We start from the raw sequence: 72,089 nt of genomic DNA on the forward strand, positions 1-72,089 counted from the left end.
GCCAGTAAGATTCCTTATAGTCTAGGTATGCTGTCTTGGGCTTTCTCAAGAGGCCATTGCACATCCTGGGAAGTCCCCTCTGATATTCCCCTCCCTGTTGGGCTGGAGGAATAAATTCCTCTTCAGCATACTTACGATCAGGCACTCAGCATTTCTAAACCAGAAGAGCCAACTTTTGATAGGCAGGAGAGGATCCAGACAGAAATGCAGAATTAGATATTGAAGGGGTGGCAGGAGAAAACGGCCAAATGCTAGCAAATAAATATTCCTGTGAGACAGAGACAGAGACAGACAGACAGACAGACAGACAGACAGACACACACACACACACACACACACAGAGAGAGAGAGAGAGAGAGAGAGAGAGAGAGAGAGAGAGAGAAGAGAGAGAGAGAGAGAGAGAGAGAGAGAAAGAGAGAGAGAGAGAGAGAGAGAGAGAGAGAGAGAGAGAGAGAGAGAGAGAGAGAGAATGAATTTCCAATAACTCAAAATAAACTAATGGACTATTGACTAAATCAAAAGAAGGGAAGAAGGGCCAGGCCCCAGGAAGAACTCACCAACTTCTACCTGAGATGGCAACATAAACAACTGAGTATAAAGGGCCCATGTTGACACAGTGTCACTCCGGGTGACTCATTTAGTGCAAGTGGATCATCCTTGGCATCACACTTCAGACCCTAAAACTGTTGAAAAAACATAGCTTTCATTTCAAAGAGAATAGAGTAATTTAATCTGAGCCAAATATGAGTGGCTATGTCCCAAGAACATGGGCTCAGCTTACCTGAATAGCACATTCCTACATGGAAATGCAAATAGTTACATGGACTTTCATAGTCACAGAACAAAAGCAAATCAAAAATCCAAATGTATAAAAAGTTGCACTGGGAAAATCCTTTTCACCTATCAGTTCAGACCGGACCAAAGATCTCAGCTTAGAACCACAAATACTGAAGCTGCCAAAACAAAGACCTTCAGGGTATAGGTCTACGCAGGCGTTTTATTTTTCCCACCTGTTTTTATTAGCATATATTAATTCTCTAGAGTATTATGTTTGATTATGACAGTTTCATCTATGTATATAATGTATTTAGATCACATCCAGTCCTTGTGGTTCCCTCTTGGTCCCCCTCCCACTCTTACTGATCCCCTTCCTCGTCCCAATGAACCCCTCTTCTACTTTTATTTATTTATTATTTAATTAATTAATTTATTTATTTTTCTGACTGAATACATTTAGCTAGGGTTGCTGACAGGAGTGTAGGCACCTTAAACAGCAGCCATAGCACTAAAGAAAATGTTTTTTCCTCTTCCCCACCAACCTTTAACTGTGTATAAATATTCTGGGAGGGTTGGGACCGGGGTGGGGGGGTGGGGTGTCCCATAAGTCCCACCCTATTCACGACAGACAAATCTTCTGTAGATCCTGTGCAGGGAATCATAGCTGCTGTGAGTTCAAGCATGCAAGAGGCATGGGATTTCCAGAAGTCAGTGTTCCACAACATTCCCTGCCTTCCTAGGGCTTTTCTATTCTTCCTGCTCTCCTGTGATGCTCCAGAAACCTTCCAGTAACTGATATGTACATGTCCCCTTTCTGGCTGAGCATTCAACAGTTGCATACTCTCTGCACTTGGATCAGTTACTGAGTCTTTGCAGTCACAGCTGAATCTGCAAACAGGCTTCTCTAGCCGAAGCTGACAGTAGTAATAATCTATGGGCATAACAATAGTTTTTTTTTTTAGAAGGCAGTTTAATGGGTATATCATTCTCATTTAGCAAAACAACAACAGTAGTGTCCCCACTAGGATCTATCCGCTCCCTCACTGAGCAAATTTACGGCACCAGGCACTGCTTCCTCCTTGTGAAACGTGTCTCAAATTCAAGCAGAAGACACTGGTTTCCCCACAGCGGACTTGCTATTCTTCCGTTAGTCTTCGGCAGCAGAGTCGTACCACATAGTTCTGGTGGGGAGCCAGCAGCAGTGTCTGGCAATTGGTATAGACCAAGAACTTTCTGACTAGACCCCAATAGCACAGGAAATAGCACCAAGAACCAGCAAACGGGATTATGTGAAATTAAAAATCTTCCATACAGGAAACAGTCAATCTAATGAAGAGACACCCCACAGAATGGGTGACTTTTCTCTCCCAACTGCCTACATAGCACTTTCTGGCATTTTGAACACTAGCCAATGAAGAGGAAGCTTCCAGCTCAGTTACAGCCCGAATTCTCTTGTATCCAAACTTGGTGGTGCCTTCAGCAATAGGTCTTACTGTCTAGTTCTGATGGGCAATCATGAGACATGGCAATAGCTTGCATTGTATTGGGTACCTCTGGTACCTCCTTGGCTAAAAACTCATAGGGAAGAATCATGCACACTCAATAGGGACTTGGGTTTAGAAACTTGACTCATGTGAGCAGGGATGTCCACCCATGTGGAGTACTTCCACTAAAGCTCCATTAAAAGATTATGTTATTCCAAGTGTGGTGGCTAACACCTTTAATCCTATCATACAGGAGGCAGAAGAAGGTGGATTCTGTGAGTTAGAGGTCTATACAATAAGTTCCAGGCCATCCAGGGATACACAGTGAGACCCTATCAAAACCAAGGCAAAACAAAACAAAAATCACATATTTTAATTGGCTTAGAGTGTATGAGGTTTCTATATGGGGTTTTTTTGTACATGATTTTGATTCACCATTCCACTTTCCCATCTTCCCTCTACCCCTCTATCCTCAACTCTGTTTAAACATTCTCTACTCTAAAGTCATGGTAGTATGTACCTTTAATTCCAGCACTCTGGAGGCAGAGGCAGGTGGATCTCTATGAGTTTCTGCTCTGCCATGGCTACACAATGAGACCCCGTCTTAACAACAACAACAACAGCAACAACAACAACAACAACATTTTATCACCATTCCATACTCTAGTATTCCTTTCAACAATCATATTAGATGTGTTTACTATTGCCCCATTCAGACTTTTTTCTCTCCCCTGTATCTAATGGCTCCTCCTTTTGCTTCACAGCCTCCATGGACCCTCCTACTTAAACACGGAAATTTAAACATTTGAGTCCAAGATTCACATAAGAGGAGGCACAAAGTGATTGTCTTCATGGTTTTAGGTTACCTTACTCACTATTTTCATAATCCATTCATCAGTTGATGAACATCTGGGATGTTTCCATTTCCTAGTTATCAAGAATAGAGTAGCCATGAACATGGATGTGCAGGTCTCTGCAGATACAGGAGAAGGTGTTGGGTCCCCTGGGGATGGAGTTACAGGTTATTGTGAGTTGCCCATTGTGGGTGCTAGAAACCCAACTTGGGCCCTCCTGAAGAGCAGCAAGTGCTCCTAACCACCAGGTATCCCTTCATCCCCACCTATACCTATAACTTATAGTGTATTTAGTAAATTAGAATGCAGCAAATTAATAAAATTAGCAGTTTCAAAATTTCAGGTCTTATCCTGATCCATTTTGGAGTTGACTTTTGTGTAGAGTGACAGATAAAGGGCCTCGGCTTCATTCTTCTCCATGTAGACATCTGCTTCTCCCAGTACCATTTGTTGAAGATGTTCCCCGCCCCCCCTCAGTGTCTACTTTTGACATCTTCGTAAAAAATAAAGTCACTGTAGTTACATAGACATATCTGGATTTTCTGTTCCGTTCCATTGAGCTACATGTCTGTTTGGTGCCAGTACCATGTTGTTTGTTTTTGTTACTATGCTTCTGTACTATAACATGAAATCAGGCATGGTAATGTCTCCAGCGCTGTTGTTTGGCTATTCAGGTCTTTTGTGTTTCCATGTGGACTTTTTTCTATTTATGTAAACAATGGCACAGAGATTTTGAGTGGAATAGCATTGAATCTGTAGATTGATTTTGTTAAGGTGGTCATTTTCACAATATTAATTTTTCTAATCCATTTTCTGTTTTCCTTGATTTTTTTTTCTTCAGTGTTCTAGGGTTTTCATTGTAGAGTTCTTTCATGTCCCTGGCTAGGTTTATTCCAAGATTTCTTTAGACTATAGTGTAGGGGAATGTTTATTTTTTTCTCTCAGTATATCTGTCATTGGTATACAGAAAGGCTACTGATTTTTGTGTATTAATTTTATATCTTACCACTTTGATGAGTATTGGGAATTATTTGGTTGTAAGTCAGATAGAATACAAGAAACCATTTCAATCTTTCCATATTTGTTAAGACTTGCTTTGTGTCTCAATATGTGACTTATTTTCAAGAATGTTCCAAGGGATACTGAAAAGAATGTGTGTTTGGATGGAATATTCTTTAGCTGTCTGTTAGGGCTATCTGATCTTTGATGTCATTTAACTTCAATACTTCTTCGTCTATTTTTTTCTCAGATAACCTATCCTTTAGTAAGAGTGGGGTATTGAAGTAATCTACATTTAATATGTTGGGGTTAATCTTGCCTGATGTCTAGTAGTTGTTGTTTTATGAAATTGGGCTCACTTGAGTGTGGTGCATGTGTGCTTAGAATTGCAGTGTGCTGTTGATCGATTGCTTCCTTGATCTGTATGAAGTGATCTTCTTTATATTTTCTGATTAGTTTTGATTGAAGAATATTTTGTCAGATATTGGATTGGTGACGCTTGCTTGTTCTCTGGTTCTATTTTCTTGGAATACCTTTTCCCATCTTTTCACTTTAGGGTAGTATCTTATCTTTGAAGATGAGATAGTTCCTGTAGATGGATTCTATTTTCTAATCCAATCTGCTCTTCTGTGACTTTTGATTGGGGAATTAGGACCATTAATACTGTGGATTGTGACTGAAAGGTGTGTATTAATTCCTGTTATTTCGTAGTTTTTTTTCCCTTAGTCCCCTTTTGCTTAACAGTATTCCAATTCATTCCACCACCACCCCGTAGCCTCTTGGATGTATTTATATCCTTCTGTGTAGTCCAAATTGTTCCTTCCACTGTTCTCTATTTGGCTGCTTTGGACATCATAAATTCCTTTAGCAAGCTTTTATCATAAAAAAATTTTCTTTCTCCTTTTGTGGTCGATAGTTTTGCAAGGTATAATAGTCTAGTTGGCATCTCTGATCTTTCAGAACTTGAAATACAGTGTTCCAAGTCTTTTTAAAATTTCCATGTCAGAAGCCATACTATGTCAGGATCCACGAAGAGCTCACCTCCAGGTCTTTTAAAGTTTCAGTTGGAAATTTAGCTGTGATTTTGGGGTTTATCCTTACATATGACTTGTTCCTTCTCTCTCGACCCTTTCAAACACTTTCTTTGTTCTATGTATTTAATGTTTTAACTATATTATTATGTGAGAAATTTCTTGGTTTTTGTTTGTTTGTTTGAAACAGGGTTTCTCTGTATAATTTTGGCGCCTGTCCTGGATCTCGCTCTGTAGACCAGGCTGGCCTCAAACTCACAGAGATCTGCCCTGCTCTGCTTCCCAAGTGCTGGCATTAAAGGTGTGCACCACCGCTGCCCGGCTGAGAAATTTCTTTTATGACATATCTATTTGAGATTCTGTGTGCCTCTAGTAGTGGCAGCTCTTACCCTAGATTTGGAAAATTTCATTTATTTATTTATTTACTTATTTTTTAGGTTTTGAGTATGGAATTCTCCTTATCTCCAGAATTTGAAGATTTTGCCTTTTCATGGTTTCTGAAAAGTCTTATGTGTTCAGTTTATGGGTTTAAAAAGTTTACTTTCTTTGATCCAGTTCCTTTACCTTGTCTTGAAGCTCCAACATTCTGTCTTCCTCATGATCCATCCTATTGGTGAGGCTTTCTGCTGAGTTTTTTATTTGACTTACTGGGTCTTTGAATTATAGCCTTATTTCAGTTTGGGTTTTCTCCTTATTGAACTCTATTTTCATGTCTTGAATTGTCAACCTTATTTCATTCAACTATTTGTTTATGTTCTTTTGGAAGTCATTGAGGAGTTTATTCCTACTCTTTTCAACTTCAGTCAGTAGTTTATCTGTGTCCTCCTTGAAGTCCTTGAACACATTTATGATGGTTCATTTGAATGCTTTGGTTGGAGGTTCACCCAAGTTGCTCTATGAGGGACCATTACTTTGGTATTGGTGGTTTGGGGAGGACACGTTTTGTTTTAGTTTCTTGTGTTGCTTGTGTTTTCTTGAGACTTGTACATCTGGAGCTAGTAAATTGTTTATGGATTTTGGTATGTGTTTATAACCCACTGTGTTGTGTGGATGTTTGGATGTCTGCTAGCTGTTACTCTAGCTTGGATGGTTTAGGATCATCTACGTACTTCTTGAAGTTCAGTCTTGCATATGTGTGTGTGTGTGTGTGTGTGTGTGTGTGTGTGTGTGTGTGTGTGTGTGTTTGCTGTGTACCTGAGTTCTTTTGGAAAAATTTTAGTGTTCAATACAATATTGTGAACTATAGTCATCTTGCTCTTATTAGATCTGTAGACTTACTCATCTTTTATCCAACTACAGCTTTGTGCCCTGTGACACATAGGCCCTCCCTCATCTCTCTTCTCTCTTTGTCCCTAGTAATCCACATTCCACTCCTGTTTCTATATACTTATATGCCCCACTTCTGGACCTTACTAATATTATGCATTCCTCAATGGCTGTGAGCCTTAGTTCCCTTGTCTATAAAATGGACTAAGAGGTTGTATGAGTTAACATATGTGCCTGAGAGTGAGTGTGGTGACCGTGGTGCTGAGTCACCATAAAGAGAAACCTGGCTCTCCTTTTCCCAAGGTCTGTTTCTAGGAAGACTTGCCAGCTGCTTAATGAAGCAGCCAACCTGTGATTTTTGCTAGAGTTGTTATGGCAACTATATTTTTAAGTCACTAACTTGGCAATGAACACAACATTGGAACGATGTGACAATAAGAAGAGCTAGGGATATCGCAAAGAAGACAAGAAAGGCGGGAAGAACCCAGAGCAGGTGCAGAAGCACATACTGAGGGCAGACATTTGGGTGAGTTTTTCTGGGGGGCTGCGAACCCCAGCTAGGACACCAATGACAGACTCAAGACTAACTTATATGGGGGACTTATAGGATCATGGGTGACCCAAAGGCAGTTTTGTCACGAGAAAGCCCTTTCCAGAATGGATGACAGCTCATGCAAGCTGCATCCCTGAGCTTTCTGTACAACTTGTAGGCAGTTTGGCTGACTGGAGAGCCCCGTCTCCCTGGTGGTTGTTACTGCATATATAACGTTGGAGTGGGCTTTATGAGTCTCATACGTTTAAGGAGTTTCCTGAGAATTATAAGCTTCACATACTTCTTGAGTCTTATGGATATCCCTCCTTTCTCTAGCAGGAAAAATTTCCATTTGAGGAAATTCAGCACAAAATTATTGTATGTGTCTGTGTTGGAACACAAGAACTCTCGTGTTAGGGACAGAATGAGGGGTGTGAACCTGGAATGGGCACGGCTCTATGGTTGAGGTTGTTGAAGCTATCTGACCCTGTTGCCATCCTTGGGAAGGAAAGGAGGGCCTTTCTCTGTCTCCTTTGCCTGGTGGATGGACCGGAGGTCCTCTCTGTCTTTCCAGTGTGTTCTTCCTTACTTTCGTTTCTGTCACAGCTGCCTGTGCTTGCCATGGTCAGCTCCTGGGATAGACATGGCCCCAGACTCTTCCCATAAGTCCCCAGTGACTCCAGCACTGGACCTCTTCTCTTTATCCACTACTCCTAGACACGGGGAGAAGTCAGAGTCGCAGCCTCCGACTACTCACACCCACGTAGATGGACTAGCAATTTACATTCTGGATACCATTATGCTGGTAGACCCTCATGAAGGGTGTAAGAGAAACCCTTTGACAGGAGGACAGGAGAGCCCATGTTGTGGCTTTCTAAGGCTGAAGCTGTCACCATTGTTAAACAAAATAAGGCACTGCCTCAAAGTATCCATCTGCTTGCCACTTCTTGCCCAGAAACAGCCTGCATTTTGATCTGTGCCCCAGAAGTTAACCTTAGCTACGGATGGCACCTTTTTGTTGTTGTTTTGTTTTTGAGACAGGGTTTCTCTGTGTAGCTTTGTGCCTTTCCTGGAACTCGCTCTGTAACCCAGGCTGGCCTTGAACTCACAGAGATCTGCCTGCCTCTGCCTCCTGAGTGCTGGGATTAAAGGCGTGAGCTACCACCGCCCAGCTGGATGGCACTTTTTAAATCTTCTTGCATTCAGGATTTGGGTTAGATTGGACCAATGGGAGGAGTTACCCGAGACTCAAGGGCAGATGGAAGGGGAGAGATACATCCATTATCTGCTAGTTAGGAGCTCCATCCTTCCAGAGTGACCCTTCCAAGTGGAATCCAGCTTTCACTGGGCTCCTGTGCCCTTTCCCTCCCCTGGTCTTTTGTCCTAGGGGAAGAAGTAGTGCTGTTGTCTGCTGCTGGTCTCTGGGAGCCACATCCCTTTGCTGGCTCTCTGGTTCCCACCCCACTGATACAAATGACAATTCCATTCAAGTCTTCTCTGCTGTGAGATGTCTTTCTGTATGCTGTGAATATGTGTTGCTCTAATTGGTTGATATTAAAGTCATTTGGCCTATGGCAAGTCAGGTTATAGCTAGGTGGGAAATTGAAGAGGCAACAGGAAGAAGAAAGGGAGAGGCAGAGGAGACGCCAGCCACTGCCGAAGGAACAACATGCCTGCAGACCGGTCAAGCCGTGGAACATGGGGCAAAACATCGCTTAATAGAAATGGGTTAATTTAAGATATAAGAGCTAACTAGCAAGGAGCTTGAGCCATAGGCCATGGCCATACGCTTGTAAATAAAATTAGTTAGTGGCGAGTATACTAACTTAGGTGGGTTTTGTTCTCTGAGACAGCAAAGATGCAGGCTGATGAGAGGGCAGGATCCAGGGATAAGCTGCGGATACAGGAGCAGAGTGAGGGATCAAGCCCCGAAGTGGAGGTGGGTCTCAGGGGTCTGTGCAGTGTTCCTTGCCTCTGATGTGTGCTGAAAGCTGGAGACATCTTCCTGTGAGAAAGGAACAGGCTCTGTGGGCAGTGGGATCTTAGGGAGGGGCTTAAATTCTGTTCCCGAGTGGGTTCTCTGGTGGATAGGTTGTCTTAAAAGAAGGTACATTAGAAAGTCCAGATCAGCTTTTTCTCTTGTATGCACCACGTGCTGTCCTGTGCTGTCTTAGAATTCTAGAGAGTCCTCACCAGCTGAGGCCCACATCAACTATACCCCCACCCCTAACCTTGGACATACCAATGCCTCACATGCTTATAAATAAGATTCTTTTCTTCATAATTTACCCAGTTTCAGGTACTCAGTTCTAACTGCAGAAAATGGTCTAAGACAGGGGGTTTAGGAAGAATTTCTGATGGGCCAGCCTCTCGGCCATTTGACCCAGTAGTTTCTCTTAAAGTACTTTATGCCTGCAAATGAGTCAGGAACCAGGGCATCATGGCTCCCAGCTCCACTTCTGTTACCCTTGCTGCTGGTGATCTAGTGGATTCCTGAACCCAATTCTCTCCCAATCCCTGGACATCACTGCACTTCTCTGTTGTTCATAACAGGGACGGAATGGGGCAGGCCCCAGTTTCCTTCCCTGCCTTGTCTTGTCCCTTTCAGTGTCCCTACCCTATGGGTAAGCGGGAAGGTATATATTTTTCATTAAGGTGTTTCCTGCAGCTAAGTAAGAGGTAGCTTTTGCCATTCTCAATTCACAGGGCAGCCCAGGACAAGTTCTTCTGGGTCTGCATATCTGTACATTTACAGGCAAGACTCTTCCTCCTTCCTATTTCTCAGGGAGGGATGTTGAATTGAGTGGAAGGCCATGTGACTGTCATAGTGGGATTGTCAGTGACAGCTGACACACAGAGACAGAGACACAGGTTTTCCTTCATAATTTGCCCAAGATCGCTGAGACCACATCTCCTAGATGGAGCTGAACATCATCTGTGTTGAAGGGATCCTTTCTTTTTTCTCAGTCTTCTTCATGTTGTATGTTTGAGTCTGTTGGAAGAAAAAGCATTGCCAGCCAAGTGTGGTGACGCACACCTTTAATCTCAGCACTCAGGAGATAGAGGCAGCTGGATCTCCATGAGTTAGAAACCAGCCTGGTCGCTGGGTATTGGTGGCACACACCTTTAATTCCAGCACTTAGGAGGCAGAGGTAGGCAGATTTCTGTGAGTTCAAGGCCAGCCTGGTCTACATAGTGCATTTCAGGACAGCTAAGACTATATAGAGAAACCCTGTCTTGAAAAACAACAACAACAACAAAACAAAACCAAAACAACAACAACAACAACAACAAAAGGCACCAGCCTTATCTACCTAGCAAGATCCAGGAAAGCCAGAGCTACTTAGAAAGATCCTGTTTCAAAAAACAAACAGATCAAAAAACAAACAACAAAAAGAACAGAAAAGAAATAGCATTGTCTATTCGCAAGAGTGTCTCACCGTGGCTTTGCAAAGATCATCTTTCTTTGGACATGTCACATAAGCACTCCGCTAAACATTCGTCAGTGCTGTTCTCCTTTCCACGGTGGGATGAAGAGGTGGGCGTGTGCTTTTCTTCCTCCCTGCCTGTAACAGCACTACGGAGCTACAGGCCTGTAGTTACCAGGTTTCTGGTGGGGAGAGAGCTTTTTTCTTAAGACATGTGGTCTGCAGAAGGTGTGGGCTGTGGCTTCGGTAAGTGTGTGCATTTCCATCAACAGGGCTCCCTCCTCAAGGGTTTCTTTTTTTTTTTTTTTTTTTTTCCGAGACAGGGTTTCTCTGTGTAGCTTTGCGCCTTTCCTGGAGCTCACTTGGTAGCCCAGGCTGGCCTCGAACTCACAGAGATCCGCCTGGCTCTGCCTCCCGAGTGCTGGGATTAAAGGCGTGCGCCACCATCGCCCGGCAAGGGTTTCAATCTACATCAAAGGGACAGACTTGGAAGGAGGGGAGGCAGGGATGCTGCAAGAAATGACTGTTTGGCTAATTAAAAGTCTTAGACCTTAAGGTTTCATTTAGCTAGTGCTCCAAGCTGTGTGTTATGACAAGCAAGGTCTGAACTCAAGAGACGGGACTCAATTCTCTTTCTTCACAAGAATGCCCAATAAAGTGATTAAACAAAGAATTAGAAGATATTACACACACACACACACACACACACACACACACACACACACACACACACACAAAGAATTAGCAAATACTATCAGTTGCTCATAAGGAAAGCTTGGGACCATACACCTGAGGCCACTGGTTGTATTTTGTCAGCTGGTCACCATTTAACCTTTTAAATGCATACTTCCATTTAAACATACTTTTTTTTTTAACATGCCCTTGAGTTCTTAACATTGAGTTCATGGCCAATGCCTCTATAATAAAGCCTCTCTAGCATATCTATTTTATATGTAAGATGTATCCTAACCTTTTTGTACCCGGGAACACCAGACATCACTTAAGCACCATTTTGGGGCTCTATAAACAAGACATGACCTTAATAGACTTTGAAAGCATACATAGCAGGATAGTGGAGCCCACACTGTCTGCTACCACAGAAGCCAGTGAGCCGAGACAGGAGCAGAACCTATAGACTGTGCTCTATCCAGAGCACCAGCACCCGAGAAGCCAGAGAGAGAGAGAGATCTGCTTGGTTCACCCTAGTTAGCATACATTTTTTTTGAGACAGGGTTTCTCTGTGTAGCCCTGTCTGTCCTGGAACTTGTTCTGTAGACCAGGCTGACCTTGAACTTACAGAGATCTGTCTGTCTCTAACTCCCAAGTGTTGGGGTTAAAGGTGTGCGCCTCCACTGCCTGGCTTAGTTAGCATAATTTTATAGTGAACCAGGACAGAAGCCTGTGAATAGTTCCCATGCCCCTCTCGTCAGGTGGTCAGCTTGGTCTCTGAGATCCTAAGTGTTGGTGGATTTCTCCTTGTCTCCTCCTGCACTTTTCATGTGTAGCTAGGGGATGGGGATTGGGAAGTCGAGTGGAGAAGGGGTTGTCTTGGTGAATGAGTCTTCTATTTCTCCTGAGCCGCCATTTAGATCACACCCAGGCTAAAGGTTAGCTCAGAACAAAGAGGCTGTTAGCGGTGTGTATGTGAAGGTCTTTTACAGTATGAAGTTCAGCTGGGACTCTTGCACTGTGGAATGGAAATGCCCCTCCTGTCCTGCACCAAATACTTGTTTACAGCTGAAATAAGAAGGCAGAGTCTCAGCTTGTTCAACCTCTGCTGGAAACATGTGCATTGGATCAGTCAAAAGTCACTGTTTTGTGTGTCTAAACAAGCATCATGAGTACTGATTTGGGGGTTACAAATAAATTTTAGTTTGTAAACAAATTCACAAACATGCAATCCCACAATAACAAGATTATGCATATACATATATGTCATAACTCATGAGGATATACATACTTAATATCTTCAACTGAATGTAGAAAAGGGAGTTTGTGTCAAAATAAATATTAATTAAAATGCACCACGGAAAAAACTTTTTGGAGAAATACTTATTTACAAGAACTGGATATTATTCTTTCAATGTCTTCTGGATAGAGTTGGATAGCTATCTACAAGGAAGCCCCATGTACAAACCACACTTTGTCTCTTGATCTTATGCCTATACTATAAGGCTTCCAGAATGGGGATTCAACCTCTTTTTAATGAACAAGCAAAGAAATCTAGGGACTTAAAGAAGGTTTGATATATTCTAGAACCTGGCATCAAGGTGTGCCAGGTCCTTTGGACCAAGATATAGGCAGTCACTTGATGCTACTCATTGGCCCAGAGTTAAAAATCCTGGGACAAGGCTTTTGCTCTTACAAGAATTAACTGTGAACCCTTTATAGGTCATTTCTTTCTTTGGAATTTGATCTACCAAAGAAAGAAGTTGAATTTTGTCCTCAAGGCATTTCCTGGTCTAGTGTCCTATTGTTGTGTGTGTGTGTGTGTGTGTGTGTGTGTGTGTGTGTGTGTGTGTGTGTGAGAGAGAGAGAGAGAGAGAGAGAGAGAGAGAGAGAGAGAGAGAGAGAGAGAGAGAGAGTTCTTGAGGCCAAGGGAGTATATGGTTGGATGCAGAGGATGTGTTTTGGAGCCACCATTTTTGAGTAGAAACAGAACTTGTGTCAAGATTTCTAATTACCTCCCACATGTCACATTCTTCCTTGTGAAGTCTGAAATTGTTTGTCATGCCTGAGGGCCTGAAGCATTTTTTGATTTCTCCAATTTTAGAAGTAACTTATTTTAAATGTTGGATGCTTAACAAAAACCTGTAACAGCTTCATTGTATTACCATCTTTTCTCTTATTGTGGCCAAGAAAATGGATCTGCTTTACTAAATGTGATTAACTTTTCAATGTGAAATAGTAGGTATAAATGTATACTTATCTTAACATGTTAAAAAGTATCTTAAGCTTGCCTTTAGTTAGTGTTGAGAAAAGTGAACACAAATGCAATTAACTTAGTACCTTAGTTCTAACTGGAGGCATAAATATTCTCTGTGTGAAAGAAGCCTGCACTTTAAAAATCATTAATAAACAAGGGAACGTGTAGGGTAATGGTTCCCTACTAATTTACACTCAAGAACACACTCCTGAGAGAACACAGATGTGAGGCCAGTTGCTAGTATGAGATGGACAAGTTCTAAGAAGGCCTTTGGAAATTCTCTTTCATTTCAGGCTTGAGTTGCTTAGACAACTATTACTTCATTTACATCGAAACATATAAAACATTAGCATAAAACATTAGCAAGGAACCCTTTGAACGCTGTGATTATAATTCTCTATATTAACTATCCCATATGATAACCGCATACACTTTATTCACTGGAATATCACATATACACATTGATATTTACAGAAGTGTTTTTTCAGGTAAATATAAATGAAAGGAGGACAGTATGTCTGAATGTAAGAAGGAGGTGAAGTCTGTTGACACACTCAAAGGATACAGGGTCTACTGGAGAGATTGGAGGTTTATCATGGAAGCGTGACATGCCTATGCCCTTGACAGAAGATCAGTCCTCTTGTGTTGAGGAGGGTCTTCTTGGTAACTGAGTGTGCAGTTAAGGGAGGGATGCATATGGGGCTATGAAGGAGGAAGGAGACACCTAGCCAGGCAGGTCAGCCTAACCAACCCTACTGTTGAGTAGATGACATAATAATACAAATGAATTCAGTCCTGGGGTTCACCAATGCTGTGCTGGGAAGACTGCTCATGCTTCTAAGACCACAGGGAGGCTGAGAGTATGGGTATTGACTGCATCCTCTTGATTGCAGCCTGGACAGGGTGACCTCTATGCCCCACTAGAGATATGCTACTTCAAAATGAGTTCAGTAGTCTCCAGTCCAAAGAACAGGGATGAAAATGTGGAGTTGTTCCTCTATTAAAAAAAAACCATGGTGAATGCTATTTTCAAACTCCCTCTAATGAGCTCTTCAGTATCATATTCTTAACAAGGGTAGAGCTGAAAACTATACACACCATGACTTCAATGGGCTTTCCTACTGATCTGTTTTCATTATTCCCATTTCATTAAAGTGGAGACACACAGAGATGAGTCCTGGAGGTAGGACAGTCACACAGATCTTTGGATCTCAAGCAGAGCTCCTTTTATAAGTCAGAACACATTCTAGAAAATCGTCCAGATTGTACAAATGGGCACAGATTATATTCATTGCTGCTGGCAACCTCTGCCTCTTTCTGTGTCCTCTTCCTTCAGGGCCCCAGAGCCTTGAAATACTTGGCATTGAAGTATCAGGAACTGGATGCATTTCTTGTCTTGGGATTTCCCATCTTCACCCTACAGGCTGATGAGATTTGACACATCAGTGGTAAAGACATTTTCCCTTTTTGAAATAACACCATTGTAGGTTAAGTACAGAATACCAAGGAGATAGCTGGAGCTGGGTGGGGAAGGTAAATGTGCTGTATGGACTCTCTCCCTATGAGACCGTGGACTCGACACTGATGGAGTCATCCTTACATTTCTGCCATATCTAAGTGCTTTATTCTATTGCCTTTTGGCAGTTCTGTGCAGATGAGATATAGAATGGGAGAATATGGACCATGACTCTGGCTAATCATTTATGACCTCCTTCTAATGATCTAGATGGAAGGATAGATAGATAAGTAGATATATAGAGCTTGATAATGCCAAATAGATTCTACCATTTCTTTGGAGGGGGGGAGGGACTTTCCGCACATAGCAGGTAATCAGCAAATGTAGGTCCTTCGAATAATCTCTTGGTGTGGTTTGCAGACAGAAGGCATTCAGTCACGTCGCTTGCTGCCATTTGTGTCTAGCCTCTTAAGGTGTTACACAGATAGCAATTTTGCTGTATGTTAGGACATAGAAGCATCCAGACACATTTGGGCAGAAGAGCATGAATACAGCTGTCTTTTCCCATGTAGCTTGTGAGTGGTTGATGGCGTGTGATACGCTGAGTATCGAATATGTTTTCCCTTGGGCATCACCAGCAGACTACTTCAGCCTGATACAATCCACCTCCTCCGTGGCAGGCACCCCACTGGTTTTGAGGTCAAGGTCAGCGCTGGACTTGCTGCCGTAGCGAGAAGGCCGCCAGTGCAGCCGCAGCATCTTCTTAAAGTACTTCATGGTGTTGTTCTTGACCGTCACGAAACACACGGTGTTGATCATGCTGTTGCTCATGGCGATGCACTCAACAACATAGAAGGCGGTGAGGTAGTGCTTCTCCTTCACAAACACGTTAGGGAAGAAGTCTCGCACGATGCTAAAGCCGTAGAAAGGCGCCCAGCACAGCACGTAGGCTGTGAGGATGCCCATGAGCAACAGCACTGTCTTGCGGCGGCAGCGCAGCCGCTTGCGGATCTGCTCCGTCTGGAAGCCAGGTACGGCCTTGAACCAGAGCTCCTGGGAGATCCTCGCATAGCACAGGGTCATGGTGACAACCGGGCCCACGAACTCGAGGCCGAAGACGAAGAGGAAGTAGGATTTGTAGTAGAGCTGCTGGTCCACTGGCCAGATCTGGCCACAGAAGATCTTTTCCTGATTCTTGACGATGACGAGGATGGTTTCGGTGGTGAAGTAGGCAGATGGGATGGCGATGAGGATGGAGACCATCCAGACCAAAGCGATCAGGAAGGAGGCGGTCTGATAATTCATCCGTGGTTTCAAGGGGTGGACAATGGCGAGGTATCTGGAGGGAGAGGGAAGCCAGCAATGGTGATTAAATTTGGAAGCACGATTTTTTTTTTTTAAACCAGCCCAGAGCATACGCAAAAGCCTGGGAGCAGCACAATGAATCCCCAGGCACCCACTACCTGGGTTTAAGCAGTACTAGCTCATTAACAGCCCCACTTGGCATTTAGAGTAGAGATTTAATAGAAAGAGCAGACAGGTGAAATCAATGTGGCTTTTCTCCCTTGATTGGTATAGGGATCTGGGAATTACCCTTTCTCTCTGAGATCTGTTTCTCTGAATACAACCTGAGACAAATGGTACTTACCTTGAGGATGTTTGTGAACATTAAATATGATAAGGATGTACTTTCGTATCTTTCAGTAGATACATGTGCTCATCTGTTCACAGGACTATTATACCCTTTGAGTTTTCAATCTTGCCGCCCTGCCCATGAACAAGGTATTCTTACAGTTCTTATCCCAAATACCCCACAATCTAAGGTGAAAGCAGAGCTGTGCACCTCAGAGCGAGGTGTGGACACAGCTCGGGCTTCCTCCTCCTCCTGCTAGATGTCAGCCTGCATCATGGAGGCAGTGGGATTAAGGACTTTGGTGAGAAATAAGCATGATACCCAGGTTCCTGGCTGGCAGATTCCAGACCCCAGCCTCCTGATATAGTACTTTCACGCCCGCCTTCCCACGCCACTTCACAGTCAAGAGAAAGTGCCTAATGAAGACACTTCACTGTGGCTCCTTAAAGCATTACCCTTGTTCTTTTCAGTGAGTCACACTGCTCAAGAAACACCACCAACCTTTTCCCTTCGTGGAAAACAGGCTCACCTGTGTGGGTTGCCTGTCTCTCTTCCGGAGAGATGGAATGATAGCTATTTAGATATTTGGGTCCTGGAATAAATTTCTGTGCATTATGTGGGTGGGGGCAGGAAGGGTGGTAGGGGGAGGCAGAGGAAGAGAAGAGGTCTGAGAGGTAGGTAAAAGACAAATTATCCTGGAAACGAGTGTGTGGGCCAAGAGCTGGAAGCCGCCCGTAGACAGTTCTGTCTGACTAACCAGACCCTTCGATCACCTTTCCAACCCCCTGACTTGACTTAGAAGTCCCTCTGCCATGTTGCTACTTTCTGTCCCCTGCGGTATTTTGGCCATTTTGTCCCATCTGTCCCTGCTTGCTGGTGGCTCTCCAGCCAATTCCATATTTGACACTTCCAAACACTGAGGAGAAAGCTGGACCCATCCCAACCACAAGGGGTAGATGGGATGAGTGGGGTGGTGGGTGGGGTCCCGGTTGGGTGTTACCATAGCAACTGCTGGAGCTCTCCACCCATCTGTGTGACCAGGCTAGGAGGACAAGCATCACAGGACAGTGCTGGAGAGGCAAACAGGCACCGGCCACTTAATTGGGGCAGGAATATCTCACAGTCACTGTCTCTCTGTGCCAGCTGGATGAATGCTTCCTGTCACCTTTATAATCAAAGTGACACTTGAAATGGAATACATTGTGATAGTGCAGTTTTGGAGGTCAGAAGTCTGATGTGTTTTTTCCTGGGTAATCTTGAAGGGAGCCAGCAGATGGCATTCCTTTTAGGGGCTCTCAGGAAAGAACGTGTGTGTGTGTGTGTGTGTGTGTGTGTGTGTGTGTGTGTGTGTGTGTGTGTGTGTTTATGTTTTGCTGTTGTTTGCATTTCTAACTTTTTAAGAGCTGCCTATATTTCTTGGTTTTTAATCCTCTTTTTCTTCAAAGCCAGCAATGGCCAGTGGAGTATTTTTCATGTAGGCCCATTGTGACATTCTGCCCATCTCCTTCAGGTAAGAATCTTTGCCATCTATTAGCTCCACCCAAATTACCAAATTACCCAGTATAATCTCTATTTTAAGATCAGCAACCTTAGTTCCATAAGTTACCTTGATCCTCCATAGGGTACCATTTAGCATAGTCCCAGGTTTGGGGCATTTGGATGTAGTTATCTTTGTCGAGCATTCAGTATTCTATGTACTGTACTGATCTTTAGATACTGTAAAACAAATTCAGGACTCAATAGAGCTCTCAGTCTGGTCCTATCACCACTCACAGTATACCAATAACTAATGCAAAGAAAACTTTCACATTCCTGCTAATTTTGTTGTCAATTTTTTTAAGACAATTTAATATAGTCTTGGGTGGCCTGGAACTTAATTGTAGATAAGCTAGCCTAAAACACACACACACACACACACACACACACACACACACACACACACACACACACCAGCACACACCAGATTTATAGCCTGATTGATAGCCGGCCTCTTAAAGGTGTGTGCCATGAGGCCTGGCTATTTTTTTTTTCTTTTGTGGAGATAGGTTTGTCTCTGTGTAGCCCTGGCTGTAGACCAGGCTGACTTCAAACTCACAGAGGTCCACCTGCCTCTTCTTCCCAAGTGCTGGGATTAAAGGTGTGCCCCACCACCACCCTGTGGGCCCAGCTATTGTTAACTCTTACACTCAAATACTTTGTCATCCGATTCATCTTCCTTATTCTGAAGGACATTCCAAAATTCATTGCTAACATCGAGTAAATCAGACAGAAAAAAGCATTGACTTAGGGCGTTAATTAGGAGGCCAGTTCCCAAGCTGTGCACTTGGATAAATAACTTATGCTCCTAAGACTTAGTTTCTGCATCTGTGAAGTGGGGATAATAAGGACTTAACTGACAGTCTATCAGGGGTTTTGTCAGCTTCCAAGAAAGCAAACATTCATAATGTATGATGGAGTTATGGTACATTGCTTATGCTGATTATTTTCCCTGACTCATTTGTTGGCAAGAGAGACATCTGCAAGGTCTCTGTTGCCAACTATCTGCTTGAACGTGTGTGTGTGCGCGCGCGCGCGTGCGCGTGCACAAACGCTTTTGAGGTCAATGGATTCCTTTAATTCTCTACAACTAGAAAAGCATCCCCTCTTCATGAGTGTAGTCTCTGGGCTCAACTTCCAAAGACAGCCTGAGGTGGCCCTGCTGCTGTCTACCGAGCAGAGCAGGCATGTTTGGACAGACACTGGACAGAAGCGCACAGGGAGGCTGTGCTTCTGCAAGGAGCCCAGCTGAGCATGGGCCGGTGCGTCAGCCCCACTCTGTTGCTGTTTCCTGTTGTCTATAATAAATGCCCTCGCTTGAAATGACATGCACTGTGATCATGCACAGTTGTCACTGGGTAAGCTCGGGGGCTGGTGGGTGACACTCATTTTGGGGGGCTCTTAGGAGAGAATCTATGTGGGAGGAGGGCAGAGGCTCACGAGTCTCTCCCAAGTCACAACAAACTTACATTGTTTCTCCATCAGATGTGAATAAAAATACCATCCCAGGAAAAACTACCCACCACGGCCCCAGTAAAAAGACGATTAAAATCAGCACTTTAAGAGAAAGGGCGTCTGATGCAACTTTCTGATCAGTTAGAGCCTGGTGATGGGAGAAGGGTGCTATTTATCAGGAATCTCTATCCTAGGGCCTAAGGTCCCATGTGCTGTCTTGACCCCTTGAGCCTTACAAAGCTCCCACCACCTACCCATGACCTCCTCTGTGCTTGTCAGATGTGCTCCTGCCCATGAAGCTTCCTTTCCATCCAGCTGCTCTACCAGCCGAGGCAGGTCTAAACTTCGTGAGGGAGCTAAGTCTAGATTTAGGGGTGTATATCTGTTATGTCTGTTATCCCAGTGCCTCAGTTCAAAATCATTCTGGACTACATACGTGAGGTGCCTGCCTCGCTTGAAAAACGAGCATTTATAAATCAGTGTATCTTTATTATTCTTAATGTTTGATAATTCCTAGTTTTTAAAATGAAAAAAAAATTCTTGTGTTAAACAGCCATATCTTCTACTGCTTGTTGTTCCATGTACTTAGCCTGGGAACAGTAGACCCCAAACTGATTGTGGTCATGGCAGATGCCGCCAGTACCTCCTTCATACGCCTCTGCTCTTATCCCTTCAGTCAGTATATACTCGCCTACAGCCCTCCACCTTTACCATTTCAGTGCATGCGTCCTCATACCCTGCGTTCTTACCACTTTGGTATACACTCCCTCATTCCTCTCTGCCTTGCCATGTCAGCATATGTGTGTGCATTCCAGCATGCCCACACCTGCCTTTTGTCTGTCTGTTTGTCTGAGTGGCCTGCAAAGTCTTCTTGGTTACCTGTGCAGTATTTTCAGAGATGTAATAACTTGAAAGAGCCATGTATAAACACCCCAGCTCCCTCCTCCTGCTCCTTGGAAAACTCTGGGAATCCCCCATGGAAACTTTGATAATGTATCTGCTGCCCTCATTTCTCATTCCCTCTTGGTGCCTTCTAGTTCATCTGCATGAGGATTCCTGCGTCAGAGGGTTTGGGGGAATAACACAAACTAAGATATAGGTGTCTCAGTTGGAGACAGAAAGACCAAAGACATGATGATTGCTCTTAAAATACATCTTTGGGGAAGGATATCTATATTTCCATACACAATATGAATTGGAAGGTCAGCCTGGCATAGTCCACAATGTGAGACTCAGGATTTATATCCTGTGACTGTTGTGGGATATTTGTACACTGTGTGAAGATATTGCTGTGATTGGTTTAATAAAGAGCTGAAGGGCCAATAGCTAGGCAGGAGGTATAGGCAGGACTTCCGGGCAGAGAGAGGAAGTAAAAGGAGAAAACAGATGCAGAGGAGATGCCAACAAGATGGGGGTGGGGTGGGAATTGGACATATAGATAGAAAGAAAGGTAAAAAGATGCAAGGCAAAAATGTAGATTAATATAAAGGAGTTAATTTAAGTTATAAGAGCTAGTGTGACAAGCCTAAGCTAAAGCTGAGCATTCCTAATTAATAAGTCTCCATGTCATTATTTGGGAGCTGGTGGCCCCAAGAAAAATCTGACTACACTGTGACACTGGGACTTCTTGAGATTCCATAAGCCAAGGAATATCTTAGGAAGAGCCCGCAACGGTGATGCTTAGATGCTTCCTTCCTATGGATGGATGTGGATTTTAGGGAGCAGTCAGAAGCTGCTGGGGAACAAGGGACAGGTCAGCAGAGCACCAGAGTGTCCATCGTGACTTGCCAAGTGGTAAAGCTGGGGGACACACACACTGGACTTAGAGCTGCACGTAAGTGTGGGGTCAGCGGGTGAGGGACAGGAAGACAGGCAGGGGATGGCAGTCCCTTCCCTGCTTGGGTCATTGGGAGTGGTGGCCCGGCTGGTGGAGTGTGGAGGCTGTGTGGGGAAGGCTTGGCTGGGGTGAAAGGGGAGCTCTGCTGTCTGTGCCCAGCGACTGCTTCCTAAGCAGTTCTAGCTGCACAGACCGTAAGATAAAGTAGAACTGACGTCACCGACACAAAGCTCACAAGAGGACGAGGGGTGAAGACACCCACTGCTCTCGCTTCGGCAAACCTTAGAGTCACTCAGGAAAGCGAAGAAAATTGCAGTTTTGCAACTCCCAGCTCAAGGGATGCCCATTCAGGAGACTTGGGTGGGTGGGGCTCAGGAACTAGACTCAATCTCTGTAGCAAGTGACAGTCCGGTGATTTTTCCTGAGGAATCTTGTACAGCTGGCTGGTGAGCGTGCATTTCCTAAGCTGGCTTCTGGACTACAGAGCCTCAGAGCTGTGTGTAATAAAGGTGCTTTCCCACGGGTATCTTGCTATAAAAAGGAAGAAGCATCTTGTTCCTGTGTCTGTTGTTAGTAGAACTGAGAAATAACTAACTGGGATATTAAAAAGCACTGAACAGCACTCAGAACAAGGGAGAAACTCGAGAGCTGAAGGAGACGAAAGGGGAGGTCACGACGCACATCATCAGAATGCATTTCAGAACAGCCCAAAAGGGTGAACTCATCAAGGTCCCCACCCCCCACCCTGCCGCCAGTGACAATGCTGACCTGAAACATGCAAGAGTCCTCATGGGCTGCTATTACAAATCTTACCTATAAATTTACAGCAGAGCAAGGACTTCTGGAAGGTCTCATGCAAATATATGTAAATAAGCATGCAGATACATGCAAAACAGCAAAAGCAAACATGTCCTTCCCTCTTTCCTGTAAGCAAATTCTGCTGTCTTATTTTCAAGTCAGCTCTGCAAGAAGTCACCAGAAGGCATGCTACATGCTTCATGGTTCTGATGAAGCGATTAAAGAACAGACAGATCTGAACTGTCATGACAGAGTGATTTCTGGGACTGGGAGTGGAAATCATTAGGGGCACAAGAAGCTTCCTAGGCAATGGAATGTTTCGTATCTGGATCCAGCTACATGAGAAACTTGGTACCCATCGTCTTGACTGGAAGCTGCCCTAGTTAAGTATCCCATGGCTTTGAGTAGTTGCTGCCTGAATTTTCTCCTTTTTGTTTTTGTGTTGGAGACCACGAACTGCCTACATCTGAAACAGACAGTAATCTCAGATCACGACTAGAACTATGAGACTCAGGAGCTTCCAGCTTGCTCAAATGTTGTTGAATAGAACACAGCTGGAAAAAGTCCCCTCTAGCCCCTCAATAAATCATTGCAGAGTCACATCTGGAGTGATACCAGCCTGTGAAAGCTGATGTGAACCTCACCTGTCAATAGCGATGGCCAGCAGAGCATTGGTGGAGACATAAAGGGAGACTGTGCGAAGGTAGTTGACAGAGGCACAAAGCACGTGACCATGCTCCCAGGAAAGCTGACGTACCACATAATAGTCCATCTCAAAGGGGCAGCAGACGATTGCCACCAGAAAGTCGGAGACGGCCAAGTTAGCAATGAGGAGGTTGGTAAGGTTGCGTAGCTTCTTGTAGCGGGCGAGGGCAGCAATAAAGACAAAGTTGCCAATGCCACAGACTAGCATGATGCCTGCCAGCGCCACACCAATGACAATCTTGGCTGCAAAGAAGGTCTGTGTCTTGGTCATGTCCTCATCCTCATCCAGGGGGAGGTCGTAATCACCATAACTGAAGTTGAAAGGGAGCGAGGCGACATGGTCTTGAGGTGGATTCAAGTCGGATGCAAAGCTGGTATTTCTGTTCTGGGCCGCCATATTGATACCTACAGGAGGGATGGTATCAGGGAGGTGTGTCCAGGTGGAGTCCAGCGCCTCCAGCAGGGGTCAGTGGGTGCAGTTCCCTGCTGGAATCCTTGGGAAGAATTAATACATGCAGGATCTTGGGGTGAGGAAATACAACAAATGGACAGCAAACATCAGATCTGACAGTATACCCTCAGAGTTCCCTAGGTACAGTCCAACCAGACCCACGCAGGGGTAAGGAGATGGGAGGCCCTATGCCTGCTGGCCACAGAATGAACCGGACTCTCCATAGAAACCCAAGGGGAATGGCATCCTGCCCTTCTCCCAGCAGACAGTACTGGCTTGACTGTTGTTACTCTCAACCTTACCAGACAATGGCACAAGGCAGGGGGTGGAGAGGAATCTGTTGGTGGGTGGGAGTGGCTTTCCTGCTGCTTGCCTGTTCTTTGCTTAGGGGTTCTAGAAGCCGGCCTCTTAAACAGTGCTTGTATGACAGCCCTTTAAGATGTGGGGGGTGCAAAAAGTTGGGCGACAGTCAATGGTTTCTGAATGACGGAAAAATCAGTTCAGAAAACAAACTCAAACGTGCAATGAATCTAAGCTGTTTCTGGCGTCCCTCATCCACGTTGCATCAGGAGACTGCGCTGCAGCCTTGTTTCCAAACACGCATGGGCACTTTGCCCTGAGTGCCGTCTGGCTTTGCAGTGCCAGGGAGCGGGGCCGGAAACACCTTGCCTCAGACCCACACTGTGCTATGAACTTGTACACTTTGGTGTATTGTGCACCAAAGCTCTCCGATCTCATAGAAACGTAATGGTTTAATTATGGAAAACAAAGACTTAGAGTGTCATCATTCCCCACTGCGTTTGTATCAAATTGGTCCATCTTTTTTGGTTGTTTGCTTTATTTTCGAGGCAGGGTCATGACACTTAGGTTGACCTTAAACTCCTGATCCTTTTGCCTCAGTCTCCCGAGCAGTGAGATACACACTGTTGCACCCAGCTACTGACTAGCACATCCTTGGATTTATTGTGCTAAAACATTTTTGATTTAAAAATTTCTATATGAAGGGCTGGGAGACAGCTGAGTCAGTCACGGGTGCTTGATGCTCTTGCAGAGGGCTCTCTCGAACAAGACCAGAGTTCAGAGTTCAGTTCTCAGCACTAACACTGGGATGCTTAAAACTGTAATTCTAGCTGTCTTTTCTGATACCCTTTTCTGGCCTCAGATGGTATGCAGCACGCTTACATGCGTGTACACACACACACACACATATACATACACACACAGACACAGAAGTAAAATAAAAATTTAAAAATTGCTATTTGACAAGCTGACTTGACTTTCATTTAAAAAAAATCATTAAGTGAAATCTGGCTTGGAATTAGGACAGAATTTCCAACAGTTTCTCAAATGGCCCTGAAACACTTCTTCATTTGTACCACAAGTTTATATGAACTGACATTCTCAGCACTGATGATTATAAAATCAAAATGTCACTCAACTCTGAAAAATGTTGAAGATGCTGTATCAAATATTTAGCCAAGATTTAATGCTTCATGTAAAAATAAGCAATCCATCTCATTAGTATGCAAATTTGCTTTCCTCATTAATAAATGGTAAAATTATATGCATATCAAAGAATTGTCTTAAAATACATTAATGATTTATTATCAGTAAATGTTTGATTTATATGCCTACTTTATACACTTATGAACCCAGGGACAAGTAAGAAATTCTTAGGTGATTGAGGTCTTCCTGAGTGGAAAAAAAACCTGCTCTAGAATAAATCATTTCTCCCCAGGTTGACCCTGCTGCTCTGGATCTGCCCCTGGACCTCTTCCCTAGGCTCCCAGGTTTTCATCCTCAGCCAACCTTGACTAAAGAGGGACTGTGTCTTGTCATCTGAAGTGGTGGTTGTTCTGAGAGCAGACTGAACTGAAAACAGCCTCCTAAGAGTGGGTGGGGATGACCAGGGACTCTAGGTGCTGTCCTACCTTGCTTTAGAACTCCTTTATATTATTCTTGGTGTCTTGAGATGTCCACAGAGGGAGAGGGAACACAGTTTCTAAAATGCTTGCCCCCAGGACGGGACTGCTACAGGGAAAGGAGTCCCTGAGTGGCTGGGGAGAGTTCCCTAACCTAACTTGGTCTGTTTCATCATCCACAAAACACCTTCCTCTCACACCTCCGGGTGGGAGCTGCAAGTAAGAAAGGCAAGAAGCTATCAAACTGAATAGTGAGGTCTATCCAGCCTTGTGAGGGCAGGGAGAACGTTGGGGGACAGGAATCATCATTTTGGCCAGGAACAGCAGTCACAGGGGCGTTAATGAAACCCCAACTTGCTACACATGGATCAGCTGCGCCCTCCACCCCACTTGACAGTTGGGGTTCCAGCGGAGTGTGCACCCCAGTGTCCTCCTTCTGAGTTGTCTATTGATCTCCCACAGACTACCACCGGGGACAGATAAGTGAGAGTTCTGACTGGCTTCTCAGCACCAGCCCGCCCACGGGTCCCTTGTTTCCCACTCGCCTCGGAAAGGAGAGGCGCGGCACTGGCCCAGGGTTAGGAAATCAGTTGGAAATTCAAGCCCAAAATGCAAAGCCGGTCATCAGGGGTGTCTGCGGGGCGTGGCAGGGGCCGGGACACCTCTGCCCTTCTCGGCTCTCCTTCTGTCCGTGTCCCCGGTTCCCGAGCTATGCCCTAGTCCCCAACCCAAAGGTCCCAAGGCTGGAGGGGGTTTCCTGGAAGCCACGCTCAGTGCCCGGAGTTCGCCCACCACCACCCCGCACTCACCTGCCTCGGTGCCTCCAGGGGCGCACCCCCAGGCCTGCGTTGGCGCGGTAGGTGGGCGCGGCCCAGGCTCTGGGGACACTGGCTAGCTTTGGCCAAGGTGCGTGTGTTTGGTGGGCGTGTGTCGCTCTGTCCTGCTCTCCTCGGTGCGCTTCTGCGCATCTGTCTCTCCAGAGTTGCAGCTTCGCCCTGCAGCTCATCCCACAGCCTGGGACCCAGCCCTGGTGGCCCGCCCCTCCGGGCGCCTGACTCCGCCCCGGGGACCCCGCCTGCCTCCCAGCTCGGCTAAAAGGGGGTCTCAGACTACCGGGCGGTCCCTCAATAGGCTTTCTAAGCTCTTGAACCCAGTGGGACCCCCGCAGCCGGCCATCCACAGCATCTCAGAGACTGAGCAGTGTCCTCTGCAAACAGCTGTTGGTCCCACCAGCGTGCAGAGTCGGAGTGTGTGTGTGTGTGTGTGTGTGTGTGTGTGTGTGTGTGTGTGTGTGTGTGTGCGCACGCGCGCGCGTTCTTCCCAGCGCCAGCATTCTTGCCCTCTGCAAGCCAGGGGTGAAGCCTTGTCTTCTCTCAGAGGTGGTGCAGGGGAGGCCCCCATACTGGAATGCAGACCTTAAGAGGTGGAGCTGGAAACGGTGGTGGTGGCGGCATGACTTACCCTGCACAAACCTTCAATTCTGAGGTCCCCTTCCAAACTCTGAGATGACCTTTCCTGTAATATTCCTTGGCTATTCAAAGACAACCCCAGTCCATCTTCCAGCGTATTTGTGGAGTATCCTGGACCTCTGCTTTGTTTCCAGAGGAGTTATTTTATTTCCCCCAGAAACGGAGGACTTTATAAATTACCCCGTTAAAGCAGGAACTGTGTGTTGGCCATGGAGAGCATTTTCTTGATGGGGCACGACCAATAGGCTGCCAATTGGAAAAGTTATTTGGAGTTGGGCATTCTGTGGTTCTGCCTGTCCTAACTTATGTGAAACTCACCCACTGTCCTGATCTCCTATTCCTCCTTCCCCTCTTTCGGGACAGGAGGCCCAGCTTTCTGCCTTCCTCATAGGGAGAGGCTGTGGTTTGGCTGGCACTGTGGCTGGTCAAGACAATTTCCAGACCAGAGGAAGGTCCTTGTCGTTTTGTTTTGTTTTGTTTTGTTTTGTTTTGTTTTGTTTTGTTTTGTTTTGTTTTGTTTTTGTACAAGGAGTGGACTGATGCTGTGGCCTGAACATACTCTTTAGGTCATTCTTTCAAAGGGCTTGTTCATACTTAATTTCAGCTAAACACTTCACCCCCTCCTGGGTCATGTCCATCAGCTTACCCACTATACAGGACAAACAGACCCTTGGGACCCTCTGGTACGCTCACAACATCCCCCAAGACAGATTTAGGGCAGGGTCGCATTCACACAGATTAGGAAACCCATAGTTGTCAACCCAGCAACTTGATTCTCAGCAGAATGTATTCGTCAGGGGACCAGTATGCAGTCCCCAAAGAGACAAAGAGGCCAGTGCTTCAGAATGTTGAGGTAGCTGTCTTAATTCAGGCTCCTCAAAAGCACCCTCCAACTTTGAGTGTAGGCAGCTTATGGAAAGTAAGAGCCGGGGACACAGGAAGTGATGTAGGGTGAGGGAGAAGCCAAGACATTCTGTGTTAATGAGCATGGGATGCTGTGGCCACTGGGGGCTCACAACACCTGCAAAAGCATGGAGAGCCTGCCTCATGGTTGTCCATGGCAGCACAGGGCAGCTAGGACATGCAACCATTGCCCCAAACCCCAGCTCTAATGGACCGTTTCCCTTTCTTTTTTGGGACCGTTTTCTTGAGAGTGATCATTGCCCTTCCATGTGAGCCATGAAACTCCTTATGTGATGGAGAAAGCCTAAGACTGAAAAGGAGAGAGCCTCAAGATTTGAGTGGGAGGTGTCAGCTGCCGAGGGTCACACCACGGGTGAGACCTGGTGCGCAGGGGATTATGGGGCTGGTCGTGCGGGTGCCAGGCTACAAATGGGGCCAAAGGAGCATTCCCCTGGACGAGGAGCTTACCGGTGGCATTCACACTGAGATGGGGTGAAGCCAGGGAAGCCTGGGTAAGTAGGGAGCTGAAGGGTTGGAGATTTATCAGAATACAGTTGGAGACAACTTTGCGTCCTGACTTTGTCTCCTAAGCTTGCAAGCCTGGAAGTGGAGATTCCTTAGTCAGAGAAGATGCTAATCATTAACGACCCCCTCTAGTCAGAGCAGTTTCTCAAACTGTCAGTTAAAATCTTCTGAACGCTATAACATGATTCTAAGGGAAAGCAGGGGGGGGGGCGGGCAAAGGGGGAAGTCAAACACTGTGCAGGCTGGCGTCGGCACACATCCTTGAGTAGTGGTCTCAGTGGCTGACATGGGTGTGGAGGAAATGGGTAGATGAGGAAAGGAGTCTGAATTTGGGGCCAGGAGGTTATATATTTGGATCTACTTGAGAGACATAAATAATAAAAATTCAACAGTTGTAACATTTTGAAAATATTATATCTGGATTGATTCCCATTAGTCAGTTTTCTTTACTGCAACAGAATACCTGAGCCTGTGTACTCTATAAAGAAAAGAGTGTTCATTTAGAATACAGATTTGGAGGTTCAGGGCCGTGATGCCAGCATCAGCTCTTGGCACATGTTTTCATGTCATGATGGGAGCTCTTGTATGAGAGAAACAGAGGACCAAATTTCAAACACAAGAAATCCTAGAAGATGAACTATAGCCCCCCCTCCCCCATCACAAAGGATGTTCCCTGAGAGGCACTCCAGTATTATTCAGGAAACTGGAGTGGGTTAATGTGGCCTCAGAATAACATTTCTTGAAGATTCTTGAAGTGCGAAAGGGAAGCACTGAATTGTTGGGTGAGCCTAAGATTCCCAGATGGAAATCCATTTAGCCACTCCTTTCTATCACCCCAGTACTTGAATATTGGTTGGCATATGCATAGGAGAAAAAGCATCGGGCTTGTCTTAGCTTCGTTCTGTTGCTGTGGCAAAACACTCTGGCCAAAAGTAAACTGGGGAGGAAAGGGTTCATTTGGCTTACATTTCCTGGTTACAATTTACTATCGAGAGGAGGTAGCGCAGGAACTCAGGCAGAAGCTTGAAGCAGAAACCATGGAGGAACACGGCTCACTAGCTCATTCACAGACTTACGCTCAGCTAGCTTTCTCCTGCAGCCTAGGCCCCCCTTCCTAGGAATGGTTCCGCCTACAGTGGCCTGGGTCCTCCCGCATCAGTCATCAGTTAGGACAGCTGCTCAGAGACATGGCCATAGGCCAATATGATGGAGGCAGTTCTTGGTTATGTAGTTAGTTCTTGGTTACGTAGGTGACAGGCTGGGGCTCTTGAGTCCACCAGCTCTCCAGATAGCCTCTTTTAAGTCGCTTTTCTTCTTGAAAGTGATTCTTTTCTGGAACAAGGTTTCCCAGCACCACATCCCCTGGAAACAATGGATGGCAGAGGCGAAGACTCCACTGCGGGGTTGCTGGTTATAAGGAACGGGAACACACAGCTGCCCTGGAGCTTGATTGTGCTACCAATGTCCTTAGGAAGTGCGTGCTGCCGGATAGGTTCTCAGTCAACAGTAAACTCACACAATTCAAAAATTAAAGCACATAAAATGATACCTGGTAAAGTAGCACTCTTACCCCTCCCCATCCACCTTGTGCACCCCCATTCTTCTTGGGGGTTCCCTTACATTCTTCTAAAGTTTTGCTTTGCAAATACAATACCATGCTCTTATTTATTCTCCATGGCCCGACATGTCCATATCCAATATACAGTTGATATCTTCAGCCTTCTTCTGTAACATAGTCTATTGTGGGGACATGCTGTTGCTGCTTTTTAAAACCCACATTGCTGGAAACGTTGTAACAGTTTCAAAATGTCTGTAAAACTACAAATTATTTACTATTTTTGGTTCCTGTCCTGTTGTGGTGCAGAATGACGTACATATTACAGTTCATCAGTGAACAAGTACACAGAGCATCTTCTGGTACATGTGCAGGTATATTTGTATGACAAATTCCTAGAAGTGGTATTGCTGAGTCAAAGCACAAAATGCATTTGCACAAGGTTTTGTGGTAGATCCTGTCACAGAAAGCTCCAAAGGCCTCTATTAAGCAGTCCGTTCGGGTAGAGGTCAAGGCCCCCACACTCAATTGATGAACACATGTCTGTCAAGCTGGAAGAAACAACAGTCCAGAACAAGATTTCTCAGCAATGCTTCCTGCCCTCAGTCCCAAAGACACGGTGTCCCTTTAGTCTTTCAAAGTACAGGAGAAAGGGGGCTCTGTCCTTTTATTTTTTTTATTTTTTTACTCTGGTCTTTAAAAAAAATCCTTCCAGTCATTTTTCTATGTCTGTGTATCTCTTGTGGAATAGTCAGAAATCAAGTTAAGACCATGCTGTTGTTACTGACCATCGACACATTGGTAGGTAAACTCTGTAAGGCTGTTGAAATTAAATGTAACTCAGCTTCATAAATTACTGTAGTTGGAAAGCGGGGGACTCTTCACTGGAGGTGCAAGGCGCTCTAGCTTCTTCCACCTTTCACACACCCCACCTGCTTATCCAGGCTTCTGGAGAATGGCTGGGTAAGACACTGGTGGGCTGGCTTGATTAGGTAGATCTCTGGCTGCCTCTCTGGCTTCATCTGCCTCGAAGGCAATACCAGGTGTCAGTGGGGAGAATGAAGAGTGTCAGATTTTATGGCCACTAGCCCTGCTTCCTGTCTGTGGACAAAAGCCCTGGAGACATTTTGATCAGTTTGGGATTGTCATTAAATGGACCCTTGAAGGATGGAGCTTATCACCAGACTCAAAGCTGAGTTCTAGCTGGGTATGGGCATGCTCACCTGTAATCCCAGCACTCCGGGAGGTTAAGGTCAGAGGGTCAGGAGTTCAAGCCCAGCCTGGGACCCATAGTGAGAGCCTGTTTAAAAGAACCAAGGATTAGGCATGTGGTTCAGTGCTAGAGCACTTTCCTAGTATATACAAGGCTCTGGGTTTGGTGTACAGCACACACACACACACACACACACACACACACACACACACACACACACTGACTCTGTAACAGAGTTTAGTTAATGCAATCTCCTTTGTGGTAAGGGGTACAGACCTTTTTTGCTGGAAGGGTGGGAGGTTGAGAGTGTTCTAGCTATTGAAGAACATCAATGGCTTCCCAGTACTGCTAGCTGAGTTTGGGAACTGAGTTTGGGAAAGATTTGTTTTTTATAGAGAAGCACTTCCGTTTCGATGGCTTTGCACCTCTGTATCTCCGGCTTTCTCCTCCAGGTGAAGACCTGGTGTTTATGTTGCCCTTCTGGGAGCTCAGGAAAGGATGTAGACATGCCACATGCTACTTGAATCCTGGGGCAGTGCACATGTGTGAGGAAAAAGTCAAATAATGTAGCTAGGTGGAAAAGCTGACCTCTTTCTCTGCCCCTGAGTGGTGACCCTTTCCCCCCTGGGCTTTCTTGGATGTGTGCAAATGCCAATCAAGTATCATTGGACTCGTTTTAGGAGGAAGTGGAAGCCATTTTCGTTGTGAATGACATAAGGCTCTGGGTTCACTTGAATATTAAAAGGATATGACCTTGATTTGCATTTCTGAAGTGAAATCGGGCCTTTGGTTGGGGTACTTAAAATATCTAGAGACAAAGATTTGAGTGCACTGTGCTTGCTAGGGAGCTGATCATGGGAAGCACTGTGGGGGTGTGAGGGGTGGAAGGATGCGGTGGAGAAAGGGAGTTGGCCAAGAAAGAGAAAGAGATAAAAGAAGTGCTAAGACGGAGGAGGTAAACAGCTCAGTCTCGGAAAACATCATAGCACAGAACCAGTTCCCTGTTCTGCCAGCAGAGGGCGTGATTGAGTCCTTGACCGAGAACTGAAGGTATCAGTCAAATCCCAAAGCAGCTCAGTCTGTGGATGATGTGCGGATAGATAGACTGTTCCGTTTAGAGAAAGCAGAGAGGGGATGCACCAGGCGTTCTTTTCATTGTTGGGAAAAGGCACCTGAAAGAAAGAACTTAGAAGAGGAAAGACTTATTTGCCTCTGGTTTCAGAGACTTCAGTCCTCAGTCCGCTGGTCTCATATTTCTGGGCATGTGGTAAGGGAGAACATCATAAAAGAAATGCACACGGGAGGAAAGCTCCTCATGTCACAGAAACCACGAAACATGAAGTGTGGTCAAGAGGAAGGGACAGGGGACGAGATACACCCTGCGAAGGGGTGCTCACAGAGACATACTTCTACCACCCAGACCCCACCTCCTCAGAATGCCACTGCAAAGTTCCGTAGTGAAAGGCCTGAAACGGGGAGACGTGAGGAATTGGGTCGAATGATGCAATCCGCCACACTTGCTTTTGGATGTGATATCATTACATCGGTCTCTTTGGAGTCCCATTGCCTCTTTTTCTACTTAATCTACTCTACGGTAGATTCTGATGTTTGCCGCCATTGACCCTAACAGAACCAGGTAATTTGTGTGTGAGAGAGAAAAAAATGGCTAAGAAAGATGAAGTGCCAAAGGGCACGTAATAAGTTATGGAGCTGAGATTCAAACCAGATGTCATCCCCTCCCTTGGGAAGTCCAGCCTGGGATCAGGATTCCAGCCTTAGGAGGTCAGGGAGTGTGGGGTTGTATTCGTGACTTTTGTATGCTCTGATCACACCCACCAGGAGCCACTTAGGGGAGATCTCAGTCCTTCGTGGCTGTCCTAGTGTGCTGCTCAGTTGCCTTGACAAACAACGTGACCAAAAGCAGCTTGGAGGGCGGAGAGTGGATTTGGCTTTGCTCACCCTGGGCACCATCCACCGCTGAGGGAAGGCATCACGGAAGCTCAAGCGGGAGCAGACTCGAGAACTATGGAGGAAGGTTGCTCATTGGCTTGCTTCAGGGCTCACATCCGTCTCCCGTTCTTACTCATCCTAGGACCAGCTGCGAGGGGTGGCCATGCCACGGAGAGAGGCAGTTAAGTGTGGAGAAGTGAGCCCACTGTGAACATCTCCTGTGTCTTAATTCACTCCACGTACCATGCTCCTTTTTCTAGCTCTCCCCACCCGCAATGGCTAAGTTTTCCTTGGTGTTAATAGTTTTCCCTACGGTACATCCATTTACATAAAGTGCCCTGTGTTTGTAACCTACAAAGCTGACACATAAACAGAAGATTTCATGCCTTTCTTTTGGGGGGGGGGGGCGGTTTCGAGACAGGGTTTCTCTGTGTAGCTTTGGAGCCTGTCCTGGAACTCACTCTGTAGACCAGGCTGGTCTCAAACTCACAGAGATCTGCCTGCCTCTGCCTCTCAAGTGCTGGGATTAAAGGTGTGAGCCACCACCGCCTGGCAGATTTCATGCTATTTAAGGCCAATGAATTCGATCCGCATTGGGAGTTGAGTTGCCCAGAGTTCTGAAGCAGGTGTCTCCTGTTTACTAACGAAGTGTTTAATATTGGACCTGCCTGAGGCCATTTGGTAGTCCCTAGTTTTCCAGGCAAAGTCTTAGTGGTTCTTGCCGTTTTTCTTTTCTTTTTCTCTTCCTTTTTCCTATCTACCTACCTGTCTGTCTGCCTGTCAATCTATCTACCTCTCTTGTCTATCTGTCTGACCCACGGTCTCACTACGTGGCCCTGGCTGTCCTGGAACTCACTTTGTAGACCAGACTGGCCTTGAACTCACAGAGATCCACCTGCCTCTGCCTCCTGAGTACTGGGATTAAAGTCATGCGCCACCACACTCAGCCTCTGCTTGTTTTTCTTGAGCAGAATGAGCTCCTGAAAGAGACAACCATTTCCTACTTCTTTCTTTTGCCAGCAGGAATTTAACACTGCAGGGAGATCCTGGGAAACTGGACTGAAATGCCATACCACCACCACCAAGGCCGAGACAATGCCTTCAAAGCACCCGGCAGTCACTCAAATCTGTTACCCGAGTTATGATTTCTCCCTAAGTGCTCTTAACCTCACTTTAAATACTGTTATTATCGCAAGTGGCACATCAAGGCGGGTGGGCTCCGCAAGAAGGCAATTCTCGTAACGAGAACCTGGTTAGCATCCAGACTTGTTGGACATGTGAATAAAAAAACTGGAAGTGGAAATTGCCATGTGTTGGAACAATTATCCCCAGGTGCTGGCATCATGGAGGAATCTTAAGTGTGTGTATTTTGAAGTTGGCACAGTAGGCATAGATTGCTTGTGTAACAAAGAACATGGGCACACACATGCAAACAAAACGTTACACAGATATTTGACACCATGAAAACAATAGTACTTCGTTTTGACACATTCAATGCTTTGGAAAAGTTAACTGGGGTGTGAGCTAAGCCAGTGAAATTGTTTTGCCCAAGCATTTTCCCCATTGTATTACTCTTCATGAGCTGAGGATGGAACCCGGGGTCTCACACCTACTCGGCTACTGTTGCCCCTCCAGGCTGTGTGATTCTCCTTCCTGAACCCTGCTTTCTAATAACCAAACAGCTGGTTCAAAGCCATCTGATCAAACTAATTGGAGGACTCGCTGAGGAGTTATATTGATAACGTCCTTACGTCTGGAGGCCCCATCGGTGAAGGAGCATGGGGAAGCCATGCTGGCCGATCAGACACAACACTCAGCGGACCCACCTTAAAGGCTCCTGGAGAGACTTTTAGAAGTTCTAAAATTATTTTAAACTATGTGTATGTGCATATATAGCTATGTGTAGGTATGTGCATGCAAGTGCATGTGTCTGCAGAAGCCAGAAAAATCTCTTTCCTCTGAAGCTGGAGTTACAGCTGACTGGTGTACTGGGAAGCAGACTCTTCCTCTGAAATGGCAGCATGTGCTGAGGCATCTCTCCCACCCCTGGGGAGTAATTTTTAACAGGTCAGAAGCACATCATTTGATGCAGCTGTGAGGAACACGCTTGAACCAGCCAATCAGAGGAAGGGGCTCTGGAGACAACCAGGTGTGCCTCACAGGTCTGAAGTCAGGGCTTGGGAGGGGGACTCACAGCTGGAAAACATTCCTGCAGCCCTGGGGCCACTCTGTTGGGGCTCCACTTGATTTCCTATGACTCCTTTGGGCTTTCCTCCTGCTCCATACCCAACCGGGCCAGACCTCTCCAGTTTCAAAGTCTAGAACTTTCATAGACCTTGGAGAGAAAGAGAACTTAACGGGCCCAGCCTGGGCCAAGCATTTGCCCTGATGGCCACCAGCCCATAAGAACATCTGCTCTATTTGGAAAAGTGCCCTCCTTCCGGACAGATGAAACCCCAAGTCCGGGCACAACTCAGGCTTCTCTTGCACCCACCCACTGCCCTCCACGTGCCCAGGGCACAAGCAGACAACACACAGCAGCCCGTGTCTACCCGTGTCCAGTCCGGGTAGGGGCAGCATACAGTGAAAGGAAGGTGAGTGGTGTACAGCAATCCCCTCTTCTGACCCCAAGCTTGAGAAAAAAAAAAAAAGCTCAAGAAGCCACCACCTTATCTTCCTCAAGCAAATCACGCAACAGTGGCGTGGGGACACCAGATCTGGGCATAGTCTATTTAAAAGCCTGGAGCCCTTGCTGGCAAGTTTGGCGAACACAGTGAACAGAGCTGAGAGATGTATGGCTGTGCATAGCTATGGAAGAACATGGAGGTCAGAGCTTAGTCTGAGTCCTCCATGCTAAGGTGTAACTACGGTGGTTTGGGAGGACTCACTATTGAGCAGTCGACGGCTTGTTCAATGGTTGGAGGAAGGAAGAGTTCTTCCTTGTGAAATCTCCACTTCAGACACTTGGAAATATCTGGCTGGCAGGGGTTATGTCTGCTCAGAAAGGCAATCACAGTTTTCCTCTTTGAACTCTGCTTGAACCCACTCTCTATAAATTGGTTTGTGTTTTTCTGGAATCTGTTTGTAATTGCCAACTTCATCCCTATATGAGATGTAAAACTCCGTCTGTGTTTCTGGAGCTCCTCAGGTCTCCCCTGCATTTGGTTTTTCTCCTCAGTCCTCACTCTCTCCTGCTCTGGAAGAGACTCCGGGCCTCCTTGGGCACCGAGGGACTCGCCTGGTGGACCATTGTCCTCTCTGGTTTTCCCTCTTTTCAGAGCTCCTCTGACCCAGTTCCCTCCACTGCTCTTTCCAGCACTGTTTGCATAGCTGGGCACACATCTCAAATATCGTTCTGTTAGAAGTCACAGGACACTTTCTCCTCTTATAGTTGGAAGTAAATGGTTGTAATTGACCTTAGGATATTTTTGGAGACATTGGGTGGGTTTTCTGTTCTATATTTATTATCAGTTTTCTGATATGAAATAATTCCAACTTGATTTATGCAAGGCATAAATTGGATGGGCACTCTTGGCAAGAGGGCTGATGGATATGTGCACAAGTTGGCATGAATGATTGAAGTCTCCTCTGGGGTAAGAACTCTCTGAATTTCTTCTAGCCACTTCCAACAACAGGGTGTTATCTTTTTTTCTTTTTTCTCAGAGATTATTGGGTTTCTTGTTATGTCTTTGTGTGTGTGTGTGTGTGTGTGTGTGTGTGTGTGTGTGTGTGTGTGTGTGTGTGTGATGTGATGTGATGTGATATGACTTAAGCAACTATTTGGTGGTATTTTGGAAAGGTTTAAACAAGACAGAAAAATGGATTGCCTTATTTGGGAGACCTTTGGTTAAGGAAGCTGCTGGGGATTTGTGGGGCCAGGTTGTTAAAAGTAGGTAAAAAATCCCTGAACACCGAAAGACCCTCATGGAAGGTCATGGTAGATGCAATGATTTTGTGTGTAGTTAGGAATCTCTTTGATGAGCTGTAAAACTAAGAAGACTACGGGGGCTGGGGAACTTGGAACGGCAAGCCAAGAGCAATCTTCACAAAGGGTTTTCAAAGTGCTTCCTACCAGGCAGGAAGAGGCAGAGCGGGGACGCCTGAGTGAAGTAGGCTATTGAGAAAATGATGTGCTATTTATGTCTCTGATTAATAGCTGGAAACCTTTTGGGGTGTTGGTAAGGATCCAGGAATTAGGAGACACACATGCAAAAGAAAAAAAAGACAACAAATATTGTCAGCATCATTGGGGAATTGTGAAGCTCGGTCGTCAGGTCACTTGCGTTGTTCTCAGCAGGAGATGAAGTTGTCACGTGTAGAAATTGCGGGATGAATGGAGATGCCTGCCTGTGTTTTAGGGATGCTGCAGAGTGCAGATCAGTGAGAGAGTCACACACTGTATCTTAAACTCTCTCAGTGACTAAGGAGACCAGGCTAGCACATCCACTGCTGGTCCAGCTATGAGCAGGCACTCGGTACCCATGGTTCTTGGGCTTTGCTGTAAAACGAAGAAAATGACACCTGTGGACTAACCTCCATGGTTCTGACTTAGAGGTCTGGAGCTCGGCCTGGGTTTGTGGCTTTGAAAGCTTTTCCAGGTGATTCTAAAACACAGAAGAGTCCGAGCACCCTCCTCGTGGATTTCCTTACTCCTGTAAACATTTAAAAACGAAGTTGCTCTTGGCGGTTGGGCTGATCACGGAGAACTGAGTTTCTACTGAAGAGTATGTTTGTTAGCAACCAACTAAAGCACACTGGAATGTTCTAAGGTGTTCTTCAGCTGCGTAATTCCACTACGTGAGGAAGTAGGCATGTGTATAGAAAGTCATAAAACCTTAATCCTGAATTTAATTGAATGTAATTTTCTGAAATCATTTAAAATCACAGGGGTTTTGTGAATGCTGATAAGAACTAGGTACACATTTGTTTTAACAAAGGTTAAAATCTGTAATTTGCTCCCAAACAGAAACAGGCAACGGTTCCCATTGTGGATGAACTTCGGTGAGGAAGAATAATTTCTTTTCACTTAGATTCTGGCGCATAACAAATCGTCCCCACACTTAGTGGTTTAAAGCGATAGTGTTCGTTATTTTCCATCAGCCAGTGGGTGAGGGGCACTAGCCTACTGATGTGAGTGGGCCTTCGGGAACCTTGGCTGCACTTGCGGGCATGACTGAGGTCAGAGTGTGAGCTGGGTGTGGGCTGAGGGGCTTCCCTTACCTGTCTCTTGTCTTTTCAGCTATAGAGGCAACAGGGGGAGGGGACATGTGATCTCATCCTCTAGCAGGCTAGCCTGGGCTCACTCATATTATACACACCTTTAGGGCTCCAAGAAGGCAAACGCAGTGCACAAAGACTCTTTTTCATCTCTGCTTGTGCCGTCCTACGGGTCAGTGAGGACCAGTCCCCGAGGTCGCCTCGCTCTGCCGTCATATGTACTCTGTGTCACCAGACAGGACGTGGTAGGAGAGTTATTTTAGATAAGAGAAAATTAAAGAGACACAAAAGTCAGCAGGGTGGTGGTGGAGCACACCTTTAATCCCAGAACTCGGGAGGCAGAGCCCGGCAGATCTCTGTGAGTTCAAGGCCAGCCTGGTCTACAGAGTGAGTTCCAGGAAAGGCGCAAAGCTACACAGAGAAACCCCTGTCTCAAAAAAGTCCAGAGATAGAGAGAGAGAGAGAGAGAGAGAGAGAGAGAGAGAGAGAGAGAGAGAGAGATATCAAATACACTGGACGAATTATCAGGATTTCCAGATTGAAAGAGAAGTGTAAGGATATTTGGGTATTTGGACATTATATTGTTGTGCCCAGATCGTGACCCCCAGAGAGACCACCAAAGACGAGCATGCCGGAATGCAAAAGCAAGGTTTAATACTGGATATCCAAAAGCAATACAAGCCTAGGCAGGGACTTCGTCCAATACACCCAACGCAGTGGAGGCTGGAGGAAGCGCCCACCTGTCTGCAAGCTCAGTTTTTAAAGGGAAAAGTCACAAGGTTACATCATTTAGGGGTGCTAGTACAGGTACAATTCTGATTGGCTCGCTTCTAGGGACTTCTAGAAATTACTTCTAAGGGAGTGGTTGCCCGCCATCATTTCTCATTGGCTGCCCTCAGGTGGGGGCATTTCTGTGGTCAGTTACCCTGGAAACCAGGGAGAGGACATTCCATAGTCTGGCAGGCATTACCTCGTGACTATCTTGTGGCTCTGTACTTTTACACTTCCTGGTTTCTGGAATCTGAACTGACTGGTCTCAGTAACTTCTGGCCTGTTCCAGTAACTTATGGCCTGTAGCTAAAAGGAGCAGTCTTAGGCCTTTAGTTTTGGGGTGAGAGCATTTTGGTCTTATTTTGGTTCCACAATATTTGGCATTTTACGTATTTTCCACTTGTGACACTGTGGCTGTGTAGGCGAATACTATTGAAAGGTACATACTTAGGGCTGAGGAGATGACTCAGTCAGTAGAGTGTTTGCTGTGCAAGTTGAGGAACTGAGTTCAGATTCCCCGGGACCCACGTAAAAGCCTGGTGCTAAGCCATGGGGTCTATCCTTTGAGGCTCTCCACTTAATACCATTGCACTGAAGGTTATTAGCATCTCTCTCTCTCTCTCTCTCTCTCTCTCTCTCTCTCTCTCTCTCTCTCTCTCTCTCTCTCTCTCTCAGTCACTCAAGCTGGCCTAAAACTGGCACTTCTCTTGCTTTGGTGCCTTGAATTTTTTTTTTTTTTGCTAGAATTACAGATGTGTGTCTCTTTTTTTTTGTTTTTTTTTTTTGTTTTTTTGTTTTTTTGTTTTTTGTTTTTTTTGAGACAGGGTTTCTCTGTGTAGCTTTGCGCCTTTTCCTGGAACTCGCTTTGGAGACCAGGCTGGCCTCGAACTCACAGAGATCCACCTGCCTCTGCCTCCCGAGTGCTGGGATTAAAGGCGTGCGCCACCACCGCCCGGCAAGATGTGTGTCTCTTTAACTGGCTCTCAATATGAATTTGGAGTGGACACAAAGTCTCAGTCCTTAAGAATAGCTCATCTGACGGGTAATGCCTGGGGGGGGGGCACTCACCAACCTAAGACAGAGCACCTGTGTGGCCTGGGCAGGCGTCTCCATGATGGGTAAGGTGACCTGCTGATGTCCCACGCAACCCAAATCAGAAGCTCATTTTTTAATAAAAGAGGGACCTTTAGGTCCCTGGCCCCCATTTTGGGTAACTGTTGCCTTGCTTGTGGACCTTGACCTTGATATCCTCCCAATGCTAATTCCCTGCCAAGTTCCACCCTCCTGAATGCTTAAGGGAAGTTCCTTGTCTGTGTATCCTGAATAATGGGTGTTAACAGCTTAGATGTAAGATTGTAAAACATCAGTAATGGACTTCTGCCCTCTGGGGTTCTCCCATTGTGCTGTAAGCCTGTATTTAAGACCTCCTCCCTCCTTCAATAAATGACATTCCGCATTTAAAATATATATATATATATATATATATATATATATATATATATATAGAGAGAGAGAGAGAGAGAGAGAGAGAGAGAGCGAATGTAATCTATGAATGTAATCTATGAATACCACAAATATGATTAATATCATGAGTGTAATTAATGAATATCATGAGTGTAATTTAAAAAATAAAAATTAAAAAAAAAAGAATAGCTCATCTTCACTGCCATTGTGTGGCAGCCCCTGGGTTAAGCACTTCAATGCATGCTCAGAACAGCACTTTGAGGGAAGTGGTGGGACACTAAGGCCCAGGGCAGCAAGTGATGTGCCTGAGGGCATTCAGCAGAGGGCAGCTGAGCTGGACTGGTCTGGCTGACTTCAGGATATACTCAATAACCACCATATTAAAAAGGCTCCCCAAAGGCAATAGTGGGATACCAAAGGACCTGGTTGCTCAGCAACCACTAAACATTTAGACTCTGCTGTTGAGCAAGTGTCCCAAGTAAAGCTTGCTTTTCTCTTGTAAACGTCCATTTCTGTGGTTAGCTCTAAACCCAAATCAGAGGTGTTTGGAAGAGCTATCTGTAATTACTTGCATGACTGATCCCTTACAAGTGTAGGTATTGGATGTATTCACATTTGAAGTATTACTCACACAGCTTTCTGGAGATTCTGGAACATTCTAGTCCTGCTCAGATAATTCACAGACGTCTCAAGTGTTAGTGTGCACAAGCATCAGTGAAGACAAAGACTCTGAGCATGCTCATGCTTTAGAGAAGAGCTACAATCCCTTCCAAAATCAGAATGCCTCATTGTTTTTGGCATAAACACCAAAACTATGCCAAATTTTTCCTGGTCATAAACGTTTTGCTTTGGCCTGACTTAATCCTTCTGGAATTTCAAAGAGTTGGCATTTTCATACAAAGTATGTGGCAATAATTACATGATAGTAGCCAAGTGTCCTCTCTTTGTAATTTTGTAAATGTGTCCCGAGATAAATTAGGGTGGTGAGGGTGACCACTTTCCAACATGGATGCCAGCACTCTGAGTTTGTGTCCTTGAATACTGAGTTTAGAGGAGGCCAGATGAGTGGCTTTCTCAAGTCAACTGGGAAAATGGAGATCATCAGTTTCCAAAGTGGCTTCATTTTAAGGTATTTGGAGGGAAGTGGGAAGGTCATTCAAGGTGACAGTCATGACAATGCCGGATTATGAATACTCTAACACGCTGTCTTAGTTAGGGTTTCTGTTGCTGTAAAGAGATACCACGACCATGGCAACTCTTACAAAGGAAAACATTTAATTGGGGTAGCTTACAGTCTCAGAGGTTTAGTTATTGTCATGGTGGGAAACATGGTGGCGTGCAGGCAGACATGATGCTGAATAAGGAGCTGAGAGTTTTACATCTTGATTCACAGGCAACAGGAAGCGAACTGTGACACTGGGCATAGCTTGAGCATAGGAGACCTCAAAGCCCTATGACACACTTCCTCCAACAAGGCCACACCTACTCCAATAAAGCCACACCTCCTAATAGTGCCCACTCCCTATGGGGGCCATTTTCTTTCAAGCTTTCAAATCACCACATGTGTTAAGTCGTAACTCCCTTCTCCTACACACAGGTCAGTGTGACAAGATGAACTGCTCTCCACGTTCTTCTTTGCAATCGTACTGTTAAGTAGAACTTTCACACATAATCAAGGTTAAGATGAGGAAGTAACTGGAACCTGGATGCCTTCCCACTTACCACCTCTACTGAAGCTAACTATGAGGTGGACAGAAATTGCTGGAGGAGACATCGTGCTCAGGTCTGGTTTTAGAAAAAATGAAGTACAGACCTTCTGTCTCAAAGAGAAAACATTCTCCACTTTCAGTCGTTAAGAAAAATAGTCTCTATTTGAAAAGGCAAAAAGTGTCAGGGCTTAAAAAATTAATTTATAAATTTGTATGTGTGTGAGTATGTATGTGTGAGTGTTTGTGTGTGTGTGTGTGTGTGTGTGTGTGTGTGTGTGTATCAGTGTGAAGAGTTGTTTTGAGATGTCTTCTTCTCTTACATTTTGAGGCAGGGTCTCTCACTGAATCTGGAATTCACTGACTAGACTATCTGGCCGGTGTTGCTGGGGGATCTGCCATCTCTGCCATCACTGTATTATGGTTACAGACCACACCTGGATTTTTGTGTGGGTGCTGGGGATCTGGAGCAGGTCTTCATGCTTGTTAGAAGGCACTTTACTGACTGAGCCATCTCAAGAGCCCCAGGGACCAAGGACCACATGGGGTGAAGGGAAACCAGGTGAGGCAATGTGCGAGTGGTCTCCTAGAGACTAGAAGAAGCATGGTCTTGTCAGTGCCTTGATTTTAGACTTCTGGTACTTTGTTAAAGAGGCATGTGAACCGAGGATACTCAGGGACTCTCCATACCAGCTGTTGTTTAGAACACATGGAAACGCTAGGAATCATAGCAAACCCTGTAATCCTAGCACTCAAGAGGTTGAGGCAGGAGGATTGCAAGTTTGAAACTATCTTGAGCTCCCCACCTGTTCACAGAACTCCACTGCTGATGATAACTCAAGACACAACTTCACTTCTTCATTTCTTTCCAATCAACGACTATGGTTTGCCTGCCCAGTGTTTATCTCTCAAATTCTAGTAAAATGGTCCTTGAGTTTCCTTCTGAGTCTGTTTCTAAATTCCTTTATCAACAATACTATGAACTTTCAAAAGAGAATTCTGATTCCTTACCAACTTGTTGTGTCTTGGAGTCTTTGAGACCCAAAGAACCTTGGCATTGCATCATGGGACACTCTGAGAAGCCCCGCCTGTCACAGTAGAAAGCAGACTTGGAGTAGCTCAAGGAGATTATAGCACAGATTTAAACGCGGGGCTGATAGAGAAGTGTCTGGGGAGAGGACAGCACACACTTAAGTGGGTGGGTGGACTTCTCAAGCTGGGATTGTCCTTGTAATGGCCATGGATGGCGTTTCAATGGGTTCTGAAGTTCTTGTTTGCCTACTGCTGCCATGACAACGTAAGAGAGGGAAGGTTTGTTTTAGCTTACAACTCCAGGTCACAGTCTATCACTGAGGGAAGTCAAGGCCAGAACAGAAAGACAGGCCTGCTACTGTTCCATACAGCACTGCTTCTTCACAAAGAACTCACTTACAGCCAAGAAATGACAGCAGAAATCACGGACGATGCTGTTTGATGGCTGGAGCAGCCTCGTGCTTAGCAACCTCTCTAGAACATGGTACCATCCACAGGCAGGGCCCTCCTACCTCCTACATCAGTGAACAATCAGGGCAGCCCTGCACAGATGTGCTCATAAGCCGGTCTGATCTAGACAGTTCCTCACTTGAGCCTCTCCTCTGAGATGACTCAAGGCTGTGTCATGTTGACAGTTAAAGCTAACTAGGAAGATCTTCAAAGGGTTGCTACAGAATTTAAATGTGATCATGGAGTGACTTTTGGTCTACATGTATGTTTTATGTATCAGCACAATGGTGTTTTTGTTACCATGACTCATACAATTTGAGCTCAGGTGTTGTGATAATGTTAGAATTGCTCCTGCTTCCGAGGAGGGTCTCAGTTGTTCAGGGCCTTGGGCACTTCCACGTGAATACAGCTGTCTTAGTTAATGCACTTTGGGCTTGGAATAAGCTTTTTGAAACCTCAAAGGCCAGCCCCAGTGACACACTTCCTCCAATAAGACAACACCTAATTCTTTCAAATAGTGCCACTCCCTGGTGACCAAGGATTCAAATCTATGAGCCTGTGGAGGCCATTCTTATTCAAACCACCTCGCGATAAGATTGTTTTTTTCTAGTTCTGTGAAGAATGCCACTAGGCTTTGATGGGGATTGAATTGAATCTGTTATGTGTCCTTATGTTAAATGAAATAAGCCACACTCAGATAAGTAATGTATAAACTTAGAGATGTATATGTGCATGGATGCATATGTGTGTATGTGTGTAGGTCATGAAACTAGAAGAGGGATCATGAGATGAGAGGAAGAGATCTTAATAAAATGAGGGGGAAGGAAGTAATGGAATACACGTGGTGAGCAGGATGGGGACCCATTTGAGAAGGAGAGAACCTAACTAGGAAGGGCATGGAGCTGAAGGGGAATGACAGAGAGCAAGATCTGACGACACAAGCATGACAATTCCATAGGCACACCATCGTGTTGAACACCCACCTAAAGCCTTAGTAAGACCGGAAGAGAAGACTTTCTGGCAGATGAATTTAAGAAGGAAAAAAAGAGACACCACGCCTGTAAGGTAAGGGGAAAATACAACCAAATGCAGTAATGGGGAAGACACCCTGGAAGCACAAAAGAAGAAAGAGAAAGCAAACCAAACATGAATTGACGAAAGAACATAACAAAAGCTTTGAAAAAAAAAATTAAAACCGCAATGCATTCCAAATCCTGCTAAGTGTGTAGGAGAAAAGGAAAAGGAGTCAAATGCACACAAAAGGACAGACAAAGTGGAGATAAGAGCAGCTTTCTGTGTCCTTGGAAGCGGAGCCTGCCAGCCCTGCACAAGGCAGGAGGGTCACTTGAGAGCTTGTCTTTCCTTTGGTTTTTATTATTGCTGAATGGGTATGGAACAAGCGTCAGATGTCCCGCAGACCAGTGTTCATGGAGGCCCCTGCTGGCCACGCTTAGGTTTTCATTCTGTGGGCTGTGTGGATCCTCATCCTCCCCAGACCCCCCACATAATGCTCCTCTGTGCGGCTGTTTCAGGAGAGTGTCACCCAAAGGCTTAGGGTACATGGGGAACAGCCACAGCATTATGATACACTTTATTTTGTGAGCTATGTTTTAGGCTTTACCTTCCTTCTTTAAATTCATCTAGTTTCGTTTTTGAACTATTGGGATTTTTGTGTTTGTTTGTTTTTGTTTTTTGCTTTTTCACTGTTTCTAATCTCTTGGTCTTCCCCTTTTGGAGCACTCTCCTCCACTCTCCCCCTCCCTCCCTTTCATTTACTAAACCTGCGTCTCCCCAGCTTGTCTCATTCTTTTACTTCCTTTACTATTTCCACACTCACCATAAATAATGTTACATTCATAGCACAGCCTCCAATTTTGGTCCCTTTAGTCCTGTGCTTACTGATGACGTGTTGGTAGCTGTAACGGATGGACACGCCTGTGTCGTGTGTTGGTTGATGCTGGTGGGGCTGCAGCAGTCTGTTTCCAAGTGGTCCTGGGGAGTTGAGCCTTTGACAGGAGGCTGCTCAACAAGAACATCACTCCCCAAATCCAGAAGAGATGTTTAAACCAAGAGATGTGCAAATCACAACACAAAACCACAAGAAAATGAAAAGGCCGCGTTACTCCTCTAGAAGATTTAGCCCTTTCGCTGGGCTCAGAGACGAGGAAGCAGGTAAAACGCCAGAAGAAGCTTTCAAAGTCATGTTTTAAATGATCAGTGACTTGAAAGAGGACGTACAGAAGCAGGTGAAAGTCAACAGAAAGTCAACACAGGGAAAAGTTGGCAAGATGGATGAGGAAATTATCAGTATGGATGAGAAGGTCGGCAGCATGGAAGGAGAACTCAGCGAGGAGACTGAGATCTGATTAAAAAAAAAAAAACCAACAACACAGAAGTGTTAGAGATGGAAAACCCAATGACTATCATAGAAACGCCGTGGGAAGTACCACCAAAGATGCAACCAAGCAAAAGAAAGAATATCAGGGCTGGAGGATGAGGCTGGCAGTATTGTATTCAAATATCAATAAAGAAAAAGTAAGTGATCAGGGCCACAATATCTAAGAACTTCTAGATCTAATTGAAAGACCAAATCACAAATTACCACAAGAGGAGCTGAGGTAAACACCAAAGGCACAAAGAATATCCTCAATGAAATTATAGCAGAAAATGCTCCAAATCTAGGAAGAGAAATAGCCACTCATATGGGAGAATCCCTAACAGATATGATGACCAGAGAAGACTATCTCCATGACATATTATAGTCAGGATGTCAAAAATACAAGGACAACAGCAGACTAGTAATGGGTCTCTCATCAGCAACTCTCAGAACCCAAAGAGAGGCTGACTGTATTTCAAGCCCTGCCAACCCAGAGTGGTAGATCCAGCACAATTAGCCTTTAAGACTGGTGAGTAAATAGAAACATTTCCAGGCCAGCATGAGCTAAGGCAGTTCGTGACTATGGAGCCAGCTCTACAGATGATGTTTAGAGGAACCATATACACCAAGGAAGAAGGAGGCGGTCCCAAGAGCACAGGAAGAAATACGTTTCAGAAGAGGAATGGCTAAGCACAGAAAACTTGGGGAACCCATCATGTCCAACACAGTAAGGCAGCAAGTGGTTGATGCTAATAAGTAAAACCCAATAATCTAATCAACAAAATTAGAGGAATAAGCAAATATGTCTCAATAATAATCTTGAATTTAGTAACTTCAACTCATAAATAAAAGGACACAAACTGGCTGGATGGATTCAAGCTAGACAGAAGTATTTGTTTTCCCCAGACACTACCCTTTACTGGCAAAGATAACCACTTACTGAAAGTCAAAGCATAGACAACCATCTATCAAGTGAAAATAAATCTAAAACAGCAGTCATAGTTATTCTGATAGCTGATAAACTAGATGTCAAACCAAAGGCTAGTCAGAAGTCAGAAGACATAAAGAAGGCCACTACATATTAATAGAGAGAATAAGTTATAAGGAATATTTAATAGCTGGGCAGTGGTGGCGCACGCCTTCAATCCTTGCACTCTGGAGGCAGAGGCAGGTGGATCTTGGTGAGTCCAAGGTCAGCTTGGTCTACAGAGCAAGTTCTAAGACAGCCAGAACTACACAGATAAATCCTGTCTCAAAACACCAAAAAAGAATATTTAATAATTATAAATATGCATTCACTAAACAATGGATTCTCATTTTTACAAAGTAAACACTACTGGACATAAAAGCCAAAGAGATCCTAATACAATAACAATGGGTGATGTCAATATCCCAGTCCCATTTATAGATAGGCTGTTCAACCTAAAAATTAAAAAAAAAAAACCTCAGCTAAAACAGTTCAAATGGACATAACATATGCACAGAATATTCCTTCCCACAGAAATAGAATCCACATTCTTCTCAGAAGCCCATGGAATCATCTTTAAAACTAGCCAAAGGCACAGATTAAATCCTATAAAATACAAAACCATCAAAATAATCTCTTGTATCTTATCAGACTATAGTAAGTAAAACTAGAAATCTATATCAAGGAAAACTATATCAAGACACAGATAATGGAGACTCGGTGTTTCATTCTGGAATAACCAGTGGAGTACTGAAACATCAGGGAGGCAATACAAAGGTTTCTAGAATCAAAGGAAAATGAAAACACAACTTACCAGAAGCTTTGGAATTTGCCTGTGATGGCTGATCTTGGTTGTCAACTCGACTACATCTGGAATGAACTAAAACCCAGACAGATGGGCACACCTGTGAGGGAGTTTTTGATTGGATTATTTGAGGTCAGAAGATCCGCCCTCAGTCTGGGCTGCAGCTGGTGGCAGCCAACAGAGAAAGACATGAAAGAAGGAAGCATTTATTTTTCTGTGTGCTTGCCCTCAATCTCACTGGTGAGTTTATTTACCATGTTGTTGAGGCATTCCTTCACTGGTGTTAGAACTTACTTTTTGGGATCCCAATGTATAAACCAACATCTCTCTAGGAATTCCTTGGGACCCCAGCACCAGGTGGGGACTGGACTGAAGAATTACATGAATCTTGGCTTTTCTGCTGGGAGACAGTCATTGTTGGACACCCAGACCGTAGCCTGTAAGCTACACTAATAAATCCCCTTTAATATATACATATAGATAATGATAGAATACACACACACACACACTCTTGCTAAGGCAAGTTGTAAGAGGAAAGTTTAGAGCTATGCGTGCTTACATTAAAAAGTCAGAACAATCTCCAAACTAAGTCTGTACCTCACAGTTTTAGAACAATAAGAACAACCCAATCCCCACAGCAGTAGATGACACAAGATAATAAAGCTCAGAGCATAAATTGACAACATAAAGAACCAAAGAGTTGTTGTTGTTTTTTTTTTAAAATTAAGTTTGGCAAATTCCCAGGCAACTACCCAAAAGAAAGGGAGAGAATGCCCAAAGCAATAAAATTAGAGGTGAACAAGTGGATGCTCTTAGGGAGTCCAAAGAAATACAATGGATCATGTGAGAGAACTTCAAACTTATGTTCTAGACAAATGAAAAAATTTGAATAAATAGAGAAATTCCTAGACACATATGATTTACCAGAGTTAAATCAAGATGATGTAGACAACGTGAGCGGACCACAGCAGTCGGTGAGGTTGGAGCAGTAACAATAAAGAAAAAGTCCAGAGACAAGAAAAGCCGGAGACCAAATCAATTTACTGATCAATTTTACCAATCCTTTAAAGAAGACCTAACACCAATCTTCCCTAGACCATTCCATGAGGTAGAGTGAGACAGACCACTATACCAATTCTATAAAATCTGCAACACTCTGATACCAAAATGAAACCAGAGCACAGCAAAGAAAGAAAATTATAGACCAATTTCCCTGATGGACACAGCTGCAAAAGATCTCAATCAATTCCCACAAATTGATCAAGAACACCAAGTGGATATAATTTCAGGGATGTAAAGTTGTTTCAAGATATGTAAATAGTAAGTCAATTCAACTCATGCAAAAACTTAAGGAGAAAACACATGATACATTCAACAGACACAGAAAAAGCCTTAAAGTTAGATAGTCTCTCATGACAAAGGCCTTGAAAAGACGAGGAACAGAAGTAACAATCCTCCAACAATAACTACCATGGAAACAGACCTGTCATGCATGGTATCACATGCCTTTAATCCTAGCACTCCAGAGCAGAGACAGGAGTTCAAGGCCAGCATGGTCTATATAGTGAATTAAAGACTAGCCAGAGCTATATAGTGAGACCTGTTTCAAAAACAAAACAAATAACAACAACAACAAAAAAAAAACACAAATGCTCAAAGCTTTATAGTCACTATTATACTAAATGGGAAACTGAGAACATTTCCTTGAAGAATCTGTAATGATACAAGGGCATATACTCTCCCTATCCTTGGTGTAGTGTTCAAAGTCTTAGCTAGAGCAACAAGACAAATGAAAGAGATACAAACAGGAAAGAAGAAGTCAAATTATTCCAATTTGGAGACAACATGAACTTTAAAGACCCTAAAAACTTCACCAGAAAACTCGTAGGCCTGATAGACATTTTCAGCAAAGTAGAGAAAACAACATATGAAAAATCAGCAGCATTTTATACATTAGCATTGAACCCACTGAAAGAAACCAGGCAAAACTTCTGTTCACAACAGCTTCAAAAATAAGTAAATAAAGGAGCACACAAAATACCCATGAGAAGCCTAACCGAGAAGGAACAAGTCATAAAATGAAAACCTTAACACACCAGGGAGCAAAACCTAAAAAGACACTAGAAGGTGGACAGAATTCCCATGCTCATGGGTGGGCAGAATCAGGACTGTTAAAAAGGCCATGCCATTAAAAGTGACCTACAGATTCGGTGCAATCCCTGCCAAAGACTCCATCCCCCCACCCCCACATCCCCACCTCCCCACCCCCACCCCCCAACCCCCCAACCCCCCACCTCCCCACTTCCTCACCCATCCAACTTCATGCCTTCGTTATCTCTCTCTTTAGAAAACAAACAGGCAGCCCGGAGGTGGTGACGCATGCCTTTAATCCCAGTACTCAGGAGGCAGAGCCAGGTGGATCTCTGTGAGTTCGAGGCCAGCCTGGGCTACCAAGTGAGTTCCAGGAAAGGCGCAAAGCTACACAGAGAAACCCTGTCTCAAAAAAACAAAAAAACAAAAAACAAACAAACAGACACAAAAAAAAGAAAAGAAAAGAAAAAGAAAACAAACAGGCAAATAAAAAAGCAAACAAACCAAAATAAAATAAAATAAAAAACCACAATGAAAAAGCACAAAAATCACCACACACACACCATAAAAACACAAAATCATAAATTATAATATACAAGCAAAGGACCAGTAAGATTAGAAAATACCCAAACAAAGCATTATGAAACAGAACGTCCCCCCAAATACCACTGAGTTTGTTTTGTGCTGCCCTTCTACTGTCGGGCATGGGGCCTGCCCTTCAGTGTGGTTTGTGTACCCAGTGAGACTCTGTTGGAGAGAACTAATTTTTTCTTTGCAAGCAGCCGTCGATTGGAGAGAGCTTCCTGGTTTGGGAAATCGTGTCCGCTTCCCCCTCTCTGGGACACTGTCTGGCTTGAGCATGCACAGGCCCCGTGCATGCTGCTAAGTGAGTTCATGTGTGTGTCAGCCCTGCAGTGTCTAGAAGACATTGTTTCTGTGGTGTCCTCCACCCCCTCTGGCTCTTACAATCTTTCTGCTTCCTGTTCCTCATAGTTCTCTGAGCCCTGAGGGAGGGATTTGACGGAGACATTTAGGACTGAGTGTTCCAAGGTCTCTCACTCTCTGCACATTGTCCAGGTGTGCGTCTCTGTATTAGTTCCCATCTACTGCAAGAGGAAGCTTCTTTGACGATAGCTGGGCAAGACTGATCTATGGGTGTAGCGGAATGCCAGCTGGAGTCATTTTATTGATGTGTTCCTTTCAGTGAACAATAGTATTTCATTTTCCCCTAGCATGGAAATGGATGGAACTGGGGATCCGTCTGTCCATCTGTGTGTGTCTGTGTATGTGCCCGTGTGTCTGTGTGTGTGCCCGTGTGTCTGTGTGTGTGTGCCCGTGTGTCTGTGTGTGTGCCCGTGTGTCCGTGTGTGTGTGCCCGTGTGTCCGTGTGTGTGCCCGTGGGTCCGTGTGTGTGCCCGTGGATCCATGTGTGTGCCCGTGTGTCTGTCTGTGTGTGTGCCCGTGTGTCTGTGTGGAGATCATGAAACTAGAAAGGCTGTTATGAGATGGGAGAAAGAGATCTTGATGCAGGTGGGAAATGAGGTAACCAAGTACATGGAATTAAAAAGCAGAATTTGAATGGGGGGGGGGAGGGATCCAGATAGAGGGGCTGTGGGGAGAAGTGCAATAGAGAAAAGATTCCCAGGCAACTCATTTGCTTATGAGGCTTGGCAAGCTCCCTGCAGCAAGCCCGAGTGAGCGGCTGTGGAAATTCTTCCTTCCTGGTCTCTCTCTCTCTTTCTAAATGTCAGTTCACCCGAGGAAACCTGACTGGGCCCCTGTTTCTTACAACCTGAAAAACACCCTCTCCTTTCTTCCCAGAGGGAAGGAATTATTCCTGTCTAAGAGCTCGACAAAGCTGTCGAGATTTTGAGAATGGGTTTGGGTATTGAAGGCTGCTGAGGTCACGGGTGCCATTCACCATGGCTTGCACGCTTCAGTAGTAGTTAGTTCTACAGGAGCAATGCCTTGTAAATCTTTCTAGTTCTGTGATTATCAAAGAAGTGTGCACACTCATTTTTATTATATTTATTCACAATGCCCAAGTCAAAATCAGTCTGCATGCCCACGACTGAACGAACGTTAGAGAACGTGTGTGTGTGTGTGTGTGTGTGTGTGTGTGTGTGTGTGTGTGTGTGTGTAAGAACAGATGCAGAATTACTAGGGAACAGGAAGGCAGGAGGGGACCAGAGAATGTGAGGATAACCACTGGTGATAGAGGAGATACATATGACTAATGTACCGTCATTACATGTGTGAAAACATAATAAAACCCACTATTTTATAAATCAGTGAACATTGACAAGCACCCAAAGAGGGGAAAAAGCGTGGTCACTGAACAAGCAGTTTCGATGGTACTCAGGCAACTTGTTAGAAATGAGGGTTCTCAAGCCCGCCACAGCCCACTGACCCAAACACTCCTGGGGTGAGTCTAGAAATCTCTATCTGGCAAGCCATCCAGGGGCTTTCAGTGCACGTTGGCGTTCAAGCACTACTGCTCTTGTTTATCCGTTATATTCCGCTGATTTATCTTCAAAACTGCTGGGCAAACATCTTTGGCATGCCAAATGTAATCCTTCAGTAAAACCCTTGTGTGGCAGCTCTCCTGGGAATAACATCGAACTGACAACGAGAAGGATGGTAAACACCGTGTATCTTCACAGCAGGAACGTAGCAATGAGAATCAAAGAATTACAGGTGCAGGCAAAGACCTCGAAGGAAAAAAAGTAAACACAATCTTCCTTGTTTAAAGTACAAAACTGGGTAAATCCAGTGTACATTGCTAGCAGTCAGTCTTGGAACAAGACGGGTCATCTCTCTAGGACACTGTCCCCTTCACACTGCCTTCTGTGTCCAGATTACATTCTTGACTGTACCCTTTGAGTCCTTGTCATATGATTTCGTGTGCCACTTAGGGATGTATGTGCCTCGGGGCAGGTGTAAGCTAGTAATGTCTCTACTGTTCACCATGGCTGCTTTTAACAGTGGTATATTCAGTTTATTAAAAAATACAGGCCTTCAGGGCTGGAGAGATGGCTTGGTGCATAAGGACACTTGTTGCTCTTTCAGAGGACCTAGGTTCAATTCCCAGGACCCACAGGGTGGCTCACCACCCTCTGTAACTCCAATTCCAGGGTATCTGATATCCTCTTCTGACCTCCACTGGCCCCTGGCATGCACCCAGTAAACAGATATACATGCAGGCAAAACATTCATACATGTAAAACAAAATAAAAAATCTAAAAATATTTTTAAAGAAAAATACAGGGTGAGGCTTTGGCTTAAGAGCACTGGCTACTCTTCCAGAGGACCCAGGTTTGGTCCCCTGTACCCGAATGGCTGCTCACAACCATCTGTACTTCCGGTCCCAGGGGATCCAATGCCTTCTCTGGCCTCCTGGGCACTGCATGCATATAGTACACAGACATACATTCAGGCAAAACACCTAGATACATGAAAGAAAAGAATAAAATCAAAAGAAAGAAGAAAAATGCATCAGGCTGTACATCTGTGTACTTTTTTTGTTTTATGCCTTTATACTTCCATAAACAAATTAAAAACTACTGGTGGTTGTTGTAAAATGTTTGAATCCTGATGTGACTTTCCTACAGCACTTATAAATAGCCTATAATTTGGGGGAATCCAACTCTATCCAATTAATCCCTCTCTTTGCCACTCTGGACATTGTTTTTGGAACTCAGAACTAGAACAACCGGACTAAAAAAAAAAAAAAGCCTTTTCTACAGTCGTTAAGCTTTCTGTCTCATCAGCGCTCAAAGCCTTAGAGAAATCACAGATCAGCTTAACATCCTTCAGGACCAGCTTGGCTCTTTGGCTGCTGCAATACTCCACGACTAGATGTGACCACTGCTAAAGCTGGGATTTGGGCCCTCCTCTGAAGACAATGCACCAGCAAATCCTAACCAGTCTGAGACGGGGCCAGAGCCACATGGACCAGACAAAAATTCAACCACAAGCCTCCTCTTATGTATGGAATTTCAGTTCCCTCCCGCTTGGGCTTCTCCCCTGGAAACTGCTTTCCTCCTTAGTATCCTCATACATTTTTACCCTGACTTTTAAGTCCTGAACTTCCCCTTATAGCCAAATGAAAGGTTCCACATAAGCCCCCCCTCCCCCCCATGACTCTCACCTACGACCTCCACCCGTACAACAGCAATAGGGCTTCAACAGGTCCAACACAGTCAACTGGCCAACTGGCCAAGGAAGACCTGACTGTGGTACAGCAAAGCCTGGTCACTCTACAAGATCAAATGGATTCCCTGGCTGCTGCGGTCCTCCGAAACCTCTGAGGACGACACTTGATGACTGCCCTGTTTTTACACAAGCTAATCTGGCCTAGTACAGGAAACCACTAAACAATTACTAGGGAGAATCAAAACAGAAGAGAGGCAGACACGCTTTCTGGAAGGTTGGGGACTTCTCACTAGAGACCTGGACCGCCCCGTTGGCAAGCCCAGTCATGATGATTGCGCTAACTTTACTCTATGGCCCCTGGTGTTTCTACCATCTCGTCAAGTCTCTCCAACAAAGACTACACGCTTTTACTCCCAGAAGGTGGCTGAATTCTTTATAGCCAAAAGCTACCAGCCCCTATCCTAGCTAGGAGGGACCTTAACATTCCCCCTCTACCACTGTGAGCATCAACCCCCTCTAGCAGGAGGAAACCTCCTGAAACCACAACCTCTTCCCCTTCTTCTTTTTCCTCTTCCAGAGTTGGGATATGTTCAGTCACGAGGAACTGGGTCAAGTTGTACTGGACAATAGCCCCTAGCATAAAGAAATGCCAGGGCCCAGCCTGACTCCACCTGCAGAGACAACATGTCCCAGGACTGAAAACATCCCACCATGCTTCCAGTCAAACCGCAATAAATAGCTGTAACTTCCTGGTAGCTACCCATGCATGTATCTGTCCCCCAGCCCGTCTAAATGCGTTCAACCTTCATCCCATGGAAAGGCTGGAGTCCTTGCTCTCCCGATAATGCAGTAGCCTCAGCCTACTGAGACCAGTCTGTTTGCTTCTCTGTCTCATTTTTCGTAGGTGGCGACTTTCATTCCAATTCTGTCTCCACTTGCGGGCCTCCAAGTCTGAGTTGGGGAAGGAGCCCACAGGCTCATCAGCGGGCTGTTTTTCCTCAGATCCTTCCAGGAAGAGCTAACTCCAAAGGAATAAAACACAGGGCATTTTCTGGAATTCCAGGAATAATATGCGCATGCCACACAAAGATGACTAAAGCTACCAGAGGACACATCATCCATGCCTCTTATTATAAAGAGCATGGAGCAGTCAGAGGACCAGGGCTCACCCACAAGTTAGCACATGATTTCCCTGGACCTGAGTTTCTTTACTCAAAAAGAAGAATTGCATCTGGTGTTTCTGTGGGGGCATTAGATATTGCTACTTTAATCTCACATAGCAATGATCTTGCTGGTTTGAGAAATAGCAATCATCAAACATCGAATACTCTGAAGCCCAATTGCTGTTCTAAGACATTTCTTTTTATAGTTGTTGCTTAAATTCAGTGCTGTTTTGAGTTTCCCAGAATCAGGCAATATGGAAAGGACTGTTGAGATTTCCTAACCAGCTTGTTGCTTCAAAATCAAGAGAACATGATTCAGAAAAGCCCATGACTTGCCCAAGGTCTGATCATGGGTGTGGACAATGAACGGCCAGAGTCAAGGTCCTGCTTTGTGAACCAGAGCTCTTCCATGCTTTCGTCAGTCCTTACCTTGTCTAATGTACAGGCCTCCAGTTTCTCCGATGGACCTGAGGGGAGTAACCTAGACAAGACCAGGACAGGGGCGAGGAAGGAGGGAGTAGGCATTGCCCAAATGGCCGTTCGGGGAGGTTAACAGTCTGCCCGTGAGTAGCTGGGAGCAGTTTGGCCACCATCGCTATCCTGGCCACTGGCGGCCATTAACTTGCCCTCTACAGGGGACTGCTCTCATGAATTACAAAGCTTTTATATTCCACCGAGTCGAGCCTACAGGTTAGAAAGCGCTGCTGCAAGCCGGTTCCCTTTTCTCTGATTTTTACTCACGCATGATACTATTCATCTTCTAAGAACTGACAAACAAGGGAAAATCCAGATATTGGCCTCTGAGAAAGAGACAAGGGAAGTGACAGTTCTTCCTCGACTCGTTCTGGCCCCGAGGGAGCTAACACACACACTTCAGAGGAGCCCAGCGCTGTGACATCCCCTGGCTGTCACCAGCAGTTTTTTGGCTGTCCCCACACACGTGGAAGGTGAACACATTTCAGCTTTCCACCTCACATGAAAAATCAACTTCAGGCAATTTGTTACCTAGATCTGAGAGGCGAAGCAGCAGAGGCTTTAGGAGAGCACGCAGGAGTATCTTCACACCCTTGGGGTTAGCAGGAATCTTGTTTGCTTGTTTGTTTTTGTTGTTTTTCCAGACAGGGTTTCTCTGCGTAGCCCTGGCTGCCCTGGAACTAGGTCTGTAAGCCAGGCTAGCCTCGAACTCTCAGAGATCCACCTGCCTCTGCCTCCTGAGTGCTGGGATTAAAGGCTGCGCCACCACCACTGCCCAGCTAGAAAGACTTTAACAAGGTATAAGGTTAAAAAAATTAGACTACATTAAAATTTGAAATTTCTAGTCATCAAAAGACATCAGAGTGTGGCCGGGCGTCGGTGGCGCACGCCTTTAATCCCAGCACTCGGGAGGCAGAGCCAGGCGGATCTCTGTGAGTTCGAGGCCAGCCTGGGCTACCAAGTGAGCTCCAGGAAAGGCGCAAAGCTACACAGAGAAACCCTGTCTCGAAAAACCAAAAAAAAAAAAAAAAAAAAAAAAGACATCAGAGTGTGAAAAGTCAACCACAAAATAAATATTTTCAATAGCTGTGTTTTTCAAAGGACTGGGGTCTAGAACCAGCCCTACAAAATCCTACAAAATTTAAAGAAAAACCTACAAACTGATAAGAAAAACTGGACCTTCACACAGAAAATTGGAAAAAGATGTGATTGGGCGCTTCACAATATATGCAAAATGGCCAACACCAGGGACACAGTTGGATCTTCACAGCGTAAGGACTACTTCAGTTCGAATAGATTATTGGCAGATTGCCTGGTGTTTATTAAGTGTGAGACAAGGAGAATTACTAGTTTAGATATCTAGAAATACAAATTTTTGATACAAATAATTGGTAAATAAACACATACTTATCAATTCACAGAAATTATTGTTACATACAGTTACTTCTTGTGTGGTGTCTTGGTAGAGTGCTCAGGACAACATGTTCTTGCTTATTGCTTTTCTTACTGTGAATCAAAGTCTTGCAGGCCTGGAACTCATGATTCCTCTGTTCCTCCCGATCCCCCTCAAGTGCTGGGTTTCAGGTGTGCACGGCCATACAAGCATGTGTCAATTAAAGAAGAGATTGGAAGGAGGAAGAGGACAGCATGGAAGTTGCCCGGATGGATTAAAGAACACATGGCCATTGGTTACAAAATGGATGTGACATTTTTGTTTTGCCATCAATATTTTCGGTATACCAGGAATTACACTGTTTTTCAATCATTTGAGGTTACGGTAAACACTGAGATCTACACTGGATATTTGGGTGGAGCTGGGTGCCAGTCCATTTAAACTGCTATTACAGAATACCCCAGACTAAGTAACTTACAAACATCAGGATTTATTTCCTCCAGCCTTTTAAAGCTGGACAGGGCAATGTCAAGTTTCTAACAGATTCTGTTGGTGAGCATTCGCTTTTTTCTTCCTGTTGTCTTGTGTTGTCCTCACAGAGAAAGGTGCCAATTAGACCCCGCCTCCAGCCTCCTTTTTAAGGGCACTAAGCCCATTTATGAGTCCCATCCCTATGATCTAAGCACACCCAAGGGAAAAGTTCAGCATACAAAGTTTGGAGGACATATTTGGACTAAAGCGAGTGGGAGACAGTTTTTCTGAAATCTTTAGTGAGTTTATAATAATAATAATAATAATAATAAAGTTCAAGATTCCACATACCAGCCATGTAGGACCAAGCCCATAGAATACACGGTGGTTTTTTTGACCAATGGGTTGGGCTGCCTTCATTACTCACCACATATTTCATTATAAAATCCAGCACTTATCAAACTGATTTGTAGATTCAGCTGTCCTCATATTCTGATTCATTACTTTCTAGTGGTTAAAAAAAATCTAATTTTTTCCCTTCTATTTTGTGTGTGTGGGTGTTTTTTTGTCTGCATGTGTATCTGTGCACTGTGTGCCAACAGGGACTGCAGAATCCAGCAGAGGGCACTGGATCATGTAGAACTGGAGTTACAACCTGCTGGGAGCTGCCATGTGGGTGCTGAGAATTGAACCCAGGTCCTCTGGGAGAGCAGCTAGGGACCTTAACCACTGAGCCATCTCACCAGTCCCTAATATTTAGGTTTTTTGAGTAAGTCTTGCTATGTAGCTCTGGCTGGACTGTAACTCACAGAAATCCTACTGTCTCAGTCTCCTAAGTGCTGGGATTATAGGTATGGGCTACATCACCCTTGGCTCAATTTTTTTTAACTTAAAGGAATCGCAGATGAACTATCCAAAAGTTAGAGAGTATACATAAAAAAGATGATAGAAATCATAACAAAGTTGACATTTAATAGAATGCTTTTAGAAAGTAGCTTGGGGGTGAAAAAGTCGCTTGTATTTTACAATCTTAGTTTCCTCTTAAAGGTCAAATTTTCCATTATTTATGTCTTAGGCAGAGACTAGCATGTTTGGACTAAACATGTACTAAGTAATTATTGTCACAAATGTATATATGTGTTTCCAAAGCACATCAAAGCCTATTTGATAGTGACACATGATTCCTTTAGCTTTGGCAAATTAGGAAACCTCAGGGGCTGTCTGTCTTGGAGTCTTTTCTTACGAATGCTAATTATCACTATTTTATAAGTATGTAGAAGTGTTCATTCAGATCAGCACAGTGAGAGAAAAAAAATGAATTTTTATTGTGCTCAGAATTGAGGCTGGAAGAAAGTGGCAGAAATAACAAAAGGCATAAAAACCATTACCGAAGTATTCACACCCAAACCAAGGAGCATTGTAATCTGATTCTGAGGATTCTGAAGTGCATTCAACACAATGGACTTTTGGAGGTTTTTACATTTCTAGTTTTTATGTATTCATATAGTTGTCTTGGAAATGAGCCATTTTGCAGTTTTATAGGAAATTGAAGAATGGTACATAGAGAGATTTAATTTTTCATGATCAAAAACTGAGAATTTTTCAAATTTTAGGAGTTCATTGAGATGCAAAAGGAGAATACCAGGCACAACTCTTCTTCCAAAACATCAGGAATTGACTTGCTAGCAATTTGGCGGCTATCAATTAGTGAGATGCTTGCTCTACACTAAGTACACATTTCCATCACTCTCTGGAGATAGATGTCTGGGTGGATACTGGTGATGCAGGCAATCCCCATTTTATTACAGGATGGGTACTGAAATATGCAAGTCATGTATCTGGGATTTATTTATTATTTCTTTAACTTTTTTATTGAAACAATTTTCATATGATACATTTTGATCTTGTTATTCTCTCCCTAATTCCTCCCTAGATCTTCCCCATCTACCTACTTCCCCAAATGCATGTTCATTTTTCTTTCTCTTTAAAATAAACAAACAAAACAACAACAACAAAACGAGAAACACACCAAAACCTTCACAAAAACAAACAAACAAAAATCTATAAGACAAAAAAAAAAAAAAAAAAAAAAGCCCACACAAAACAAAATGAGACAAAATGTCTACAAAAATACCATTGAGTTTGTTTTGTGTTGACCAACTACTACTGGGCATCTGACCTACCCTGACATGTGGTTAATATGCCCAGTGAGATTCCATTGAAGAAAACTGATTTTTTTTCCCTTTGCAATCAGGTGATAATTGTAGGTAGCTTGGTTAGTGGTGGGAGACGCCGTGTCCTCCATCACTGTTTTAAATAGATGTGCAGCAGTGTTCTTCTCTTACCACTGGGACCCTGTCTGGCTTAAATCTGTGCGGGCCCTGTGCATGCTGCCCCAGTCTCTGGGAGTTCACACGGGCATCAGCACTGCTCTGTCTGGAGGACACTGTTTCCTTGGACTCATCCATCTCCTCTGGCTTTTACACTCTTTCCACCTTCTCCTCTGCATAACTCCCTGAGCCCTGGAGGGAGGGGTTTGATGATGACATCCCACTCAGGACTGGGTGCTCCAAGGTCTCTCCCTCTCTGCTATTGTCCAGTTGTAGCTCTCCATTTGTTCCCATCTACTGCAAGAAGAAGCTTCTCTGATGAGGGCGGAGTGAGGAACTCATCTATGGGTGTAGTGGTATGTTGTCATTTTATTGCTATATTCTTTTAGCTGAACAAGAGTATTTGATTTTCCTCTAGGCTTTGGTGTAGGGCTTTTATCATGAGGGATGTTGGGTTTTTCCAAAGGCCTTTTCTGTATCTTATGAGATTATCACACATTTTTTTTGTCTTTCAGTTTATTTATGTGGTGGGTTACATTGATCAATTAATGTATGTTGAGCCACTCCCACCAAATCTCTGGAATAAAATCTTCTTGATGATGGTAGATGATTTTTTTTATGTCTTCTTGGATTTGGTTTGCTAATATTTTATTGAGAATTTTTACATCTATGTTAATAAGAAATATTGGTCTATATTCTTTTTTTGTTGGATCTTGATGTGGTTTTAGTATTAGGGTAATAGTCGCCTCATAAAAAGAATTAGGCAATGTTCCTTCTGTTTCTATTTTGTGGAATAATTTGAAAAGTATTGGCATTAATTCTTTGAAGGTCTAGTTGAATTGTGCACTGAATTCATCTGACCCTGAGATTTTTGGGCTTGGGAGACTTTTAATTATTTCACTAAGGGTTATGGGTCTGTTTAAATTGCTTGTTTGATCTTGATTTAACTTTGGTAGGTTGTGTATATAATAAAATTCATCCATTTCTTTTATGTTTTCCAGTTTGGTAGAAAAAACATGTTTAAAGTACCTCTTTATTTTCAGTGAATTTCCTCAATGTTTGTTGCAATGTCCCATTTTCATCTCTAATTTTATTAATTTGGATTTTTCTCTCTTATCTTTTAGTTAATTTGGCTGAGAGTCTGTCGATCTTGTTGATTTTCTCAAACAGTCAACTCTTCATTTCATTGACTCTTTGCATTTCTTTTGTTTCTTTTTTAAAAAAGATTTGTTTTTATCTTAGGTGCAATGGTGTCTCACATGTGTGTCTGTCTGAGGGTGTCAGGTCCCCTGGAACTGGAGTTACAGACAGTTGTGATTCAACCTCATTTCACAACATTGCTTTCATGGCAAAAACACAAAAAGTAGACAGCAAAAAATAGTCAAACTCAGGGCTGAAATTAATTAAATAGAAAAAAATAGAGATGGCTCAGCAGTTAAGAGCAGTGGCCACTCTTCTGGAGGACCTGGGTTCAATTCCCAGCACTCATATGGCAGCTCAGAGTCAGGGCCCAATAGTGAAGGACAAGTTCTGCCACCTCCCTCTTCCAGTGTGATGTCAGGGCATTCGGCACTCTGCTGGGGTGAACGACCCGCTGTCTTTTGTCTCTGTTTTTTGATCCACAGCCCCTCGCTCAGACATGGTGAATGGGTGGCGGTAGCTTGGTTGCTACCAAAACACATGGGGTCAAGGGTCAAGCAACCATGAACAGACCCCTCTGAAGCCATGAGCTCAGGAAAACATTCCTCCTTTAAGTTGTGTCTGTATGGTATTTTGTCAAAGTGATGTGAAAAGTTACTACCACGTTCTGCCTAGCTTTGCAGTCAGCAAGACCAGGGCGCAGACCCCACCCAGCTCTGCAAATCAACTCAATCTGTGTGTCATTTTCTTCTGCTGTGAATGGGAACCTTTGTGGCTCCTAGATGTTCCACAGTGACCCCCTTCACAAATAGGGTAGGGTTGACCCATGGAAGCAACAGAGTATAGAAATGAGAGAATGTGGCTTCCAAGGCTAGCTCACCAAATGTATAGAGGCTTGCTTCTATGGGATCTCTTGCTCTAGGTAAAGCCAGGTGCCATGTTGTGGGGACAAACAGGCATTTCCACTTCCACACAGGCCACATGGCAGGGAACAATGGTCTCTTGCCAACAGCCAGTACTATCTTGACAGTCATGAATGGAAGGCTCCTCCATCAGGTGACAGAAGCTCCAGCTGCCATTTTAACTACAGTGTGAGAAATTCTGAGCCAGTAGCCTCATCACCGTCAGATTTCCTGACTCACAGAGTCCTCATGAGATGATAATCTTAGTTGTTTTAGGTTGTTGAGTATTGGGTAATTTGTAACACAGCACAAATGGCTAATATCCCACCCCATGGGCTAATGATGTAAGGAATCTGCAGAGGATACAGCCTAGTGTCTGTGCACCGAGCAGAGACCACATATAATACATGGTGGCTGTTATGTTACCGCCCCTAGGTTACACCTTGAATGCCTGGTGCATTGATAGATTTCAGGAACAAATAATCTCCCTGGTCATTGGGTAGTAAGGATCACAAAGTCCACATGATGCCAAGCTACACTTCTTTTCTTTTCCAATTGGGTTTTCTCTGACCCCATGGGGTTGGAAATATGAGACGGGGCCCACAAACTTTTCTGCTGCTGGTCTTTTCCTTCCACCTCTTCCCCTCTTTCCTCTCGTTAGACTCCATCCAGGGAAGCCTAGTGTTAGGGAGGTGGAGAAGGTGATCCAGCCCCTCCTTCCAGCTCAGTAGGTCCTTGGTCTTCCATGGTGGGGATGGTGCTGCTGCTTAAGTTGGGTGGTTTCTTATGCTAAAAAAAAATGTGTTCCTATCATAGAAAGGCTTCTGCCTGAAGCAAGCTGGCCAGAAGTCCCAGACTGTCACAATGTACTAGCATTATAAATATACTTAGCTTTCCATGATTCTTCAACACAGCATCTCTGTCATGCCTGGTGAACAACCTGCCTGTTTTGTGGTTGCTTTTTAGGTGAGGGCTGAGTTGGTCTCCTGATACTGTCTGCAGTTCTTTGTCTGGCCAGGCCTCAGAGGCATGAACTGGTCACTGTTCTGTACTCTGTGGTGGTATTGTGTTCCCCAAAATATTGTGTACCTTAATAAACTTATCTTGGGTCAGAGAACAGAAAAGCCACTAGTTAGGCAGTGATAGCACACGCCTTTAATCCTAGCATTCCAGAGGCAGAAATCCATCTGGGATCTCTGTGAGTCCAAGGCCACATTGGAACAGCCAGGCATGGTGACTCACACCTTTAATCCCAGGAAGCCAGCCTTTAATCCTAGGGAGTGATGGTAGAAAGCAGAAAGGTATATAAGGCGTGAGGACCAGAAACTAGAAGCATTTGGCTGGTTAAGCATGTGGCTGGTTAAGCATTCGGCTGGTTAAACTTTCAGGCAGCACAGTTCAGCTGGGATTCATTCTGGATGAGGACTCAGAGGCTTCCAGTCTGAGGAAACAGGACCAGCTGAGGAACTGGTGAGGTGAGATAGCTGTGGCTTGTTCTGTCTCTCTGACCTTCCAGTATTCACCCCAATAACTGGCCTCGGGTTTGATTTTATTAATTAGAAATTTTAAGATTCCTGCTACAGTACTCACTGGTGGTGTTCCAAATCTTTGGGGTGACCCTGTGAGACACCGACTCTTAGCCAGGTCTCCAGTCTCCTGAGAGTAAAAGAAGTCAAACAAGAAATTATTAATAAGAATTTACATTCATGTAGACATATTAAATTACCCCCAGTTAGCAATTATGACCAATTCTTCTATTGTGATAAGACTTAATGGGAGAATTCCACAGAATAGAAAGAATTCTTGAGAGTGCTAATTATTTCACACAAACACTGGGCTGAGAATTTCTCATGAGAAAAAATGTAGAGTGGAAATAATGAGAGTTTAGTCAGGAAATTATTTTCGGGTAATAACTGATGTTTATCTGTATGTCAGACTTGTATTTGTATTAATCCCCACCTACAGTCTTTTGGGGGAATAATCTTTGATTTCCATCTTATAAATGTGGAAATTGAGCAGAGAGTCATTAAAAGCCTTGACAGAGCAGAATTAAGTCCTGCTGTCTCTTTTACAACCTAGGGAAGCATTCCTGAGGTGGGATGCTTTGAACAATGCACACGTGAACTGTAAGCATGATGGGATGGGGCGTGCTAGCGTGTGTCTTAAGGGGGACTTGGAGGCCTCAGCTAAGAGTGTATCAAGGGGGCCTGGAGGAGGATTATTGGTGAAATTATTAAGGCCACTCCACATAGTTAAAAGGATATTTATTTAATGGTGTAACTTACAAATTAAGGGATAGGTAGGTCGCGGGGGGTCTGGGGAAGGTGTATCGCAGTCCAGCGGTGTTCTCTGGAGCTCTGCTCAGTCCACCTCTACCGTTCAGGGTCCCGGAACAGAGAGAGCACACAGAGAGTGCTGGCCCATCCTGATCTCGGGTCTCCAGGTGCCTTCCCTGGCCCCACCTCATAGGCGTGACAGTTGCCAAAGTCTCAATGGGGGTTGGAACTTCCAGATCAAAGCTGGAATGGCTACCCACTACAAAGGACCTTGGGAGAGCAGGCAGACCACTCCAGAGACACCCTATTGTGTAACAGTTTCTTCGGAGATTGAAACCTTCCATTCTGCAGGGAAGCTCTTGAAGCAAGGAGGTTGACAACTCAACATGGCTTCAGGAAGTCCCCGGAAACTGACCAGATTCACTAGACCCCTCTGCCAGAGTAAGCAATAAGAGCGGGGAGTCTCTCTCAGACAAGCCAAGCAACAAAGAAGATTCTGAGACTAGATCAGCTGTCTGGAAGAGGCAGGAACCAGCTGAGCTGCCTGGAAGAGGTTTAGCCCAACTAAATCACTTGGAAGGGGCATCATCCAATCTGTCGAGCTGCCTGCAGGCTGTGCAGTGTGCCCAGGTTCCCAGCTTTGTGAGCTGCCTGCAGGCTGTGCAGTGTGCCCAGGTTCCCAGCTTTGTGAGCTGTCCCCCAGACTGGCATGGGCTTTGCGAATGCAGCTAGTACCGAATCACTTTCTCCTCCTGTAAGTAATCCTTCACCCATATTCCCAGAAGTAATACCAATAAAACTCATTGGTTCACCAAGCTGAACTTTAGTGGTAGCCTTTGTTGTCCTAGGACTTATAGACCAGGCTGGCCTCAAACTCACAGAGATCCGCCTGCCTCTGCCTCCCAAGGGCTGGGATTAAAGGTGTGAGCCACTATCTCCCAGCTTGAATTTATTCTTGTTTTGTTTTGTTTTTCGAGACAGAGTTTCTCTGTGTAGCTTTAGGAGCCTCTTCTGGAACTCACTTTGTAGATCAGACTGGCCTGGATCTCACAGAGATTTACTGCCTCTGCCTCCCAAGTGCTGGGATTAAAGGCGTGAGCCACCACCACCTGGCCTTGTACATCCATAGGCCTGAATCCACTTTACAATTATTCTTCCACACCAGCCCCATGCTTCCAAAACACTGCATATTAGGGACCCAGATTGTCATCGTCCTGGTGCCCTGAGGCATGGCTCAGAGTTTCTGGTCAGCTTCTCCCAGGAAGTTGTTACCTGAAAGTGACCTAACATATCAGATCATAGGAGAGCTCTCAAATCATTAAATGAGACTCCATGGTTGATACGCCATGCAAAAACCATTTAAGTGGCCTCATCACTACCAGTCAACACCCACTTTTGCCTCTGTCCACAGCCTTCCTCTTGTAAAATGCCATGATTCTTCACCTGCTATAGCATGCTTGGCTCATAGACCGCCTGGTCACATAGTGGGACCTGTCTTCCATGACATGTTAGTCAGTTCTGGGGTAGTCCATAAAGTCTAGCCGATGGCCAGCAGGACTGAGCTCTGAGTGCCCACATGGTCATAGTCACATCCCAGGCGGGGCCTGGCTCCTTCCCCTTGTGTCTCATTTCCCTACTTCACTACCAACCCTTCCTTGGAAAATTCCCCCTAAAACCATTTGCCCTTACATCTTTATCTCCCAGGAGCCCAGTGTGGCAGAATGGGAGGAATTCCTACACGAGCCCCGGGGACTGTGACACACAGAGCCTCCTTTGTCCGTCGTTGCCCCAGGCTCTCACTTGGTGCTGGAAGTCCTGCAGATGTGTCTGTTCTTCAGCTCTAAGGTGCGTGGCTAAGGAGGGGCTTAGCTTCTGCTGTTCTTGCTCTCTAACGTTTGTGCAAGTCCCGGCATGCGGTAAAACCTTTGCAGGTTATCGTCATCACTGTCAACGGAGAGATACCAAGACTATGCTATTTACGTCTCAAGATCCAGAGAGGCAGGCAGAAGAAGGTGGCGCATCAAACTCACAGGAATTTGAAGACATGCCTCAGAAGTTTCATGTTCTTTCCCCTAGCTGAAACTATGGGTCATTTGCCACACTGGGTAGGGAAAAAGCTGTGAATGTGGGCATCTACCTAAGTCTAATTCTCCAGGTCACTTAATATTGTGAGTTTTCTAAAAAGATGGATTTATTTTTATTTTATGTGTGTGACTGTTTGCCTGCACATGTGTATGTGTAACATGTGTGTGCAGTGCCCTTGGAGGCCAGAAGAGGGCCTTAGATCCTTTGGAACTGTGAGCTTCCATGTGGGTACTAGGAACTGAACCCAGGTCCTCTGCAAGAGCAGCAAGCACTCTTAACCACTGAGCCATCTCTCCAGCCATAAAATCTCTTTATGATTTTTAATCTCATTTTCTTAAAAGTCAACTTGGGGAAGGAAGGTAAGACTCTGGTTAGGTCGGCCCTTCACTGTGGCATCTCTCATCACTGGAGTCTCCCTGGTTCTCTCCATGCCAGTAGGTCCTCTGGCGAATTCCCTACCTGCTCTGTGTTTATCTGGCTCAATTTTGTTTTTGGTTCCTTTCCTACCCTGCCGCTGGCTTCCTGACTGCAGGCTCCTGGTGTTATTTTGATTCTTTTGGCTGTGTTGGTGACTTCACCTCCTGTGTGACCGGACTGAAAGTTCTTCTGAGAACAAGCTATGAGCAACCAGCTGGCTGGTGAGTGGAGACCTGCTTCCTTGCAGGGAATCTCCTCCCACCAGCAGGAGCAGGGGGTGGGGTGGCGGTGGTGGTGATGTAGTCTCCTTCCTCTTAAGTGGCCACAGCCTTTCCCCGAACACTATGTGACTCATAGGTGATAGCCTGGAGCCTGGAACCAGGCTGCTTGGTTCCGATTCCAGCGTGCAGTTCTCAGCTATGTGATCATCCGCAAGCTTCACGTCTCAGTTTTCCCATCTGTAAAAGGATCAATAACGTCTTCTGGAATGTTTGATTCTTTTGGAGAACAACGCTGATAAGCATACAATTAGTTACACCAAGCAATAGTGGGTATATTTTCACAAACATCCAGCATCCAGGTTGAGGATTAGAGCCTCCTTATATGACTTGTATCCCTAGCATCTGAGAGATGGAGGCAGGAGTTGGGTGTCGAAGGCTAGCCTAGACTATGTAGAAAGACCCTGTTGTCCTCTAAAGTCCTCAGCCATCCCCTGCAGCGTGGAGTTGCCTTGAGGATTAGTGAGTTAATATTGGCAATATGAGATCAGTACTTGGCACACAGTCATCCCTTTCTCGGCGGTGGTGGCTTGCTTGCATCCGGGAGAGCACAGCTTCCTTATAGGATAGGGTTCCCCTACTCTCTGTGTGCATTGCAGCTGGCAGGATAAGTGAAGACTCTTCAGAATAATCAATTATTTCCTCCCCCTGAGCACCAGGTGCTGCATTATATGGCAAATGGCTCCCGTGGAATGCCAACGATTCTCTTTAGAAGAAAAAGAAGTACGCAATCAGGCTGCCGTTACCACCCCACGAAGAGCCAGATGCTGCTGGGCCTGGCAGCCAGTGTCATCCACAAAGGACTGGCATGGCATGTCCTTATGCTAGGTTAGAAATCAGGGGTCTGGGTTGATGGTTAGGGGTCCTGGATGAAGTTTCCTGTATCAACTGCACAGAGCGCCACTGGGCTGAGGAAAGTCAGTAGCCAAAGTGGACCTGGGTTGGAAGGGGTAAAATGCATTGACTAACGACATAATATGGACAGGGCTGGGAGAGGTGGCTCAATGGTAGAGCACATTGCCTGCTCTTTCAGACGACCTGGGTTTGGTTCCCAGTACCCATGTGTCAACTCACAACCATCTGAAACTCCAGTGCCAGGAGACTCACGCCCTCTTCTTGCCTCCTCAGGTACCAGGCACCTGTGTGGTACATATACACACAAGCAGGCAAAACACTCAAACAGAGTAAAAATAAACAAATCTTTTGTTTATTAAAAAAAAATTCAGGTAGGAGTGGAGCTGGAGAGATGGGTCAGTGGTGAAGAACATTGGTTGCTCTTCCAGAGGACCCAGGTTCAATTCCCAGCACCCACATGGCAGTGTACAACCAACTGTAACGCCAGTTCCATGAGACCCTAAGCCTCCTCCGGGCTCTGCAGGCACTGTGTCAATGTGCTACACAGACATGTATGCAAGCAAAATATAAATACATAAAATGAAAGTGAGTAGATCTTTTAAAACAAGCAAACAGAAATCTGTGAACACAGGAAGTAGTTATGCTACTAATGGTGATTTATTGCATTTTTAGTTAACTTCGAAGTACGTGTTTGCTCCTTGTTTTTGTGACGCAAGAATCGAGAGAGGCCATTCTGCTAGTGCCTAGAGCCCTCCATCTGGATGGAGAAGAACAGACATGGGTGAGGGTGTTTCCTGTTGGGGTGCACTAGCAGCCAGGAGGCAGCTCCTGGGGCTGTTGGCCCATCGTATTTTCCTGAAAGACTCTCCATTCTCACAGTTTGGAGCGAAGTTCTACATACGAGTGCATTAAAGAAAGCTACCAAGGGACAGCTGTAGAAAATCTGCAGCATTCTTCAGACTGCAAGGAATCTCTTACAGTTCTTAATGATGGCTGTAAAGGTAGATAGGGTTTTTTAAAAAATCTTTAAAGGTTTATTTATTTATTTATTTATTTATTTATTTATTTATTTATTTATTTATTTAGTGTGTGTGTGTGTGTGAGAGAGAGAGATAGACAGAGAGACAAAGAGACATAGACACACACACACACACACACACACACACACACACACAGAGAGAGAGAGAGAGAGAGAGAGAGAGAGAGAGAGAGAGAGAGAGAGAGAGAGAGATTATGTTCAAGTTCCCGTGGAGGCCAGAAGGGTCTGATTCCCTGGAGTTTGAGTGATAAGAGATTGTGAGCTATCTGATGTGGGTGCTGGGACTCAAACTCAGGTTCAGCCCATCACTAAGAATTTCTAAAATTACTGTTTATGCTCTTGGAATTGTAGGCACTTATTCCAATCTGGACATCAAAGCAGATTTTACTAGGCCTAGAGTCTGCTGTGAGCAAGCTGGCCCTGCTTTCATGGGGCCAAGTCCCACCACTGTACCCCAGAGAGGCCTCTGTGTGTAGATTTTTGGGGATCCAGAGTAAAGAAACAGTCCCAGTGGGGGGATTCAACTGCTGATCTAGCAAGTTGTAAAATTAAATTAAAATTACTTTATTTATAAAACACTTCAAAGATTTTTAAATTAAAACAACAAAAGTCCAACAAACCAATGTGTGATGCTAGAGTATGTGATGTGTTGTGTGTGTGTTTGTGTGTGTGTGTGTGTGTGTGTGTGTGTGTGTGTGTGTGTGTGTTTTGTAAGAGAGAGGAAGAACCACTAAATGCCTCTGTGTCTAAATTTTAACAGTGTAGGTCTACTAGGGAAATGTAGCTCAATTGGTAGACTGTGTGCTTCACAGGAATGAGGCCTCAGGGTTGATCTCCCCATTTCCAGGGCTGACATTGACTGGGTGTGGTGGTGTGTGTATTTAATGCCAACACTCAGGAGGCAAAGGCAGGCAAGTCTCTGTGAGTTTTAGACCAGCCAAAGCTGTGTAAGTGAAACTATCTCAAAAACATCAGGAGCAATAAACAACAACAAAACCCCAAACACACATTTTCAGATACAACAATCCACACAGAAAGTTGAAGAATAGTTTCATGAAACCAGAACAGCCTCCTGACACTGCCCAGGACAGCCTCACTTCAGATCTTGTACAAACAGACAGCAGGTACTCTGTGTAGAAGGGGAGTTTGTGTCCCATTACTAGAGGACTGAAGTCCTCATTTGCTGCAGGAACACAATTCCAAACTGTTTGCCCTGTAGACACATTTTGAACTTCTCAGTCAGCAGAAATAGCAAATTATTATAATAATGTTCAATAAACAAACTTGCAAAACTGCACATTAACTTTGAACTCTTTGTACCAGCCCACTGATGTCTCAGATTTCTAATGGTAGGTATCGGATTTGGGTTAAAGTCTTTTACTTCTTAGGCATCTTGTGTGTCGCCTAGTATGGGTAGGCAGGCCAGCACGTAGCAATTTTATTGGCTTTGGAGGGTTCAACGTTCTGAACAGGTATTAGGGAATCAATAATTCATCACCTGGAGGGCAGAGAACATGTTAAATTTTCTGCTTGTGCCCTTGGTGGCTCTTGGAACCAGTTCTCATCCAAACTGGACCTGCTTTGCAGCAGGCTTAGGGCATGACTTCCTACTTAGGAAGCATCCTCAGCCCTCTGATTGCAGCGTATCGAACATTTCAGTCTGGACCCACCCACACTCTTAACCTCCTCTGTTGAAATGAAGGCCATTTTCTCCCCATGCATCAATCTCCAATATTTGGGGGTGGGGAAGGCAGCTATTTTCACTGTCACCCTCCACTAAGTGCCCGTAAGACAACAAAGGCCGTAAAATCATAGGAAAAAAAATCTAACTGAGAAATTGATTAGTTACTTTCGAGCAGCTGTGACATTTCCAACACAGCCTGAGACGAACTACCCGAGATGCAAACTGATTCCAGTGCAGAAGTATGGGTTCTAGAAACAGATACGGACTTGAAGTCCACATTCTGCCACTCACCATGGTCTTGCATTGGTTACTTAACATCTCTGGGCTTGTTATGGATTCTATATCTAAAATTTAAGAAATTAATTTGTTCATTATTTATTAACTTTTTATTTTATTTTATTTTTATGGAAGAAAGTTTATTTTGGCTTATGATTCCAAAGGGCTGAGTTCATAATATCAGAGGGACATGGCAGCAAATGGTAGGCATGTCTCCTGGAGTCGAAAGCTGAGGCCTCACATCTGGAACCATAAGCATGAAGCATAGAGTCTGAATTTAAATATTATGAGTCTTTAAGCTTTCAAAGCTGTCTTCAGGGACATACTTTCTTTATTTATTTTGCTATGTGTATAAATGTTTGGCCTGAATGTATGTCTGTGCTCCATGTGTGTGCCTGGTGCCCATGAAGGTCGTAAGAGGGTGTAGGATCCCCAGGAACTGGAGTTACAGACAGTTATGATTGACCATGTGGGTGCTGAGAACTGAAGTGAGATCCTCCGTCAGAGCAGCTGCTACTTCTAACCATTGAGCTGTCTTGCCACCCTGAGTGAGTTAATTTTTAACCAAGGTTAAAATCCAGGAGACAACAAAAGCAGAGGAAGGAAATGGCTACAGAAGAAAGCAAAAGTGAGTAGGAAAATCTGCTTAGCTGTCACTGTGGATGGCTCCTGTTGTGGCTGTTGCTTGGTTTTGGAGACCAGATCTCAGACTGTAGCATAGGGTGGTCTAGAATTCACTATGTAGCCCAGGATAGCCTTGAACTCATGACAATCTTTCTGCCTCTCTCATTCAAGGGCTAAGACTACAGGCCTGAGCCATCATGCCTGGGTTGAAAATCTGCGTTGAAAAAACATAAATAAAATAGACAAATTGCTAGATAATTGGTAAGAAACAAAGAACAAACATATAATATTAGGAATGTCAAAGGGAAGAAACATCAAAATAAGAAATTTTTAAAAATCATTGGCGTGGTTTGCATAACTCTGTGTAAACACATTTGATAACCTTGATGAAATAAATGCATTTATACAAAAATACAACTCACCAATTGACTCCAGTGGAGAGATACAAGAGGCCCAGCATATAATCCTCTGTGATAACTGGTTACACAGAGAGGGTTCTTTAAATAAATTACAGTGACGAACATCTGAGAAAAATCTTCCCCAAAGCATAATCCATCAGGATTGGGAAAACGCCCGTCAGTAGCCAATTAAGCAAGAAAAGCTGCTGCGGCTACATTAATGATCCAAGAAATAGTTTTGTTTTGATGGATGATCCCAGCCTGGAATGAGCATGAGTCAAGACCAGAATTAATCCACACTCTGGAGGCACCGATGTCCACAAGGACTTTACCCCGCAGTGGACAGCCTGAGCCTGAGCAATGACAGAGATGCCAGGGATGGTCAGATAGGCCGTGTCTGCAATGTGCCCAAGCAGGCCCTCTGAAACTTCCCTAGTTATTCAACATGGTCTTGTTCCTTTCCAGGCTGCAGCTCCAATCCTACTTTAATCTACCGACCACATGGATAAAAATGACTAAGATACTCGGTCACTTGATTACTCCT

The 72,089-nt window shown here is 44.7% G+C and overlaps 1 protein-coding gene across 2 annotated transcripts; it reads right to left on the reverse strand.

Annotated features, from left to right (window-relative positions):
- Positions 1 to 12,844: 12,844 nt before the first annotated feature.
- On the reverse strand, positions 12,845 to 26,126 carry Prokr2 (prokineticin receptor 2). Of its 2 annotated transcripts, XM_042276279.2 has the most exons (3): positions 25,900 to 26,126; positions 22,657 to 23,211; positions 12,845 to 16,092 (listed from the first exon to the last, which is right to left on the reverse strand). In XM_042276279.2, exons 2-3 carry the CDS (start codon positions 23,112 to 23,114, stop codon positions 15,396 to 15,398), a joined length of 1,155 nt encoding a protein of 384 aa, XP_042132213.2. In that variant the 5' UTR covers positions 23,115 to 23,211; positions 25,900 to 26,126; the 3' UTR covers positions 12,845 to 15,395. The 2 variants fall into 2 exon arrangements, with proteins under 2 accessions (XP_042132213.2, XP_015857996.2); XM_016002510.3 differs by lacking the exon at positions 25,900 to 26,126 and having other exon boundaries at positions 22,657 to 23,324.
- Between the last annotated feature and the right edge of the window lie 45,963 nt (positions 26,127 to 72,089).

This window comes from Peromyscus maniculatus, chromosome 4, assembly GCF_049852395.1.
Source record: "Peromyscus maniculatus bairdii isolate BWxNUB_F1_BW_parent chromosome 4, HU_Pman_BW_mat_3.1, whole genome shotgun sequence".
Taxonomy (NCBI): Eukaryota; Metazoa; Chordata; class Mammalia; order Rodentia; family Cricetidae; genus Peromyscus; species Peromyscus maniculatus.

Bases quoted from the DNA above. Each gene is read 5' to 3' on its own strand.
- Prokr2 (XM_042276279.2), bottom strand. From the start codon at position 23,114: ATGGCGGCCCAGAACAGAAATACCAGCTTTGCATCCGACTTGAATCCA. The intron at 16,093-22,656 runs GTGAGGTTCACA...CTCTCCCTCCAG, and splicing joins CTGGCCATCGCTATTGACAG to ATACCTCGCCATTGTCCACC.